The sequence below is a fragment of the Mustela nivalis genome (assembly GCF_964662115.1).
Source record: "Mustela nivalis genome assembly, chromosome: 14".
NCBI classification, from domain to species: domain Eukaryota; kingdom Metazoa; phylum Chordata; class Mammalia; order Carnivora; family Mustelidae; genus Mustela; species Mustela nivalis.
The window spans coordinates 50,204,776-50,276,864 of record NC_139033.1 but is presented as its reverse complement, the minus strand read 5'-3'; the positions used below and the strand labels follow the sequence as shown (position 1 = coordinate 50,276,864).

At 39.3% G+C, this 72,089-nt stretch overlaps 1 long non-coding RNA gene across 1 annotated transcript; it reads left to right on the top strand.

Annotated features, from left to right (window-relative positions):
* Positions 1 to 19,948: 19,948 nt before the first annotated feature.
* LOC309847640 lies at positions 19,949 to 47,431 on the top strand. The gene is made up of 3 exons (XR_014302530.1): positions 19,949 to 20,380; positions 22,354 to 22,397; positions 47,258 to 47,431. It is a non-coding gene; the product is annotated as an uncharacterized lncRNA (long non-coding RNA).
* The last annotated feature ends 24,658 nt before the right edge of the window (positions 47,432 to 72,089 follow it).

Genomic DNA, 72,089 nt, shown 5'->3' with positions numbered 1-72,089 from the left:
TCCTCCCTAATACCCATCATGGAGCTCGCCCAACCCCTCCCTCTGAAACCTTCAGTTTATTTTCCGGAGTCCATAATCTCTCATGGTTCATCTCCTGCTCTGATTCCTGTCTTTCATTTTTTCCTTTCTTCTCCTTCTTCTCCTTCCTTCTCCTTTTCCTGATACAAATACTCCAGGAAACACTGAACTAATCCCCACTAAGATACTGGTAACTTTGTCTAAGCTTTAAATTAGGAGGATCGCGGAAGGCTGAGCAACCAAAAAGGGAAAGACCTTGAAAGGAAGGGAATGAGCACTGCAACTGAAAGTCTGGAAGAGGGAAAACCATACTATAGTGACGCCACGGTTTTGCTGGTAGGACCTCAGGATAGCCCAGGAGGATCTGTACCAGCAATCGCTACAGGAAACACAAGCAATTTGCCACAACCCCTGTTTGTGGCAAGCCCTGCCCTCATCCCTCTTCTCTGTGCCACCAACTTCATTCTGATGCCCCCTTGCACCGCTGTGAATTCCTTCAGCAGCGGTGGCATGCAGGCATTAACATGTATGTCACTCTCATGTCATGTGTTCCCTGGCCATTGTTTTCTGGGTATTCCCTGTATTCTTGCCTTGGGGCTCCACTCTCACTGAAGAGTTAATACTTCGCTCTTTGGGTGCCCCACAGAATCTGTAACAAAGCTACTTCTACTTAGCAGCCTCAATACTAATACTAAAGAGAAAAGAAAAATTGCAATGATGCAGCACTTTAGTTTCCGAAACCCATTTATTTATATAACTGCTTATTTATCTAAACCAAAAAAGAAATTAAGCAAGGGGGATTTATTATTCCCCATTTACAGAGGCGGAAATAACCTCTGAAATAGCCATTACTAGCAACCTTTGCTGAAAATTACTCTGTGTCAGGCACTCTTCAGAGCACATTATACACAGTAGCTATTTTGATTATTTCGGAAGCACTATGAGGGTTCTCAGATGGATGAGGAAACTGCCGCTTTACATATTTGAGCTACTTTCTCAAGATCACACAGGCAGGGAGAGGCAGAAATTGGCTTCAACCTAGTTGTATCGAATCAAAACTTAATGCTCTTAAATGCTGACGCTCTAAATAAGAGTTAAAGTGTAGGTGGTTTTTTTCTCAAGGTCCTACTTCCTAGGTGGTAGGGAGGTGACTACTCCCCGCGCTAACTCCTCAGCAGATGCACTTTCAACACCAATCTGGTATTTACTGAAATGTAGGCGAGCTGGCAAAAGAACAGAATGATCAGATACACCCGGCCCTGCACCCAAACTTCAGCAAACACGGGTTCCTTACCTGGAGGACTCTGCTTTGTGGTGGCAATTTCCTGTGGATCTCTTAGATGGTTTCAAGATGTCCTATCTGCAAGAAATGGAAAGGATTAAAAGTTTCCCATTAAACTTATGGTAATTTTAGCCTTTACAATATCTGGCAATAGAACATACAGGTGAGCACAGGGTAAATTCCAGTCGAAGGCTACAACTTTGATCCCCCTGTTATTAGCAGAGTGAGTCACTGGAACCAAGTGCTACAGAGAACACTTGCTTCTGCTAACTTCCTTGAACATGACCATGAGGGAATGAGACCCCAACACACTCAGCTTTTAGATTTTTTACTCCAAAGGCATTATTACTGTATTTTGATGAAGCAAAGACATGTCAACAAAATTAAGAAATGTTATTTTCTTAATAACGATGACTATTCCACTTCATGGAGTAGACTTGAATTATCCAGTATGTGTATTTCGTCGAAGAAAAGAAAGCTGAATCCAACTCCCATTTCTGACTTCAAAATTCAGGTTAATATATTTAACCAAATTGCCACGTGAGATTCTGGCTACCTTGATGAAACGGTCAAAGGAGATGGTATGGGCTCTGACGAGGATCCTCCTCCAGTTAAGCAGCATTACAACCTGTTCTGTGTTCTGATTTGCACAGTGATGCTGACGCTGCTTCTACCACGCACAGCGGACTCTTTGTACAGATAAACCACAAACTGTCGAATGTCACTGTACAGATTCTCATAAAGTGGCCAAAATATGAGATTGCTCCAAAATATGAAATTAATCTTCACAGCACCAAAGTGAGGAGAGAACACTGAAAATTATTTAATTTTATGAAGTCATCTTGACTCCCTAACCTAATCACTAAATTTGAAAGGGTAAGTCTAGTGGGGTTGTGTAAATTCACTTACAGAGTTGTTTCTTTCTTCTAGAAGGAAATAAAATGTCCACATTTTTTATGTCAAGAACATTATTCAATAAATATAAAGAAAACAAAAACAAAAACAGAGAGATCTCATATACGTAATGACAGTGGCTCTCCAAGAATAACTGTGTTTCTCAAAGTATGGCTCTAAAATCACACATGAGAATCACCGGGGTGTGGAGTGAGGAGGGAAGAGGTAGAACCTTTATTCAAGATGCAGATTCCTGGGCCCTAACTCAGACCTACTGAGTTAAACTCGACAGAGACACCCTGATGTCAACACACATAGCAGAGTCCAAAGTCATTGTTCTGTACTGAAGTTTGAGAATCACTGGCCAGGTTCTTGAAGCACCAGGAAAGTGAGGAGTCTGTGGAGGAGAAGGAAGTGGGAGATAAAGGCAGCTGCCTCAGACACAGGAAAGTCCTACTGATGGGAATTCCTAAATTGTTTTGGCTTCCATTCAGAGCAGGCCCAGGAGTCTGGACTTAGAGCCTCATAAAAAGTGCCAAGAAGAATATGCCACCTGAAAAGGGAAGAGAAAGAGTCATAAGGCAGGCTATGTGCTTGACTCAAAGATCCTGGGATCCTCCCCAGGGAAGAGGTGAGCTGCATGATTTCAGGAAAATGATGCTGAGGTCAGCCCTGCCCTCTACTTGGGGTTCTGGAGCAACAACCTCTATTAGGTTTCCAATACAACCTACAAGAAGTATAGGTTGAGATCAGTCAGAAGAAGGCCTATGGAATGATGCCCTACACTTCCTCTCCACCTGAAAGGGGGATACAGAAGGCAACTAAATTAAGAGCAGTGGGCTGACCCCAAGCCCAGTCTAGTTGAAGCACCATCCTCTGCCCTGGCAGCTGAAGCCAGAAATGGACTAAATGAGATATGCATATAAAGCATTTAATGAGGTGCTAATTTAAAAAGTAGCTCACTCTCTCTCTCTCAAATAGGTAAAATCTTTAAAAAAAAAAAAAAAAACACAAGAGTAGCTAATGGCACAAAGTATATGCAAGTGCTCTGAGAACACTGAACAAATGAAACATACAGAATTAGCAAACTGCGGTTCCAAGAAAACTTTAAATTGTTAAACTATTGAATGTAGAGTGGTTTAAAAATTGAGCTCCACAAAACTAAGCAATAATTCTGAACCCCCATTCATACCACCCACTTGTCAATGGTGAGGAGATGAGGTCCTACGAGGGACAGACCTCTGATCCCCGACCTCACCTGCACTTGACCGGAGTACCACTGATTCTGTTTTATCCTGTAACTTTGATCAGAGAGTTTCTCAACTAAGAAAGAGTATGAGAAAAATATTGTGCTTGAAGACAAAAATTAAAAGATCACTAAGACCCTAGTAAGAAAAGAAGTACTATTCTAAGATACAGTCCCCCAGGCCCAAACAGCCTTAAAACCCAGAACTATTGTCAACCTTACTCAAGATTTGTCTCCTGCTTTGCTTACTGATGAGTGGAATTGGAATCCCAAAGCACACTTAGAGTGAGTGGAGTAGTTTATAATGTTTGCAGCCCTAACCTGACTCCACTAAAGAAGAGCATACTGCGTTGACCCCAAGGGTTTACAATAAAACCCACTGAATCTTTAGGTCCCCTAAGCGCTGCCTTGTCACAAGCACAATAAATTGCCTCACAAAGAGGTAATACTTTGAATTACTGTCAGCACCAATTCTTATCTGCTAGAAACTGATAAAACAATCAATAGGGAGGTTTTTGTGTATTTGTTTCAAGGAAATAACGATGTACTCAGGGTTACTGGGAAGGCCTCTTGGTCTCCAGAGAAGAATAAGGATTGCAAGACAAAAGCCTTGAGAACAACCACCACCTGTGCTTGATGACCTTGGATAATTCTTTACTTTTTGTCTACAAGCCTCCCATCTATAAAATGGGAGGGATAATAGTTGATTCAATCCCCCCAAATAGGAATAGGTCAAATATAAACTACTAAAGTTATAGAGGACAGGACGGCCCTAATCATTAGACACCATCACTTTGTGTACACCAAACTTCATTGCTCTCCACCACTCTATGTTATAGCTATCCACTTAATCTGTCTCACACCTATTAAAATAGAACTGTCTGAAGATTTGGGACAATGTCTTAATCATCTTTGTCTCCACAGCACCAACACAGTATTTGCATATTCTGGAGACTAATTTCCTCATTTATTAAATGAATGAAAGAAGGAAACAAATGAATGAATAGATTAATAAATAAAGGTTTTAAATAATTTAAAATTCTACTCCCAAATCAAGAATCCTTTTTAAACTATCCACAAGAAGGTTCCTACACCTAGAAATCTACGTAGCAAGGAAGTAATCATGATGGCTAGGGAGATGTCAACAAGCGTAATATTCCATTATTAAAGGAGTAAAAATTGCACACACTTATTACCCGTAGTCATGCCATATTACCATGCCAATCATTTAGTTAACCAGAGATCTCAAATATTTTCTACCTGCTATGGATTCAAAACAGCTGAACTCTAGGCACTTTGTGAGTCTAGAATCAGAAGTGTCCATAAATCTCTAATAAATATTCACATGACAATTTGGGCCCATCATTAGCTTTATAATGATGTACAATATGCTACAAAAAAATGAAAAAAAAATTTAGTGTCCAGCTTGATGAATTTTCAAAAACAGGAACCATGTAATTAGCACCCAGATAAAATAATAGAACATTACCAAGAGCCTCGGAAGCTCCCCTTGTGCCCTCTCCCTCACCAACCCCAGCAAGAGTAACCACTGACCTGGACTTGTAATATTGTACATTATTTGAGCCAATCCTCTAGCTCTGCATACACAGAATAATACTGAATGAAGTCTGGTAAGTTTTTTCTTTCCCTTAACATTGCTGGTATATATACATATGCATATGTATACGAAAGTATAGTATTCCATTATGTGAATGCCCTACAATGAATGTATTTAGCCATGCTACTGTTGCTGAACATTTGGGTAGTTTCTCATTTGGGAATATTAGTAATAGTGCTGCTATGAAATCTTGTACATGTCTTTGCAACTGTGTGTTTAGCTTTCTGTTACAACCAATAAAAGCTTTCTGAATCGTGAATCGATTTCAGTCTTGTCAGTTCCACGTCTGAACATTTCTCCATCTGGCCACCTCTGTATTCCCTGCTCCCAACTTGGTCTAAGCCACCTCCCCTCCAGTGTGGAAGACTCTGCTTTTATAACACAAGGTCTACACTGTAGAAGTGGTGTCTCCTTAAAAACATAAATAAGATCATACACCATCACTGCTTAAAACTCACCAGTGGTCCCCCCCTTAAAATAAAATACTGTGTCACATTCTACAAGGCTGTATCAAAACTAGCCTCTGCCTACATCTCTGAATTGATTTTGAATCATTCTCTCCCCCTGCTCACCTCCTCCAGCCACACTGGCTTCTTGCAGGCTTCAAATACACTAAGCATGTTCCTTCTTTCTAAAATGTACCTCTCCCAGAACCTTCACAGAATAGGACCCTTTTCTTTATTTAGTTCTCAAATCAATGGCTTCTCAGAAAGGCCTTCCCTGACGCCCTTTTAAGTCATTTTCTATTTGGTTAAATGGAGCTCATTATACTACCTAATGTTTCTGTTATCTATTTCCTTGCTTACTGAGTATCTTACTGTTTACAACATTTTTATTGAGATATAATTCACATACCATAAAATTCACCCTTTTAAAGTGTACAACCCAGTGGTTTTTAGTATATTCACAAAGTTGTGCAAGCATCATCACCACCTGATTTTGGACCACCCCTCCTCCAAAAGAATCCCATGAGCAGTCATTTCCCATTCCTCCTTCCCACAACCCCTGGCAACAACTAATGTAGTTTCACCCCAATCACGGATTTCTGGATTTAACTACCCATATAATCATATAATATGTGCTTTTTGCATCTGAATTTCCTCAGTATAATGTTTTCAAGTTTCATCATGTTGTAGCATGTATCACTATGTAACTTCTTTTCTTTGCCTAATAGTATTCTATTATATGGCTATATCAAATTTTGTTTATCCCTTCATCAGTGGATAGATATGTAGGTGTTTCCTTTTATGGAGGAAACACCTACATACATTGCTATGAACACTTGTATATGGATGTATATTTTCATTTCTCTTGGGTACAGACCTAGGAATGTATGACTCTCTTTTGATATTAGAGTGTCATCTCATGTCTCTGAGAGCAGTCACTAACAACATCAGCACCTGGTAGATACCCAACCCCCTTTGTAGTTGAATTAATTAACCTAGGATCTCAAAGCAAGCTTAACCAAAAACTTACTGACTTTTATGATTTGTCTTAAAAATGTGATGTCATTTAGGCCTCAACTGCCTAACAAAAACCACTCAGTAAAAAGTGAGTTTTCCATACTAGTTTTCACATGAAGCAGCACATACTGAAAATCATGTATTGATAAAAATATTTAAACTTAAATACACAATAACAATTTGGAGGAGAGCGCAGAGCCAAGAATACAATAAGCCTCCAAAAGAAGAAAATTCACCTATGGCCGCTTCTACAGATGAATCAGCTTGCTGAATCCCCAGTGAAGATTCTCTGAGGACCAAGTGGAGATGACTCTAGGCAGGGCAACTGTGTCCTTTAGCACATGTGGAGACAGTTGAGAAAAATAAATGAAGCAAATGACTTTAAATATTTGAGGCTGCTGCTTACATCAAAACTGGAGTCAAATGTTTTTATCTTCATAGCTGTGGGTATTTATCTCAAAATCCTCTTAGAATCCCATTTATCTCTCAGCAAGGTTGTTTAAGACCATCAAAGCACAGGAACTGCCCCAGTGGAGCCAGACCAATGGTCCATCCAGCCCAGGATCTCGCCTCTGAGAATAGCCAGTGTGGAATGGTATGAAAAAAAGGCAAAAGTCCTTACTGAAATGCATTTAATTGTGCAATGTCAGGGCAGGGGGTTTGGAGCAATCTCTTCTGAGCCCAGCTGGTGACCAACTTCTGCCCTAAAGCAGGAGGCCTGACGGCCCTTATAACTCTTAGCCTGGCAAGTGTAACTGCGGGCTCCATTTCAGAGCATGATTTCCTTCCCCCGGTGTTTTTAGAAACGAAGGTTGGATATTTACCACCCAACAAGCTTGCTGCTATCGCATTATGGCGGGCCATTAGAGTTAATCCATTAGCAAAGGGAAAAGGATCTTCAGGGAACTGGAGAGTTTAAGTTGAAAATCTAGATAATTTGCTGCCATTTTCTCCAAAATAATTATTTGATTCTTAGGCTGACTTTTTTTTTTCTTTTTTTAAGAGACCCTTTGCATTCTGCCTTGCTTGGATATGTTCCCTTAAACAAAGTGATATTCTCAGCTAACTGTCCTTGTGTATCATAAACAGGCTAGCAAGAAGCACAAGCAAAGCAGTTAAAATTTGCGAGCGGAATGGTGCCTCTGTACCTTCCCAACTGATACAGTGCTTATATTTCCAGGGTGTTAATAAAAGAAAAGCAGATTATTCCTTCATTTATTCTTTCATTAAAAATTGAGCACTAATTGCCAGGCTAGACCCTGGGGATACAATGGTGAGTAAGACAGATCCTATACTTGCAGTCATAGAGCTTCTATACCAGCATGAACAGGAGAAAGAGAGAAAGAGAGAAAGAGAGAAAGAAAGAAAGAAAGAAAGAAAGAAAGAAAGAAAGAAAGAAAAGAAAAGAAAAGAAAAGAAAAGAAAAGAAAAGAAAAGAAAAGAAAAGAAAAGAAAAGAAAAGAAAAGAAAGAAATACATGTTCATTTTCAAAGTAGGGTACAGTCTGCCTAATGGAAAAAAGGAAGATGTTGAAAGAGAATGATGTGACAGAGGAAAATAAGGGGTTTAATGTACTTTAGAGACTTTTTTAGAGACTGAAGATATGATAGAGAGATTGGTGAGTTCTATAAGGGAGAGGTACAAAGGCTCTGGGGCAGCAATGGAGTTGGTGTGCTCCAGAACTGAACAGTGACTCACCCTAGCAGAGGACAGTCTGTGAAAAAAGAGGATGACATGATTAGCAAGCACCATCTTGCAAAGCCTTTTACATTATAAGACATAGTTCAAATTATATTTTCATTCAACAAAAATGTGTAACTTTTGAGGCCATTATCTGAGTAGCAGTCATTGACCAAGTCCACAACATAAGCAGGTTTCCCTGGAACCAGCTGACATGGCTGGGTGGAACCAGACGGCAAACCATGCCTCTGATCCCGCTGGGACTCTCCAGGGATTAGATGAAAGATGGTCCTTCCATCTGGAACCTGACCTATGACACTATGTGATACACATTTCTCTTCAGTTTGACCTGACTTCCCAATATGACCAGTGTCTTTGTTGGATCTTGTGTTTCATTCCCTTGATCTGATGTTTTAACAAGGGCATGTCTTCCCTGAGGCTTTCCCTCTGATTATTAGCCACTTGTCTCAGGGCATCTAATTATGGTGGTAAGTCCTTCTGACTCCTGAAATCTGGCGCTCTCTCTAGGGGTAGACAGCTACCACGTGGAATTGGCAGGGAAGGCAAAGCATTGCACTGAAATGGAACACAGGGTAGAGTGGAGATGATCATAAAGAAAGGGGGAAACCTCAGGGGCTGGGAGTTTGGCTAGCACACAGCCTGGTAAAACCATAATAACAATACTAACTGGGTGCTTACTACAAGCCAGACCCTGTGCCACATATTTTAATGTGCATCCACTCATTTATCTTCCCTGAAATTCTACAAGAATATTTTCAATCAAAGCTTTACAGAAAAGGGAACTGAGGCACAGAGAAGATATGTAATATGTTTGAGGTATAAAGAGCCATCTGACACTAGAGCCAGTGTTTTTACCCCTAGCTGTAGGGAGAGAACATGGAAGGGGAAGTTGGGAGATCTCATTTCTAACAGCAGTTCTGCTGCTGACTCACTGTGCGATGGTGGCATCACTGATCTTATACCTCTGAATAAAGAACACCGAAAATTCTATCCATGTCCACTTCCCAATGGCCCAAAGGCATCTATTCACAGTTCCTAATGAGTACCTATGAGAAACCATGGGCTATCTCTACATGTTTGGAAGGGAAGACAAAATCATATGGAAACATCCACCAAATGAGTGTCTGCAGAGTACAGAGTGCAGAACACTTTGTTAGGGACAGATTGAGAGACAGAGAGAGAGAGAGAGGGCGAACCCAGTGATTTATAAGACATTCTATGTGCTCCAGATGACTTGCAAAGTAGTTGGCATAACAAATGATATATACAGTGGGATGAGGGATAAAAACCATGTGAACTATAGAAAACCAAAGGAGAGAGATATTAATGTTATCTGAAACAGACAGCAGGCTTGTGAAGTCGCCCTTCACCTCATCAGAGGTGCATCAAAATCACCTGGAGATTTTTTCCAAGATACCTTCCTGAGCTCCTTCACAGCCCTGACATGATAAGCCTGCATGTGACATAGGTTTCTAGATGATTCCAATGGCCACGGCTCTGTGGAAGTACTGCTATATGCAATAACAGTGGAAAAGGTACCATAAATACCCTGAAGAACCACAGGATAAGAAATCAGAAGTTGTACTCACAGGAATGTCTCTTTAAAAAGCAATGGTTGGCAACTAATAATGAAGGACTGGATTTCCAAAGTTAACTGAGGAAGACAATGACAGAGGCTACAAAAAATCATATTCTCACTATCATTCTGTCCTTCAATCTATCACACAAAGATCACTTAATAGCGTACTCCAAGCATTTAATTGTGCAAGTCATTGTGATTTTCATTGTTTTGTTTTGTTTTAATAGAGAGCTAACCCTGGGTTCAATCCCATAAAAGATATTCTAGGAAGTATGAAAGGAAAAGTGCATTTCCTGCATTAAAGAAACTTATAAATGAGAGAGAAAATTTGAATAGATGAGATATTTGAATAACAATATAGTTGGTTTTGTGACAAAATGAATGGCTAAAAGTAAAATTTGCTCTAGATCAAAGGTCACAAAATGGAAGCCCAAAGAGCTCACCCACAAGTATGCTTTGTTTGGCCTTCATGGTCTTAAAAATGAAAAATGAGCCACTAGTTAAACACTGGGAGACCTCATATGAGAATCAAGATTTTTTACTTCTCTTGAAAACAATGGAAGCTCTGGCCTCACACTGGGATCTGCTATTTTGCATCATTACAGTGGGACTGACTGGTGGTGGCAATTTATCAGCCAAGCCTGGAGTATCCTATTGTCCACAGTCCCCACTTCTCCCTCCTACTGTCTCATCCCACCTTCCTTCTTCATTCCTGTTTTTCACCTGCTCTCTGTCGATATTCCTGTCTGTATGCTTGAGAGGAAAGAGAGGACATGGTGTGTTAGAATGCAGAATTCCCGGAAGAGAGGGACATGAGACATGAAAGGGGATCGGTATTGTGTATCAGCGTTTTTGATCAATGTAAAGAAATAGACTTTAAAATTCCCATCCCCAAATGAGAAAATATATTCCTTTCACCTATCCTTATTTTCTGCCGATACCATGTCAGCAGGATTCATTTATAGTCATTAAAGAATGCAACCGTCTCTTTTCAGAGTCTGTAACTTTCAGAACCCAGGAAAGAAGGAGAAATGCTTGGGGAAATGTGTTCTGGGCTTTGCCATTCTCTAAGCACTTGCATAATAGTGAGGGATTCGGGTACATTTAAAAAGGAAATGGCATTCACCCATCCAGAGAGTAAGCAGTTACATAGAAAATGCTAATTCTGAGACCTGGTGCTCTGGAGACATTTAAATTCACAGTGGGAAAAGTGGCCAGCGGGTGCAGGGTCCTCTGTTGAGCCCCTAGAAGGGAACTGGGAAACAGGAAGCCCTCATAGGTTTTGAACTCTAGGACATAACTACTCTATTTGCTTTTGACAAAATGCAATCTAATTGTAATCTGATGACCTCAAAGGGGACTCTTCCATGATTAAATTCAGGAGTCAAGAACCATGTACCTACTTTTTCCTTTTCATTTCCAAACCATAAAACTTAATGAGGGAAATTCAAGGCCTTATGGAGGATTAGAGTACAAAAAAAAAAAAAAAAAAGCCTTAAAAATAAAGACGAAAAGCCCAGATGGTCTGATCTGGATTTTTTAAAGTTGGCTGCGGCCAGTATTGCGGAGGCCCCAGCCATTATTTTTTAATCTCTCATTGACAAGGCAACGCTTCCCTGCAGACGGGGATTTGGGACTTGTTATCTCCATTTTACTGGCCTCTTTGCCAAGAATAGCAGATCCGATAAAACGCAGACTTCAGTCAGCAGGGGGGGGAGGGATGGACACTGAGGCCTTGGGGAAGGCAGAGAGGAGCTGCTCATACTCCCCATGGAGGCAGGAGAGGTTGGTTACATAGGAGCTGGCAGCAAAAAATAATACAAGGAAGGAAGTGTTGGAGAGATGGGGGAGAAGGAAAGAAACCAGAGAGAGAGAGAGGGAGGGATAGGGAAGGAAGGGGACAAGAAGAGAAGGAAGGAATGGAGGGAGGGAAGAACAGAGGGAAGGGGAAGGGAAAGGCAAGGAGAGAGCGAAGGAGAGTTTTATAAATGGGTCAGAATTCTATTTGTTTTTTGAGCTGCCCTTCTTAAAAAGCAAGAGTATTGGGACTTCTGGGTGGCTCAGTGGGTTAAAGCCTCTGCCTTTGGCTCAGGTCATGATCCCAGGGTCCTAGGATGGAGCCCCGCATCGGGCTCTCTGCTCCGTGGGAAGCCTGCTTCCTCCTCTCTCTCTCTGCCTGCCTCTCCGTCTACTTGTGATCTCTGTCTGTCGAATAAATAAAAATCTTTAAAAAAAAAAAAAAAAGGCAAGAGTATCAAACAACTCCTAAGAGAATTATCTCTCACATCTCCCTGTGATGTTTGTGGAAGAAATTAGAGGGGCTTCCTGTCAACCTTATAATGAAGTACAAAATCTCTGTAAGTTTTATGAACTCCTATAAAATTTGTCCCTAGTAACTTCCTCAGACTAGTGCTGAACCTTTGTCATATACTTTCCATGTGAAACTCAACGTTCTGATTTTTTTGTTTGTTTGTTTTTCTCATGAAATATGCCCATTCTCATCTCTTTGTTTTATTCAGAATGTTCCTTCTACCCAGAACACACTCCCCTCCTTCTCTGATGTGACTAACTCAATTCAACCTTAAGGTGTGTGTTGATTCTGAATGAGTGAAGAAAAAGATGAGGGCAGGATAATGAGATCTCCTTCTTAAAAATGTCTACAGATTCAGTCTCTATCCTTGGATGTGGACAGAATGATTTGGACACCAGATAATTAAAGGAAATGTCACAAAGTGGTGGTGGGAGAAGGGCTTCAGGCAGGATATTTCTGGAACAATCTCTGAAACCCTATGCTAATAAATGCAGGGCCAGAAGCAGAGAACATTATGACTATGCACAATCCTAATTGTCTCTACTCCTACACACTTCCCATATCCCCCCACTGATCAGAAATGCACCTGTGTGATAATCATTTGAATAATGGTGGAGGAAGGTAGCCATAAAAATTGATTTTCTGTTCTTGGACAGACTTTCTGCAAGACTATCCCTATTGCTGTGGACTATTTATCAGGTGCCCTTTGCATTTTCCCAAGACAGTTGAGTCTGGGATAGTCTCCAAATCAGATGACTCCTATCAATCATCCTTTGGAGATTGCACAGTGCGTTGTAACTGGGCTTCTTGGAGGCTGTAGAGTTGTCTTCCAAAATCCCAACTCCCGGCAGTGTCTGTAGAAGACAGTAGTAAAACAGGGTCATGGGACCTTAGCAAAAGTGTTTTACTATCCAACTACAACAGAATTCTGCACTGTAAGAAGTATTCCCTTGCCAATAAAACCTCAATCACTAAGATTCATATGTCTGAAATACATAGTATTTGTGATAAGGTCTAGGTCTGAAGTTTATTTTTACATTAAAAACACTGCTGTTTAAAAAAAAAATTGCTGTTTTAGGGATAATATTGTCTTTTGTTCTCAAGTAATCCAAAAGCAAGGGATGAGTAGGTCTAAAAATGAAAAATTTTGTCCATGTGTTGAAAACTGTTGAAGTTGAGTGATGGGGACATGGTGTTCATTCCCATATTTATACTTTTGTATATGTTTGAAATATCTGTAATAACAAGACTAATATATATATATATCATATTTTGTGTAAATGATCAAGTAGAATTACATAAATGCATTTCTGTATTTAAAATAAGTAAGTCTTGGGACACCTGGGTGTCTCAGTGGGTAAAAGCCTCTGCCTTCGGCTCAGGTCATGATCCCAGGGTCCTGGGATCGAGCCCTGCATCGGGCTCTCTGCTCAGCAGGGAGCCTGCTTCCTCCTCTCTCTCTGCCTGCCTCTCTGCCTGCCTCTCTGCCTACTTGTGATCTCTCTCTGTCAAATGAATAAATAAAATCTTAAAAAAACAAAAACAAACAAACAAAAAACAACAAGTCTGGTTTATTTAGTTGTCTAATCTCTTGGCTTGCTTTCTATCCATTCCCTCCTCCTATTTCTACTTACCTCCTAACTTTCATTGATTTCATGGTTCTTTATCATGCTTACCTCCTTGCAAACATCCCCAATTCTATTATTCCTTTTCCCTCCTTCACATTTTCCTCCCAACAGCAACCCTGGAAGAACCCAATGGTCTTATTTACTCTCCTGGATCACATAACTTGGAAAACGAGTCACTATGAATTCATGATAGCCAGCTTCAAACAGACTTCCAGCCTGACCTGACAACATATTTCTCCCCAATGCTCATGCTTTCATTCTCATCAAAGTCTACTTTGTACTTCTTTTTCTATGTCTCCTCACCACTTTTAGTGGGTAAGCTGAACTTATCCTTTATTGAGCCAATCAGGAGCCTACCAGTCTAGAGCTTCCACATGTGATCATATCTGAAGCCCTCAAATGACCTGTGTAAATATCTTTCTCCCCATTTTTCCTTCTGTCTCAAGTGATTAAGTATCTCTCCTTTCCAGGAGACTCTGTACATGTGCTTTGCTCACAAATACCCTCTCCTTCTCAAAGGTTTTATATTCTTGGTTGCCCCTCTTCTTTCCAATACCATCAACACTCTTTCTTTTCACCAAATTGTCCACATTAGCATATCAACATGATGCCTCCCAAACTTTAAAATAAAATAACAAATAAAGTAAAATAAAAATAGCCTCCCATGACCTTGTGGTTTCCCACCAGCTATAATACAATTTCTTTGATTTCCTTCTCAGCCAATCTATTAACAGAATTATCTGGCATACTCACTCTACTTCCTCAGCTCCTCTTCATGAAACAACCCACTTCAGTCTGGGTGCCCTCCCTTCATTCCATTGGAATTGTTCTGGATTTCAGCAGTAATGAACCCAGCTCCTTTGTCTTGTATTCTTTCCCCTCTTGATCTCCAGGACACCATCCTCCCGTGGTTTTCCTCGCTCCTTGGCTGCTCCATTCAATCTTTTTATAGGCTCATATTCCTCTCCCTAAGAAGTAAATGTTGGAGGTCCTTTTGGGCTTCACCCTTCCTTCTCTTTTTCTAGATTCTCTTCCTTTATTCTGATAGCATTAACTGACATTTATATTTTGATACTTCTTCAAATGTATATTCTTAGTATGTCCCTGGTTTCACACTCAAATATCCAGTTGCCTCCCTGAAATGTCCAAACCAGAATTCCTAATTTTATCTTAAAACCCATTCTTTCCTCAGGCTCCCCCTCTCAGTAAATAGCATCACCATTCCCACATTTTTCTGAAATCAGAAACCTAAGAGTGAGAGTCCTCTTTCCCCCTTCCTCTGAATCTGCATCAGATCCAACAGCAAGTCCTATCCCCTCTACCATCAAATTAATCCGAGCTTCTCAAAGTTGTCCCCATTCCTACAATCAACACCCTAATTCTAGACTCTATTATTTCTCCCTTGACTATTTTAAGAACCTCCTCACAGGTCTCCCCAGTTCCTTTCTTGTTCTTCGAATCCACCTTTTCTCCACATAAAAGCCAAAGTCAAAGTGATGTTAAAAGTAAACATATATGTGCGTTAAAATATATATATGTTAAATATATAATATAAATGCATATTTATACATTATAATACATATAATATATAAATATATACATATATACATTAAAAATATACATATACATATACATATATATATGGCTATATTCATATTGCTTTTCAGCTCAAAAGTTTTTAATAACTCCCCATTGCAAACATGCTACCATGGCCCACAGTGGCTTAATTATTGTTTCAATTTCATTTCATGCTACTGTCCACCTTCTTGCAGAGCTTTGTCCTTTGAGCCTTTCTTCCATTGTTCCAAACATTACATTTTCCCCCATGTAAGGTCTCCACATATGCCATGCCCTCACACAGATAGAGCCTTCCATATGGCTGCCTCTTTTCATCCGTCAAGCTGAAACCATCACCTCCTTGGACACCTTCCCCCCAACCATACAAAAATATTAACATATCGTGTCTTGTGCCACAGATACCCAGATAAATATTTTAAATGAATTATCTTAGTTAATACTTTTAACAAACCTATAAATAATGCATTCTATGAGCAAATTAAGCCACAGAGATGTGCAGAACTTACTCAAGGACAACATGGCTTATAAGCAGAGACTCTAGAATTCAAAAATAAACAGTCTAAATCTAAAATCAAATCTTTAACCACTGTAGTATATTGATTTGTGTTTCCTTCTCCTGATTTCCTATACTTCAAAAAATGTGAAATTAAGTTTTGTTTGCTTCCTTTATTCATATAGCTACATTAAGGGCCTCCTGTGTATCAGGGCCCATGGTAGGTAAAAAGGCCAGATCTTCCTCTTTGTGAGGTTTGTGTCTGAGTGAGGATGATTAACAAGAGCCAAGGAAACTAATCTCTGTGTTCCATGAGGCCAGGACCTTGCCTCCAGACCCTTGTACTGCTACATCTCTGGCACACAATAAGTGCTTAATGATGTTTTTGTTTTTGTTTTAATTTTTTATTTTTTATAAACATATATTTTTATCCCCAGGGGTGCAGGTCTGTGGATCACCAGGTTTACACACTTCACAGCACTCACCAAAGCACATACCCTCCCCAATGTCCATAACCCCACCCCTCTTCTCCCAGCACCCCTCCCCCCAGCAACCCTCAGTTTGTTTTGTGAGATTAAGAGTCACTTATGTCTTGTCTCCCTCCCAATCCCATCTTGTTTGATTCTTCTCCTACCCACTTAAGCCCCCATGTTGCATCACCACTTCCTCATATCAGGGAGATCATATGATAGTTGTCTTTCTCCGCTTGACTTATTTCGCTAAGCATGATACGCTCTAGTTCCATCCACGTTGTCGCAAATGGCAAGATTTCATTTCTTTTGATGGCTGCATAGTATTCCATTGTGTATATATACCACATCTTCTTGATCCATTCATGTTGATGGACATCTAGGTTCTTTCCATAGTTTGGCTATTGTGGACATTGCTGCAACCGAATAAACATTCGGGTGCACGTGCCCCTTCGGATCACTACGTTTGTATCTTTAGGGTAAATATCCAGTAGTGCAATTGCTGGATCATAGGGCAGTTCTATTTTCAACATTTTGAGGAACCTCCATGCTGTTTTCCAGAGTGGTTGCACCAGCTTACATTCCCACCAACAGTGTAGGAGGGTTCCCTTTTCTCCTCATCCTCGCCAGCATCTGTCATTTCCTGACTTCTTGGTTTTAGCCATTCTGACTGGTGTGAGGTGATATCTCATTGTGGTTTTGATTTGTATTTCCCTGATGCCGAGTGATATGGAGCACTTTTTCATGTGTCTGTTGGCCATCTGGATGCCTTCCTTAATGATGTTTTTGACTGAAATGTGAATTCTGAGGAAGTCCCTTTTTAAGTAGCAGGAGTTGTATATTGGTTTCATGTGGCTGCTATAACAAAGTACCACAAACTGGATGGCTTAAAACAACCGAAATTTATTCTCAGCATTCTGGAGGCCAAGTTCTGGAGTCTGAAATCAAAGTGTTGGCAGAGGTGACTTCCACTGGAGGCTCTGGGGAAGAAGCCTTTTCTTGGCTCTTCAGGCTTCTGGTAGCTACTGATATTCCTTGCCTTATTATGGCCACAACTCTCTCTGCTCTGTTTTCACATCACTTTCTTCTCTGTGTGTCTGTGTTACTTCCTTTTGCCTTGCTCTCTAAGGACATGTGGGATGGCTTTTACGGCCCACTTGGATAATCTAACCACTGCCGTCATCTCAAGATCCTTAACTTCATGATGTGCTTGGCCATATGAGATATTATTCACATGTTACAGGGGTTAGGACATGAACATATTTTTGGGGGAGTCACTATTCACCCCACTAGGAGGAGTAGGTCCATCCACCTTATAAAGGATTGGCTCTCAATGAGATAATACATTTCTTTTCTTAAACTGTGCACATCGTTGGAAATATCTCTAGACCCTACTGAGGCCCAGATTCATTTTTTTTGAAGTTACTGGAGAAGTAGTTCTCAAGCTCCAGTGTATTTAGGTGTTGCCTAGGGAGCTTATTTAAAGTCCTGGTTGGTGAATCTTACACCCAAAGATCCAAACTCCATAGTTACCTGTTTAGCATCAGATTTTATAACAATTTCCAGGTGGTCCTAATACAAGTGTCTAAAGAACACTCTTTGAGGACAGGTCCAAGAGAAAAATCCAAGTCAGAATCACAGAGAGATTTCTAGAAATAATGTTCAGTCTATTGTTCTAGAATCAATACTGCCTTAAAGTTCTAGCTTACTCTTCAATAAGCAAAGATGGATACTAAGAAGAATCTGAAAAGACTCCCATACTCAGGTACCTACAGCACTCTATTTCTTTGGAGACACTGAAAGCTTGTTCAGTTTTTTCTAGAGAATAACAATTAAGAAGGCCTCAGGATCTTTTAAATAAATACTTACATATAAGATACAGGGGCATAGCTCCAACCTGTAATGACAAATTTCGCACTATTGGGTAAAGAGGACACTACCTGAATCATTAATTTAAATACACATTCTTGTATTTGTTTATGTAAGTGGACACAGCATGAAATGTCTTTCAAGTGTCTGTCTGTGAGAAACACACTAGTCCACTTAAGCTGTGGGACATATTGTCCTAATATCTTTTTTCCTGAAAAATATTTCTACTTGTTCTTTCCCTGAAAAATAAAATGAAGGCATAACCTTTTCTAATGCAAGGTACTAAACTAGCATCTTTAAAACATATTGCATGTCTACTTTTAAAAACAAAAAAGGGACACTTGAAAAATTAAAAATAAAATGAGGCTACCATTTTTCTTGTGTCCAAATTTTTCTCTTTATTTTTTCTTTACTTTTCTTTTTAAGAGATACAGACAAATTAGGGACTAACTAGATTGTAGGAACGACTCTTCAAGTTTGTTAAATCTTCCCCAAAGTGTCAGAATTCAATTCAGCCTAAAGATTCTGTATTCCTAATTGTTATAGTCTATTTTTCTACCCTTCCAATGGTTCTGGTACTTATAGGCCTGCAATTCAAACAATTACAGAGAGTCAGCAATGAACCACAATAAATTGGGATAGCTACATATTTCCGTTGCTTCACAGAGCTCAGGTGAAGTTATCCCTGCAGAGACCCAGATATGTTCCCCTACGTGGTACAGCGAATCAATGCATCACATAGGCTATTTTGGAAGTGTTCCATAACCCAGATTCCTCTATGGCAGCTCAGGTTTGCACTCAGCTGGGTAAGCAATTCTCTAAATGGTACTCAAAGAGATTTGATGGTAATCCCCCCACACCCCTGGGAAAGATATGTAGTAGCTTCTTCCGTTTCCCTCTCTACCTCCCTCAAAGAGAGTCCTGCCTATACATGATCACATTCTGTAAACCATTTCTCTTTCAGAATTCTAAATATTCATTTTGACTTGATTCTTCCAGGTACAAATAGAGCAAGGGGCAAACTGAATTTACTTTGGTGTCATGCCCTTCTAAAAGCATGTTCATTCATTTATCTAACAAATATTTATTGAACATCTAGCATCTGTGAGGCACACAATTGCATCATGATTTACTTTCAAATAAACTGAAAGCCAAAGAGATTATTTTTTCTTGGCTGCACATTTATGCATTTATATTTGTATCATGTGGATGGAAGAGATGACTTTCAAACCTAGTGTTAACTATGAAATGTACAAATGAAGTACAGCTTCTCAGTATTATTCAATGGCCTAAACACTGGCATCTTTAGTTAAGAGTGCCTTGACAATGGACATCAGAAAAAAAAAAGTGTGTTTGTATGGCCACGTATGCCTGAATTCACACCCTCATGATTTGTGTTTCACCAGAAAAACCAACTTAGCAAATGTTGCCATGTGTTAACAGCACTATTTCAGTATGACCACAGACGTTAGTTAAATATTTAAATTTCACCACAGAGGTGTAGATGGCCGTTTTTTCATTCTGTAGATAGTAGCTGTATTTGGTGATTAACTGCAAATCTCCCTCTCTCTTTCCGTCTTCCTGCCCCCCCTCTCTCCCTCTCTCTCATACACAATTTGCTTATTATTTTCCCACAGATAACCAAAGGACGGATATTTGCCGTCAAGATAGCTCGGGCCTTCAGTAGCTCAGCAAGGCAGTTTGTGTGATGCCTGTGATTCCATTTGTCACAGGAGCCTTTATGAGGGAACAGAAGATATAACTTCGCCTCATTTTTCATTTCCTGTTATCTCTCAGATTTCGTTCTTCAGCTGTTCTGTTTTCCTGTACCTCAACTGGAGCCGACATTATCAGAGCACCACCTGCTACCACCATCGCAGCTGAGGCCCTGTCAGCAGTTCCAGGAGGAAAGAGCTTCCTTCCAGAGCAGCCAGAAAACCCCCTCTGGGCCAGAGCAAACCAAGTCCACGGTTAGGACTACATATGCAGAACAAAGGCCTTCCATGATTAACTAAGTAATTCCAAGGGAGGAACATTCCAGGAATTGTGAAGCACTTTCAGTTTTACGGATCTTTCCCACCTGTATTTCACTGGATCTTCAGAGCAGCCTGTAAGATGACAGAGCTGGGACAAGAACGCCCATTTGCACTCCTATGAAGATCATGCTTTCCACATCCCCTGATGTTAGAAATGGCCAGGCTACGGGGTGCAACTAAGGATAAGTAACAGGGTCAGTGAGTCAGTGCTGGGGTACTCATACCACAGGGGTACAAAGAAAGGTGAATGTTTCAATGTGAAGCAGACAGAATAGTGAACAGTTACAACTTAGCTATAATATGACTCTCAGAATGGAGAAAGGACAAGAACAGAAGGAGAAAGTGTTAATAACAGAAAGGAAGACCAACACACATCTCCAGGGACTCCTCTGAGCCATGCATTGTAGGGAAGGAGGCAAGTGTTGGCAGTGGACTTGCTCAGCCTATTCTTTCATGCTGCCTGTTTTTAGAGTTTACTCATCCAGACTGGACCCCAACTAATCTACCATGAGCTTATACATGCTGTTCTCCCTTCCCCTCCTCCTTTAGAAGAATACCTCCCTCTTGGTCATAGCTCTCTTAAATACAGGTTCTCACTACTCCCAAGACCATAATAACATATCCACGTTAACACAGGAGTGGGAGGAGTTGGTGTGGAGCCATGTCTAATCTCAGTGTTGACACTCTCTTCTCTTCTTTTTACCATTACTACCCCTCCCCCATAGACACATCCTGCTCCATAACTGGTGATAATTCTAATCTTGTTTGATTTTTGCTATCAAATCTTATGTGTCAATCCAAGTCTTGATCATATATACATTCCTCCGAATCCTTTAAAACCACAGCTTCTGGATATCCCTCATATTCCCAGAGTGGCCATACAAACAAACCTTCTAGTCCAAGGGCTTGGGAGCTGGTAACTGCTGAGCAATACTTCCCTGATGCAGTCTCCCTGCCAATCAGTCTATCTAAATTTCATCTCTTTGTCCCTTTCCAAAGTTGTGTTTCTCCAACTTTTTGGGAGAGATTTTCATTTGCTTTAAATGTCTCCAAAGTGAATGTCATAAATTATAACCTGTAGTCATATTCCTTTGGTATCTAGTTTCCTCCCCAAACTTACAGGAGAGTCAATTCTTATTAGCACTTATTCAACCTAAATAGACCTGGGGACCCAATGTCAGGTCCCATGTCTTCTAGTCCTCCCAGCCTCTTCAAGTCAAGCTTTGTCACATGGTATGGAAAGTAGAAGCCATCAACCAGAATGACTGGAAGAAAATTCACATTTCACTTGTACTTTGAGAACTATGTCCCATAGAACGGGTTAGGCCATGACAGAGAAACAAGACCTGACAAAAGACCCACCTGTGTATTCAGAGCCTTAGGAAGCTCACCCTGCAGGGTCAGACGGGTAAGACTGGCACAGAGTCCTGCATGGGCCTCAGTGGGAGCAAGCATGTCCACACTGCTTCTGCATGCTTTAAACATTTCCCTTCTTCAAAATACACTGACTCTGTTATCACACACGCTCTCATCCAGTTGTATATGATAAAACTTACAACTAATTGTGATTTGATACACTACTCATACTGAAAGATATTGGAGTAACTTTTCATAGAAAAGGCCTGTAAGGAATGAGCTTTGAATGGAACATCATGCAAGGCTCTGAAAGCTGAGGGTCGATGATAAAGGAGAGATTATGTGTGTGGTGCTGTACCTCTGATGGGGTGAGTGGTCAGAGAGAAAGAAAACAAAGCACAGAGAGGCTGCACTGATGCGTCCACAGGCATGACTGCAGCCATCAAAAGCTCCAGCCCACAACATCCCTGCCTGATATGCTCTCTGCAACAGGGGGAACTCCTGGTTTCCAAAGTGTCCTATTGATCCTTGCAGATTACTCCATCCCAAATCATTCTTGAGCTTTCATTAGAACTTCGGATAAGTTTACAACAGAACTCTAGTGACTTAGAGCAGTAGTTTCCCAAGTGTGAAAAGCTATAGATAATTTTAGGTGGTGCACAAGTTTGGCAAATAAAATTGAATCGCATAGTGAGAATGTTATTCCCTTTTCAATTCTCTTTTCATCCTTACGATGACACCAAGGATAAATTCTCAGTCTGGAATCATACATCTTTAACACCTCTGTAATACATGCTTTTCTCCTTTTTAGCAAAGGAAGTGATCTGAAGCTTGAAGGCTCAGAGCCTTTGACAGGTATTAGTATATTCCCATAAATTAATAATGTGTGTAGTTATGTTATATTTATTTTCATACTTATTGCCTTCTTATGGAAAGTAATACCAGTCATGTATCTGGGATAGTGAGGTCAAGTTCTCTTTTAAAAATCAGCTTCTAATTTAAAAAGAATAGATAGGTTTGAAGAAAAATTAAGTAAATGATAGGTGGTATGTGGCCAAAGGCACAAGAAGAATGTCAACAGTGATATGCAAATGACTAACTGGTAGCAAACACTCATTAGGTCTGATTCCCAGCATTTCCACTGTGCCACAGTAAACCTCTCTTACCTTTCCTGCCCTTTTTGCATTCCTTTTGCCCAAAATAAGATTTCAGTTGAAGTAAACATCGCTTGACTTGACAGAGGGTACACAAACCCTTAGCATTTGTGCATTTCATGGCAGTGCTACAAATCTCACTAAAAGCTCAGATATACACAAGGGAAGGAGAGAGTTCGCTAGGGGAAAGCCAGCGGCCTTTGCCTTTAGCACCGGGGAAGGCAGAATGGGAGTCGGGGATAAAACATGTCAACACACGGTGGGTAATATACAACCCTTCCACCTCTGCCTTGCCCTTCATACCCCCAGTTGTTCAGAGGGCAAGGGGAGGGGAAAGGGAGACCACAGCCCATGTATTTGGGTAACTGCTTTCTCAAAATGAAATGGCATCTTCTTTTTACTTCCCTTACTCTCACCTAATGACACCAGCATATTGTATTCCCCACACTGAAATCTGAGTGTATAAATCTTTTTGGGCACAGTGAGGCCTTGTTGGGTTTGGCTGTTGTTTCTGAAAAGAGTATAAGGGGACATAAAATGTAAGTGAATCAAGCCCTCAGCTAGCATTTAATTGATAAGAACCAAAGCTAATATTAGATAACAAATAAATGGTCTGTTGCACAGGCATTTAATTAAACACCAAATTAATGCAGTAATGACCTACTGGAACTAACAGCCAGGAATGCTTTACTGCGCGCCAGCATCTGGACGCTTTCACCTTCCAATCCCCCCTCCTCCTTCCCCCGCCTCCACGGACAGATACATTATAAAGAAATATATTCACTCATATCCTACGTTCTCATGTTTTCATGTCCCAACTCATCATGCATAATAATCTACTCTGCCCAAGGAAGCTTGACCATTTAGGTAACTCTCTACCAGGTCTTCCCTATTGTAGGTCCCAAACCTCAGCATTTGGGACTGTTTGAAACCCTAGTCTTGTAGCCTTTGGCTGATTACATGCTGCCTTGAAGATTAATTGCAGACAGTGTTTTAGATAATGGTCTCAGGGAAGAGCATGCAAAATCATGAAGGGGCACAGAGGAATCGATAACGTGGCTTTGTCTGGGTCTACCCAGGAGCTCTCAGTCATACAATAAAACACATAATAGGTATAGGAGATGAACTCCACTCAGATTTACTCAGCTCATCCCTGTTAGCTTTCCTGTGGCTCATGTGGGCTGCGTTCACACTGTCTGCATGTTAACTTGTGCCCATAAGTTAGAAACAGGCACTAGAGGCACCAGGAACACCTTCCACATGCACAAACCACACATACTCATGTGCATGCCGCATTCTTCTCTTACTCCATGAGACTTGGAATTCCCCTGCTGGACACAGGGACAGAGTCTTTTTAGCCTCCAAAGTTCCCTGTTCTCCTAGGCACAAACTCACTTCCGTAAGGAGGCAATCTCTAGGAGCCAACAGCCTTACATCAGAGCATTACTCCAATCATGAACCTAAAAGTGGATGTAGGTGACTTCACTGGAATAGTCCCACAGGATTCCTGGGTCCCAAATTCTCTAATTTCCCACTCTGAGAGCAGAGAAAGAGAACTTTTAGGATCTGGAGTACGTATGTACTTTGTAATGTGGGGTCTCCACCTATATACATTCCTAGAGTTAAGGATTCCTATATAGGAAGAGGCTTTAATGAGCATAAAGCAATTTGTTCCCCAAACCACAATCTTCCATCTCTCGGACATTTTACACCAAAATGATTTTGACAAGCTGACCTAAACCCCATTGACTCCAGCAAGAACAGTACACAGTGAAAGATGCATCCATCTATCTATCCATCTATCTATCCATCGTCACAGATTTTAATGTAGAATTGACTTTTCCCTGCAGGTCTCTCCTATATAGTATATAATATACTCTATTCTTTTTATATCACATTATCTGTCCTGATTCTACCCTATCTCCATCTCCCCTTTGGGCTCTTCATTCTCTTATTCTTCCCCAGAATTTTCTATATAGATCTTCACACATTCCAGAACATCCTGTCTCTTGGAGTTAAGAGTCTGAAAGTCAATAATAAGTTTGATGGACTTTGTTTTGGGATTACTATTTCTTTTTGAGGAGACAGAAAGGGGTAAACCTCTAATGGTGGCATTTCCTGAAAAATTCAAGGTAAACAGGAGAGATATTAGAGCTCTGGAGAGGATTCTCAGTGTCTTTCAACAACATTGAATATGTTGCTCTTTCCATATAGAGTTAGTGCTATGTGGGCAGTGGAGGAGACAGTTTCAAAGCAATGTGCCCTACAACTTATAGTATCAATAGATCTAATGGCATATATGGAATCTTCTGGGTAACCTAGAAACAATAACAGGTAGTTTTTACTGTGGACTTACATATGTTGGGCACTGTGCTCTTAGGGAAATATTTAAAATATACACATATTTTTTGTGCATGCGTGTGCACGTGTGAGTGTGTATATAGACATATACATGTTGTATGAAACACATGACATATACCCAACATTCTGTTTTCTCATTAATGTATTAGTCTTAGGGCTCATCTTGCTATAAAATGGCTGATAAAAAGTACTTCTACAGGGGCACATGGGTGGCTCAGTGAGTTAAAGCCTCTGCCTTCGGCTCAGGTCATGATCCCAGGGTCCTGGGACCGAGTCCCGTGTCGGGTTCTCTGCTCGGTGGGGAGTCTGCTTCCTCCTCTCTCTCTGCCTGCCTCTCTGCCTACCTGTGATCTCTGTCAAATAAATAAAAATCTTTAAAAAAAAAAAAAAGTACTTCTACAGGTCTCTTAATTTCCTAAATATTTCTTCACATCAGCTATTGCATGCAATACTCTTTTCCATCTCTGTAAGATAAATTGGGCAGGTGTTACTATCCCTTTTGAGGTAAGTGTCTAAAGCCCATGAAACCTGAATATCACACAGCAATTTAGGGCTGGAACTAGAGAAGAAACCTGACTTCTACAAGGTGTTTTCTCATGTTATCACATTACCCCTTACCTTGAGCAGCTGCTATGCACACTATTGAAATAAACTGCTGGGGGAAAGGCAATCATGTAATAAATATTAAAAATATATAAAGAGATGTTAAATTGTCTCCTCTAATTTTTGTTCTTCAGTCATATGTTTTATCCCAGGATAGCAAATTGTTTACAAGCAATTACAGTAATTAAGCATAAATACACCCCAGCGAGGCAAATATTATTATCCACTTTTTAACAGATGGGAAAGCAGAAGTGGAGAGAACTGGAATGACCTGCACAAGGCCAAAGAGGGTGTCTGCGGCAGACACAGGTAGGGCCTGAAACCTCGGACACCCTGGATTTGTCCTTGAACTTCTGGATAGTCCACACTCTTTAAAGATTAAAAGTTTTACTTCTAAAAAAATGGGAGAAAAAAAAAAAAAGAAAGAAAGAAAGGATGAAGGTGGCTGGTGACAATGCCAGGGAGAGAGATGCTGAAAGTAACAATGCCAAAAGGGACATGGCTTGAGAGATGCAAAGCGACACAGCCTGCTACCTCAGAGGCATCTTAGACAAGGTCCAGGCTCATTCTGGAACTCCCCGGGTTTAACAGCAAAGGTCATAAATGGAATATGAGTGAGTCTCCTCCAGGAAATAAGGGGGCCAAGATTTTTTCCAGTTCTGCATCTTCAGAAAGAGCCTGAGCCCATAAAAAAAGATTACTGGAATCACAGAATAAGATGATCTGCTCATGATGAAGATACAATTTCCCTTTCTGGAGGGCTTTGGAATTTGTGAGTGAAATGTACAGTTGCATTAATATTAGGAAAGTTACATCCAGGGGAAAATGCTGAAGGACAAGAAGGCTAACTTCTCATGCTGCGTCTTTCTGCCCCATTATCACATTTGACAAATAGTCTGAATTCAAGCAGAAAGCGTATGGCCAAATAGAGTAAGACAGAAATAAAACAACGGTGTTAAGAGTTAACAAAAACAAATCTGAAATGAAAAGTCGACAGGCAAGGTTCATGTCACATTCCAGATATCAAAAACAGTGAAGCCAAGACAAATAATTGTTTGATTTTTCTGTTGAAACATTTGGGAGATTTTTTATCCTATTTGTCATCACTTATCGATGTAAGATGGATGCAGCATGCAATAAAACAGGAGGGATCTGAAAGCCTCCCTCAGACAGCGTTATGAAGTTGTATGGCTAGGACAGAAAAGTATCCAGACACCCATTTCCACAGCGAAGCAGTTATTTACGGCACTTGTCAGTTGTATGAAAATTTATATAGGCACCACATACCAACCACAGGAGAGGGGGAGAGCGGGGAAGAGAGAAGTGAGAAGGCAAGAGAGACAGAGATAGGAAGTAAAGTTAGCTGGGTTGCACCCATCTCAGGGAGGCAGCTGAGAACAGGATGTGTTTCTGTGCCACCTCTGATTTTCTCAGAAAAAACAGGAAGATATTCAGAAGTGTATGTACCCTCTTGAGGACTTCTTGATACAAATGTTCGGGCCAAAACTGGAACATGTGTGGACTGTCACTACTTACAACAGAATAACCTTAGTTGGTTCCAACAGATTCCGAAAAATTACTGAGAAAAAAAAAAAAAACCCACAATGTAAATGTCAGCTGAAATACACAATTCTAAGTCTTTGGTATTATGACACACTAAATACTCAAAAATTATGTTTCTGTGTCAGTGGTGCAGGTAACAATCTTTCCTCTTTGACTGCCACTACCCCCTTAGATGTTTCTACATGCCACCAAAAGAATCCGCTGTTTGTGAAATAAGAAAAAGAATGGAAAGACAAAGAAAACAGCGAACTTGTGTAATCTTGCACCAATTAAAAAACATTCCCACTCAACAATAAATCTCTAGTTGTTAAGTAGAAATGATCTGAAAGATCAAAGTGTGAGTAAATAGGGAAGAAAAGAATAACTAGAGTAAGAGACGCTGACTGTCAGTTCTTTAATTCTATTATTTTGTTGACTTATAATCATGGCTTCTTAAATTCAGTAGTATGAATTCCAGTGAAACAAAGCCATTGGCCTAAATGAAGAAGTGAATGAATGAATAAATGAATACATCACAAGTAGCTTTATCTTTGATGTTATTTACAACAGGTAGTCAATTTAGGAAATTGCATGTTTAAAACCTACAATTCCCTGATCCCTGCTTCATGGATTGTTCAGCCATCACCCCTCATATGTAATGCATTGGTTGACATTTGGTAGTCTCCAGGCTGAGATATTATGCAATGCTATAAAATATCCAGCAAGTAGCACTATGACACCAAAATGGCCCTTTAGGCTATTAGCATTCAGGAATCTGGGTTCGAGGTAGCTTTCATTTCCACCTTGTATACTACCCACCAAATCACTTCCACATAAGAGGGTTCATCTGTCATCAAAACATTGGGCACTTGTCTGGATAGCTTGGTTTCTCTCACCTTTGAACACAAGTGGTTTATGAGTAATGGTATTGCTGCCTTCCAACTCACTGGAGAAGAACAGACCCCTCTGGAAGCAATTACCAATCCTGGTGGTCAGTAGGTAAGCTATAGCTCCTGTCCCCAAGCCTGTATTTCAGCAATATGACCAAACATCTCTATTCTGTAAAGCTGGTCATCTAGTGTATGCCGAAAAGAGAACAGTCCAATAAAGGGAGTATCTAATGACCTCCCCAGTTGATGAATCTCCAAACTTTCAACATGACATTTGAACAAAGTCACATTTGTACTCTGCAGACTTTCCCAAGTCTAGATTCCAGTTCATGGGTCAGGGAATCAGGTTTACTGGGTCTCAAATCTCTCTTGTACTTTTCTGTTTTTTCAAGTACTTTATAATCATTAATTTCACATAGTGACACTATCTATTTTTTGGGCAACCAATGGAAGAAAACTCCTATAACAAGTTGCTACAACTATTTCTCCCAATTTTCCATTTTGACATCCAGAGGACTATTAAGGTGTCCTAGGACAAATGCCAATGCCTAGCTAATTCTGAAGCTTTAATTGACTTATTTCCAAGCCAGCTGCCACACCTTCCTTTGTTGATCAATATCTTAAATTTCCTTCATACACCTTGTGCCCCAAGAAGCAATGATAGGGATTTATGGAAATCAAAATTAGCCTTTGATTAGAAAAACAATGGGGATCTATCTTTCTGTCTCTCTATCTACCTACTGATTTGTCCATCCATTTTACTTGTTTATTTATTTATTTGCTAGTGGATATTAAAAGCAGGGGACTTTTTTGTCCCTTTCCTTGTTGTATAATCCATTATCTCTCCACTTTTCAAATATAAGCATCAAATGCACTTGGGATACTAGTCCCTTTCCAGTTTTAGCAGTTCTCCCACCTAGACAGATCTACTCCTTTTCTCTAAACTGTGATGGAGAAAATATCAAGATAATCTTCAGTAATTAGTCAACTTATTCAGATGATTTGAGAATAAACCACTCTTTTCTTGAATATAATAATAGTTCTTTCCAAGACATATAATGCTAATCACAAGTTCCAACAGCCTAGGTGGATAGACTTTGTACCTCTGTAAATTCATGACTAACAGTGTCATGACCCTACACCTCAATTGAGAAAATAAGCTCAAAATCTCCATCGCAGAGAATGCAGTCTTAATATAATATGTATCTGAGCCTGTCCTCCACCACTGTAGGCTATCGTGGATTTGTTGCCAAACAGGACATCCAGGCTTCCTGTCCACCAGTCTCAAAATTCAGGGTTCCCTGACACTACCTTTCTGTGGCAGTCACACCAAACTGCACATAACACACTGCTCCTCCAACACCTCTAAGCACCCTACAGCACCTTCTACACTTACCATCCTACCTGTCACATTTTTGACATGTTGAACTCACCCTTAGTTCTGGAATGCTCTAAGCTTGTTCCAGATCACTAGTGATAGTGTACAATGTGTTGTATTTTATGATTTATGGTTCCTTATTAAGTGAAACTGTAACATAACACTACGAGCTTTTCATTAAACATTGAAAGCTTGTTTTTTGTTTAAGTTTGAAGTTTCTGTATCATATGGATCTATAATTCACAAAGTAAACACTTAGTAAAAGGTTTTCTGAATATAAAACTCAGAATGTTTTATCAGATTACAGCTTTTAAAAAAGTTATTTGAGAGCCAAAAAACTACCTGGATCAAAGTTCATTAAACATTTCTTCTGTCTAACCAACGTCCTTTAGTAAGAAAACCACAGATCCCAGAAAAAAAGGTATGATATGTGCCCTTAAAAATCTGACAGTCAAATTTATTATCACATTACAAAAAGGCATACATGAAGTGCCAAGCAAGATAAATACACAAAACAATGAATTAAATAAACAATGTATACAACTAGAAAAAGTAGAAAAGAATTTGGACATTACAGAATGGAAGAATGGACTCCATCACATGGTCAGAAGCACTCCCTGGCAGCCTTTTTGAGGGAAGGTGTGGCTGCAGGAGATGAATTTAGGATATCAATCTAACTAAACAGAAGACTCATACTGGAAAATGATGAGGGTAAGCTGGAAATCAGAAACATAATTGCTACTGATCATTCATGGACTCCTCATATTTTCATACAAATACAGAACTCGACTAGAGATGATTTGTGATCCACTTTTGTCCAACTTAGATGTTAAAGCTCACTTTCCCACCTGTGTGAGATTGTTTAGACATGTAGCAACTTCATGTTCACTAGTTAATGACTCTGCTTCATCTGACCATCCATGAGGGTGAAGTTCATTACAACTAAGCAATATGAAGGCTTTAGCCATCAACAGCATAACAACTCAGGAAGGAGAAAATGCCAACAGCCTCTGACCTTCGCATTTTTTCTTCTCCACTCCAAGGTTAATTTACTTTGCCATTGGTTTCCCAAAATTAATACACCTTCAAAATGTAGAGTGCTATCAGCTACTTATTTCAATTCCACTTCTTTTGTTGGCTACCACATTTCATTTCTCTGCTTTCCAGACTTCCAGGTTAAGATAAAAACAAATATGCATTGGAAACATATACATTCAACTATGCCTATTTAGAGGAAAAAGAAAATCTGTGAAAACTTAGAATCAGAAGTCCTTTATGATCTAAATACAATCAAAACCTGAGTCAATAATACATGCTTTTGTTTTCTGCAAATACTGGCATTTAGTAATCTTTAGCTACCTTAAAATATAGATTTAATATAGAGCCAGTAAAAGTCAGTAACCATTAAATGGTGTTCACATTCTAAACTATGGCTTAAATTAATAACTTCATATTCTATGATTAGACTAAGAATAGGAAATAGGAATCCATAAGGTCCTAATATCTATAATGTACAAATTTCACAGAAACAGTCTCAATTTCAATATTACTGTTTCATTGCTCTGACATCCTTTAAAAATAAAGTATTATATTTAAAACTATCTTCTTAAAGTTTATAAATGTTGAGCAAAGAGATACAACTCTTGGAATAGTCTCTTCATTACCCCCGCTTTCCATTTTCTAGGGCTATTTCATATTTCTACTCCTTAAGATTCTTTTTCAAACTATTTTCAAACCATATATCTGGTAAGAGGCTAATATCTAAAATATGTAAAGAACTCATAAACTCAGTAACAAAAAAACAAATAACCTGGGGCACCTGGGTGGCATAGTTAAGCATCCAACTTGATTTCGTCTCTAATCTCAGGGTCCTAGGATAGAGTCCAGAATCCGGCTCTGCCCTTAGAGCAGAATCTACTTATCCCTCTCCCTCTGCTATTCCTTTCTCAACTTTCACTGCCCCTCTACCTTTAAAACAAGTAAACAGGGACTCCTGGGTGGCTCAGTCAATTAAACATCTGCCTTTGGCTCAGGTCATGATCCCAGGGTCTTGGGATCAAGTCCCACATTGGGCTCCCTGTGCTCAGCAGGGAGTCTGCTACTCCCTCTGACTGTGTCCTCTCTCTCTCACAAGTAAAAACAAAACAAAACAAAACAAAAAATCCTTTTAAAAATAAATAAGATAAAATAAAATAAATCTTAAAACAACAACAAAAAATAACCTAAGAAATGGGCAAAGAACCTCAACAGACATTTCTCCCACAAAGATACACAGAGGCCAACAGGTACATGAAAGGACACTCAACATCAGTAGTCATTAGGAAATGCAAATTAAAACCACAATGAGATATGACCTCATGCTTATTAAAATGGCTATTATCAAAGACAAAAGATAACAAATGCTGGCAGGGATATAAAAAAAAGGAAAAACATGTGCACTCTTGGCATGTAAACTGGTACAGCTGCCACAGAAAACAATATGGAGGAATCTCAAAAAATTATAAATGATATGGACTATCTTTTGATCCAGTAATTATACTTTTGGGAATATAAGCAAAAATAATGAAAACACTAACTTAGATATCTGTAACCCCACGTTCATAGCAGCATCATTTACAATCACAAAAACAATTGTGATTGTGTCTATAAGTGTCCATCAATGTATGAATGGATAAAGAAGTTGTGATATACACGTTTACACAATGGACTATTATTGTCATTAAAAACAAGGAAATTCTACCATTTGTGAGGACATGGATGGACCCTGAAGACATTTGCTAAATAAGTCTGAAACAGAAAGATAAATACTGTATGATCTCACTTGCATATGAAATCTATAAAACAAATAAATAAATTCATAGAAGAAGAGATCACACCTGTAGATACCAGAGGCAGGAGGTTGAGGGAGGGGAGATTGGAGGAAAGTGGTCAAAAGGTATAAAATTCCAGTTATAAAATAAAGAAATACTAGGAACATAATATACAACATAATGACTACAGCTAACAATGATGTATGATATGGAAAAATTGTTGTTAGGAGAATAAATCCTAAGAGTTCTCATCACAAGGAGAGATTTTTTTCCCCTTTTTTTTCTTTTTTCTTTTCTTTTTATTGTGTCTATATGAAAAGATAGATGTTAGCTGAACATACTGTAGTAGTCATTTCACAATATATGTAAATCATACCATCAGGCTGTATGCCTTAAACTTATACAGTGATGCATGTCAATTATTTCTCAATAAATCTGGGGAAAAAAGCTTCCTTTTCTGTATATACTAGAAAGACATTCTTGAACTTGTCCACAGCTATTTCTAATTTGTCTGATCTTCATCAGTCAGTTTAAAGGAGCATAAAATGTCATCTGCCTCATCCGTCACTGTGTGTATGTGTTAATGTATTTATCTGATTCACTTCCTCTGACTCGTCTAAGCTTGATGGAGCTCTGAATCTCTTCCATCTCCTAATTTATTTCAGTCACTCCTCGGGTGTACTGGAGCTGAATTTCTCAGGTAGACCTGTCTGAAAAGATGCTATGCTCTAGCAATTCTATAAGCAATTATCATCCTAATAGCCTGGAAGTCCTGCTTTGTATATTCACTGTTGGTCTAGTGTCAGACAGAGGTCCATTTCCCCCTAAGCCCCTGACTTGGTACTTTCAGGAGGCTTCTCAAAAGAGAAATGCTTTTTTGACTCCTTTGGAACATATGGAGATGGCTAATGATATTGTGTCCACTTGCAGGACTGGTATGGACACTGACATTTGATGGCAGGATGGCCACAGCTGCTGTGACTAAAAACTTCAGGTCAGCCTCCTGTTGCTGCTGAAAGGGTGAGATGGAGTAGGCCTGCTCTGTTCTCAGTAGCTCAGGGCAGTGTCAGGAGACCTTTCTTTTTTATTATCACCACCACCATTCTAATTGTGATTGCTTCATTTACATATGCTTATTATGTAAGGCATTTTTATGCATATGAGAGACAGAATGATAAAAGATAAAAGATAAATATCAACACAGACAGACAGAATGATAAAAGATAAATATCAACAGCAGATGCTATTTCTCAGGTGAATGACACACCAGGATTCCAGAACAGGAATGGGATAGTCAGTAGACAGACCAAGATAGGAGGCAGCAGGTAGAACATTAACTAGGCCATAAAGGAGAGGCATAGGTATGTGTAGAGGAAGCTGAAGAATGACCTGGGCAATGATCTGGTGGTCATTCTGTGTTGGGAATAACCTAAAAGCAAACCACTGATGTGAAAGGCTTAGTAACAAGAACACTAAATAAGTTTTAACTAACACAGAATAAGTGAGAATTCGAATCAGGGAGTGGGGAGGTTGGATTGGAAGAGTGTGAGCTCTGGCTTTATACCAGAAGAAAATAAGAGACCTAAGCACTCCAAACAGGCCCCTTGACCTGGACTAACATGTCCTTGGTATGAAAGACTTTCTAGCAGATGCCTCATTTAGTCTTCTATTTACTTATGAAGTGAGGGGTTTCTGAGTGCTTATTGGGTGCCAGGAAGTTTTCTAGGTGTCACACACATGGCCAGAAACAGGACAGACAAGGTCTTTCTCATGCAAGACTGTACAAATTTGCCTGGGCTGACATAACAAAGTACAACAGCCTGGTTGGTTTAAAAACAGAAATGCACTCTTCCCCAGTTCTGCAGGTTAGAAGGCCAAGATCAAAGTGCTAGTAGGGATCATTTCCCCTGAGGTCTCCCTCTTAGTCTTGCAGATGACTGCTCTGTTCTGCCTTATCACATGACTATCCCTCTGCCCCATGCACACCCCTTCATGTCTCTTCCACTTCTGGTAAGGACACCAGTGATATTGGATTAGAACCCCACCTAAGTGGGGGGAGAGCTCATTCTAATTTAATCACATTTGTAAAGAGCCTATGTCCAAATATGGTTATAGTCTGAGATACTAGGGCTTGGGGCTTCAATATATGAATGTGAGGAAAGACATAATTCAGTCCATAACATTTTTTCAGCATACATTAGAAATGCATTTCAAATTTTATTTCAAAACAACTTAAATCTTTTGAGAAATGATTTTAGTATATAAATTTGATTTTGCTTTTATAAAGAATATAAAGATTTATGTCATTGATCTTCCCTGTCAAGGGTATTACAATCCTTAAGGGAGATACTTTCTGCACCCAAGTCCGCATCTTACATGTAGGGTAACATGGAGTAACATTCGATTGGTGGAAAGATTGATTCCTGCAGGGTTACTCCATCACAGCCCACATGCCTGAACCGGGGATGTATACACCTGAGCTCCCCCTCACCGATCCACTATGACCCTTCTCCCCCATTAGCAGCACCATCTGAGCAAAGTGAGGGGAAGAGTAAGCACCCATCTCTTCTGTAATATGCCTATTTTTAACTTTTATTCTCTACAAGGATTCTCTTGATCCACCATAACCTGATGTCTCTTGAGAGTAATAGGGATAAAGGACTAACATAGTGAGACTTGGCCTTGAATCCATATACCCAGGGGATGTCCCTGATCACAAGGTTCACATAAGAATATATTAAGAGACTAAAATGCTTTGAAAATAAATATACTAGATGTAACCTGAATTTCCTAGTCTCAGCAGTCTGTGGGTAAAATGAGGTCACATTAATATTAATAATAACAATTTCCTGGCCTACAGCCACACCTGAAGAACTGCAGATTCTCATTCTTCATTCCCCTGGCCTATACCCCAAGGTCTTTGATCATCTCTCAGTTATTTCTGGGAGGCCCTAGGGTGAGTCTCAGCCCATGTTTGTTCAAGAATAAATGCACATTTGTCCTTTTTCTCAGCTGCCTAAAGGAGACCACTGACCAGGACATCTGGGGCAGCACCTCTCTACCTCTCTGTCAGCACAACTGACAATGTCTTCTGAGAGAGTTGAGAGAGCACTGTCTCCCTGCCACACTGCCTCAGCAACGCCCAGTTCCTGACTAATGTGGACATGCCATCGCTTGAAAATCTGGAAAGAATATCCCTCTCTCCAACTCATCTTGCTCTTCCTCACCAAGGCACCCAGGCAGCACAGCTTGTGTCCCAAGTCTCACACACCTTTAGCTAGCATCCCCTAGAAATGGGGCGGAGCATGCTTCCCACTCCAGCCTCCTCTTCAATGCCCAAATACAAGCCCTCAAGCACACCAAATCGTGAGAGAGATGGCTGCAGAGAGGAGTGAAAGTGTGGGGTCAGGCACAACCTGCCCTTACACACCCAAATTCACTTTGGCCTACCTGATTTTAACCACATCGCTATATATAGGAAAAGATATTCTCACCATTTGTGAAGATGTGACAGTTTTCATATCATCTATGTAGATACTGGTTACCTAATTCCTGCCAGATATTCTCTGTCAGGATAAATAAAACAATACTTATTCTGATATTTTGCTATAGACAAATTAGACTATCTCAATCATTAAATTCTTTTTTGAGCACTGACTGTATGCAAAGTATTTTTCTAGCAGAGCTCATTGGTCATGTGCTCTGGATAAGACAACCCTCCTTCTTTTAAAAGTATTTTTCTCTTTTTCCTGAAGATTTAGTGGTAACTGACTCTATTTTCTTAAACAGAAGGAATAACTCTCTTTCTTTGCCTCAAAGTCAGTAGAATTAAGGATAAATGAAGTACCTAAACCTTATAGAAGACTCAACAAGTCACATGTCTTGATGAAAGGGTGAAATGATAGACATCCAGCCTGTATCACCTACACCCTAGATCTCTATTAGCAACCACCCAAGTGGGCCAGTTAACTTTACAAGCCAATCGACAAGTTCTTTGCTTTTTTCTCTTGTCTGAACATATCTGAGATAAAGCATCTACTCAATCTACCTCAAATAGGGAGTACAGTAAAAATAAATTATCAAACCAGTAGTATCAGGTAGATGATTGACTGAACCTTCTATTTCCCACTGTTTGCTATTTATGGCACAGGCAAAATCTGATTTTCTGTAATGTTTCCCACACATGGAATAGTAGGTTGATTTCTACATAAACCTATATTTGAAAGACATTTCAAAAATCTATCTTTTTTGTCTTCCAAAATAAATTCTTCCAAAAAAAGGAAAAGATTCAAACAAATAATCCTAATGTCTTCCATTTACAACAAAGATTCTAATATTTCCCCAGGATCTGCTAGACAATTTCCAGTCCTCTATTAATCCATATAGTAGTGATTGCTATCTGAAATCAATGGAAAAAGCAATAAGTGTGTGACTTCTTCAAAGACTATTGATAATAGCAAGAATTATTTTTGCACAGCTTCAGAATTTACACTGTGTTCTATGCTCCCTACACCTCATTTGAATCTTCTACAATCCTTAATAACGTGTATGTATTACTATATCCATCTATGAGCTGTACAAGAATGAGAGACAAGACTTAGAGAGGTCACTTGCCCTGCAGAATTGAGATCAGCAGAGAGCACAGGCCAGGTTTCCTGACTCTCGTTTTCTTTCTGCACTGTCACTATTGTCTTGTCACTAAAAGCCATAATTGTACATCTCACCATACCCCTGATTTTTCCACCTTCTCTCCCTTTTAGAATTTTATAGCCATACAGTCATGAATACTTATCATCGAATTATATGTAACATTTTTACATCAGCAGCCATCCTTAAACAATAGTCTTAATTCTATGCAAGGACATTCCTACAAAAAACCATTTCTCCTTATATTCCTCCCCACCCCCCATCAAAATCCTCAAATATCATTTATTGCAGGGCTTTTTCTAGCCTTTGACTAAATTTACCTTAATGATGAAAGTATGCCTACCATAAACAACTATTAAACTGGCCAAAATATATAACACCATTGCTTTCAAGGAATGTATAAAAGAAAAAGCAATACCTAAATGTTCTCACACACACACACACAAAAGTAAATGTGTGAGGTGATGGATGTGTTAATTAGATGGGAGAGGGAATACATACACACACACACACACACACACACAAACAGTGCTATGATTTTTATATATAAATATATATATATATATATATATAAATCATCTATACCCTTTAAATATTTTACAATTTTGTCAATTATACCTCAACAAAGGTATACATATTCAAGAAATTAAAAAATAGTCATCCTGGGGTGCCTGGGTGGCTCAGTGGGTTAAGCCTCTGCCTTTGGCTTAGGTCATGATCTCAGGGTCCTGGGATCAAGCCCCACATCGGGTTTTCTGCTCAGCAGGAAGCCTGCTTCCCCCCCTCTCTCTGCCTACCTCTCTGCCTACTTGTGATCTCTCTTTCTACATCAAATAAATTTTAAAAAAATTAAAATCTTAAAACAAACAAAACGGTCATCCTGAGTGACTCTTCAGGGAATGGAAATAAAATAGATGGTAATTTTGAAACTGGTAAACACAAATTGTAAAATGATAACATCACTGAATGGGTTTAACAATGTATTGGAGACAGTAAAAAAAAAAAAGTTAGAAAATTTGAAGACAGATCAATAGGAATGACTAAACCTAAAAATCAGTGACAAAAATATTTTGAAATAAGTGAACAGAGTCTTTGCAATCTGTAAGACAATATCAAGAGAGCCAACTTATATGTAGCTGAAGTCACTAAAAAAGAAATACAGAAAATAGGGCAGAGAAATATATGAAGAAATAATGTCAAAACTGGTGAAAAACATCAACTTACAGATCTAAAAATCTATGGGAATCCCAAACAGGACAAACGTAAAAAGAACCATACCTAGGCACATCAGAGTCAAAGTGCTGGAAACAGAAAATAATCATAAAAGTAACCAATGAATAAAGACACATTACATACAGGAGGGCCACAAAACAAAATGACAGCTAACTTATCATCAAAAATAAAGAAATGTAGAAGACAATGAAATGACATTTTTAAAGTGCTTTACAAACACGAAAAGAGTCAATCCAGAATTGTATATTTATGGAAAATATCTATTAAAAATAAAAATAAATTTAAGACATCTTCAGATTTATAAAAGATGAAAGAGTCTGTTGTCAGCACACTTACACAACAAACAATGCCAAAGAATTATTCATCCTGAGGCAAATGACAACAGATGGAAACACAGATTTATAGAAACACGGGGGGAATGGCAAATATGTGGGTAAATATAAAATTTTGCTATTTTTCCCCTCAATTTTTTTTGAAAGACAACTGACCGTTTACAGTAAAAGTAGTAGTGTTTTATTGTGAGGTTTACAATTCATGTAGATGTATAATATTTGACAGTAACAACACAGAGCAGGGAATATAGACAGGATAAATGAAATAATACTGGGGCGCCTGGCTGACTCAGTAGGTGGAGCATACGGCTCAAGATTTCATTGTTGTGAGTTCAAGCCCCATGTTGGGCATAGAGCTTACTTTAAAAAGAATTTTAAAAAGGGAAGAAATAATATAGATTCAAGGTTCCTACACTTTACTTGAAACAATATAATATTAATTCTAAGTAGGTTGTGACAAATTAAGAAATATATTATAAATATATATTATAAACCCCATCACTTTAAATACAAAGAGATATCACTAAAAAGCTGATAAATAAAAAAAGAGAAATGCTAAAATTATATTGTATGCCTTAAAAGAAGGCAGAAAAGGCAGGAAAGAGAGTACCAAAGGACACCAACAGATTGGACAAATAGAAAACAGTCTAACGATAGCAATAATCACATACGGTGAAGTGCATTAGAGTCTCACATTTATGGTTAACTGGTGTTTTTTTACAGTCTCAGAGGCAATTCAGCAGCATCCTCTCAACAAATGGTATTAAAATGATGATATCGGGCGCCTGGGTGGCTCAGTGGGTTAAGCCGCTGCCTTCGGCTCAGGTCATGATCTCAGGGTCCTGGGATCGAGTCCCGCATCGGGCTCTCTGCTCGGCAGGGAGCCTGCTTCCTCCTCTCTCTCTGCCTGCCTCTCTGCCTACTTGTGATCTCTGTCTGTCAAATAAATAAATAAAATCTTTAAAAAAAATAAAAAATAAAATGATGATATTCATGTGCCCCTTCCACACCCCAAAGAACATTACATCACATTCAAAAATTAACCAAAAATAAATCACGAACCTAAATGTTAAATGTAATAAAACTATAAAATTTCTACAAGAAAATCTTTGTGACCTCAGTTTAAACAAAGATTTCTTTGCTTGCAACACCAAATACATTATATATCTGTTGAAAAATAAAAAAAAGAAAAAGAAATGGGTTAATTTGGTTTCATCAAAATTCAAAATTTTTCTTTTTGAAAGACACCTTTAAGAAAATGAAAAGGCAAGCTACAAACTAAGAGGAGTATCTGCAAATCCCATATCCGATAAAATATTTGAATCCAGAATTTATATTTTAAAAACTCTCAAAATTCAATAGTCAGAAATAAGACAACCCAATAAAAAGATGTGTGATTTTTTAACTTTCTGAAGTGAGTAGTGGTCAACCTGTGTTTTTCTTGTATTATTATTGTTTGTACTGTGGACATGTTTCATAGATATCCCTTTTAATTTACTCAGTATTTAATAAAATATATTACCAAGTCTTAGAACTTAAACATTCAATTTAAAAGGTAGAGACTGTCAGACTGGAGAAACAAAACATGACCACCATACATTGTCTAGAAATGATGTAATTAAAATAAAAAGACTGGAGACGTTGAAAGTACAAGGATGGAACAAAGATAAACCATGAAAACAATAAACATAAAAGAGAAAGTGCTATTAGGTTAGTATTAGTCAAAGTACACTTCCAGATGGCAGCGCCATCAGCAATAAAGAGGAACATTTCATAATGATCAAAGGGTCAGTTCAACAAAGTAATGGGGAAGGAGTGAAATAATTATCTGCAAACAGCAGGGCAAACTAATTGAATAATGAGAGTTCATAGACTACTTCTTGGTCTCTCTGGAGAGCAGAGTTGTGACCCAGAAGGACTCTGGCTCTGTCAACTTCACTGACCCACTATTCTGAACTGCCTTCCTCAAGATTTCTTTTATATCATACTCATAAACCTCGATCCTTTCCCCCAAAGAGGGAGGGGAGTAAACCAACAACACCAATACCAACAAAAAAAGAGTGAAAGAATGCAGGGGTATTCAAAAAAACTCAATATTACAACTATTAACATTCGGTAACTCATTATAATACCTGAATATTAGCTCAAATTCTAAAGATAAGTTGTTTAGATTCCGAACTTTTTGATTCTACCTCTATTTGTAACTTGCTCCTTTGCTTGAATATTTTTTTCTCTTTGATTTTATGTTTGCACTTACATCAGGAATGCAAATATTGAACTTAAAAATAAATTGATACGTAGTTGAGCCCATGTGTAATCGGGAAAATCCAAATCATTTTTCTTTTCAGACAAAAGTATTAAAATGAATTGCTATCCTGGCTAAGTGGAGACATTACAGTGATATGAGTAATATTCCAAGTTGCTGCAAAAAGCTGCAATATTTGCTGATTGCTCTATGGTAACTGTGTCAGAAACAGGGCTTGGGGACAGATTTCATCTTCTAAAATTATTTCCACCAAGGAAGAGAAGCTGGCACCTTGATGACTATTGGAGAATAAACAAAACAAAATAACTCAGGTAACTGACATAGGCTGGGGACCAGTACAAACTACCCACTTCATTGGCCCCTGTCCATCTAGTCTTCTCTCTTAATTTACTTGTTGATTTACACCATAGATAGATTTACCCTCTTCTTTTCCCTGGTTTACACTTCAGATTTTCAGAGTTGGATTATTTTTCCTCATTTCAGCTCTCCAGAGGAGGAGGTACAGACCCATATAACCTGAGGTTCAAATACAGAGGGGTGTCTATATCTGCAGAAATCTTTCCTCCAGCTATCACAACCTTTACAATCTGAATGGCTATAAGCAACTAGAGGGCGTTCAGAGCTGAAGACACTAGCAACATATTAACATTATTTCTAATATGAAAACATAGTTATGCAGGCAGTACGTAACCATTGATCAAGTCTATTCTGTCAATTGAAATGTAGGAGTGTACACTTGCGTGATTTGTACAAACCATATGCAAAAACCCATCATATGATTTAGTGTTAGTATACATTCGTGCTCACATACAGAGAGGGAGTTTAGTAATACAAACATTTTCACCATTCATCATATTAACAATCACTTACTCATTAAATATTTTTTGAGCATCTATGGTGTACCAGGCCATGAAGTAGATGCTGGTGGGGGCTACATAGAAGAATTAGTCATCAACTCTCCCTTAAGTGTCTTATAACCCAAGGGCAGGGATAAACCAAAAACTCAAAAACCTTACTTCCAAGCAGAAAGTGATATGTACCACAATAAGGCAAAAAAAAAAAAAAAAAAAAAACCACCCAGGGTGTCTGAAAAGGGGGGAGACTAACTCTGAGGGTGCAAACTATAGAGAAGAGACATCAAGGAATGCTTTATGGATGAAGTATTTTTTGAAATGGGCCAGACGGTCTTATCAGATTTCAACAGGAGACATTCCCATCAAAGCAAACTGAATGTACACAGCTGTAGAAAATAAGTGAGGTGCATTATCAAGTGTGTGGATTTGTCTAATTTGAGTAGAGCCTAAGTTTACAAGAGAGTCCTGGGAGATGAAGTGTGGGCCACAGGGGTTTAGAATCCATGTAATGGTCAGTGGGGAACTATTCAAAGAACCTGAGAATGGAGATGACATGCACTAAGATGTGAGCTTCTTCTTACAGTTATTTCTATACTGCTCAAGATCCAGCAGAGATCCATGCATTTAGTGGATGTCCAATAAAAAACAATGTTTACAGCTTACATTTATTGAGTACTTATTATGTGACTGACCCTGTTGTAAAGACTTCACACACAGAAGCTCATTTAATCCTCACTGCAACCTCATGAGGTTTAGGGACATAATCTCACTTCCATAGATGAAATAACTGAGATGTTATGTTTAAGCTAAAAACTTAACCCAAGCAGATGTGCTTATAGGGCAAAATAAGCACCTCATTTTTGGGAGGGGGGACAGTAATGTAATCAAAGTCACACAATTTGTGGTAACAGAACCAGGAGATAGGCCCAAGTCTTAACTAGTTTTCTGTATTACTTCTCAACAAATAAATATCTATTAAATAAACAAATGAAGACTTCTATACTCTAAAGAACAAAACATTATACTCTTTCATCTCATAATTAGATGATAGATAAAATTAGACCCAACCTACTGGACCAAGTCATAGCCTTAGCTATTACATTCTCAATGACAGAAAATAAGAATTATTGGTTTGGGTCATATTCTTGATATCCTCAGGAGAATATGATGTGTTATTGTTTTGTTTTGTCACTGACTCCTACAATATGTGCAAAAATAGTTCTCAGGTTCTACTGCCAGACTGTACCCATCAAGAGCTGACCATCCATTATGATGTGCTGCCATGTGTGGCACTGTGTGGTTATAAGAAAGATATGGAAGAATCTGCAAGTGGCAGAACCCTTGGGGTTCTTTGGGATGTGTGAAATTCCCTCCCCTTCCACAGTTGAATCAGACTGTTTCTCAAACTGGGATAAAAAAAATTATTCTGCAGTTGGTTGACAAAGGGGGAAGGGAGAGAACTGGGCTGTACAGTTATCTGAGGTTGGTCTATGCAAGCCAAAGAAAGGGAAAGCAAGCATCTGCTCTTCATAATTATAAAGACATCATAGTTGGAAAGCCATAGGTTCCAGAAGTCATCTTCTTCTTTGAGATTCGTTTTTGCTTTTTCCAAATAAAATACCTTAAATGTTTCTAGAAAGACACTGTCTTAGGTTTCTGAAAAGGGGCACCAATCCAGGCTTGTCTGGAAGTACTCACTGAGTGCTTATTATGAACCATTCAGGTCCACTGTGTTGGGAATGAGAAGACCCTGAGGCAGTTGTGTGGTGAAGGGATGAGGGCATGGACTCTGACACCAAACCAGATTCTCCTCTAGCTCTTAGTTGCAGAGGCCCTGCTCAAGGCATTCCAATGTTCTAATCCCATTACTTCACCTCTAACTTGAAGACAATATGATAGGGTAATGGTGGAGTTCAAATGAGATGACAGAGATGAAAAGATTTTGTAAACATTAAAGTAATCCATGTATCTGTGTGTGTCTGCATGTCTGTGTGTGCCTGTGTCTAAGTGGTCAAACCACATTTCAAGTTCAGCAACTGCTGAAAAGTTCTCTCTCACATTCCTGAGACCACAGAGCCAGATTATCAGGACTCAATATACTTGACATGACCATGTGTTGAAGCTTTATTGGTGGGATGAACTACCCTTTGTCAACTTTTAATGGAGTCAGAAGAATGTGTCAACCCTTCCTCTACTTCTGCTTCCTGTTTTCGGGTGCAGTAGGGAGTAACCACAGGTTTAGGGAGGTATTAACAAAGTTTTAGAATCAATTTAGATGAAATTATACAGTATGTTGGCAATGTGATGCCATAGTCTAGATAGACTTTCCTTCCATCAGTGTGTATTAGTTTCCTATATCCATTCTTATATAGAGTCTTAAATACAAAAATATAGTGGCTTAAACACTACAAACTTATTATTTTACAGTTCAGAAGGTCAGATGTCTCACTGGGCCAAAATCAAGATGTAGGCAGAGCCTCCAGTGTTTATTCTAGAGCCTCTCTGGGAGAGAATCCATTACTTGCCTTTCCCATCTTCTACAGCCCACCTATGTTCCTTGGCTGATAGTCCTCTTCCATCTTCAAAGACAGCAATCGCATCAATCCAACCTCTACTTCTGTCATCACATTATCTGATTTTCCTGTTTCCCTCTTACCCTTACAAGAATTTGTGTAATTACATTGTATCTTCATCTCAACATCTCCTCATCTCAAAAATGCTTAACTAAATCACATCTACAAAGTGCAAAATCCATTTTGTAACATAATATAATGTAATTACATTCTAATGTAATAGATTCACACATCCCAGGGATTAACTAGTTTTCTCTACTGTCTCTTAACAAATAAATTTTTTATTAAAGAACAGATATATGACCATCTTTGAGGACCACTAATCTGCCTACCATATAGTTTTGTTTACTGTTTTTTTCTTGCTCCCCAGACCAGCATTGTCACTGGATGAACCTCAGAGGTATTACAGAGGTCTTTGAAAAAACTCTCACCTTGGGGCAGAGTTGCTTACCTACTGAGAGAAATACTCTGAGGACATTTGAAAGCAGACTTTGGTAGCATTGATCTAGGCATACATTTTTGCAGAGCTTTTCCCCTCTTTAGACCCCAGCTTGGCAGCACTTCACACTGACTCTTTGAAAACAGCCCAAATTCAGGTAAACACATTCTTAATTATTTGGTTTGAAAGTGTAACCTCCCCAAAGGGCAGTGACCTTCTGTCCTTCCAGCATCAGGCCTTGTGTTCAATGCTTGGATTTAGCACAAACGACATGAGAATACTTCTGTTTCTGTCACATATATTTGTATAATGACCGTCAAAGAAAAATGGTGTTGAAGAAAAGATTTTTTATTGTATTTTATTTTACCCACTTAAAATCTAATTCAGAGCATGGAAAGAAATGCCCACACAAAGCCAAATTTCAAGTTCATTAATGTAATTGGACATTAGTGCCAAAGATACCTCCTTCCACTCCACAGTGAAAACCACCCTCTTCCTGTATTACCATCAATAATGGCACAGTGATGGCCTGGCTGGAACTGACCAGACTATAACTGAGCTCTGGGTCCCTTGGGCAACTGGGTGATTTTTATTTACAGTGACAAGATGATCTTTACACTTGTTTCTCTTTGGACTGTACACACACAGCTCTATCCATAAGCCAGAATATAGCCAGGCTGGCTCTTTCCGCTCTGCACTTTACTTAGCTGACTAGGTGTCAGCATTAATTTCTTGACTGTGGGGAAGTTTCATCTCTCTTGCCCTAGGGATGTTTTCTTGACCTCTCCAGTCCTGTGATTGGGAGCAGTTTGGTCTTTTCTCATAAGCTCCAAACATTTTCTTTCTTTTCCATTGCAATTATTATCTCCTATGACATTTACAAGGACCCATTCTGCTGTAGCCAGAGCTATAAACATGCAAGGAGCCTCAGCGACCCAGAATTCTTTTCTGCTTCAACATGCCAGTTAGTAACTACAGGGGCTCTCAGCATGAATTTGTGATTTGAGAACCTTGAATAAGTGTTCAGCTTCAAAAGCAACATACCAACAGTGTCTTTCTAAGTTGGACTCTTCAAAAATATATTTGAAAAAATTACAGCTAAGCATAATTACATGAAATGAAACACAGAATTGTTCAACTCTACAAAAACTATTTTTTTAAATTGTAAGTAAATAAGGTTCACACATGGCTAGAAAAAAAGTTTGCACTAGGGTTGAATTCAAAATCAGGGCAATAGTGAGAATACCATTGGGACAGATACAATCTAAACTCAAACCACTAATCAGCTGTACCACCTTTGACAAGTCATTCATTCCCTATTTTCCTAATTTGTAAAAGAAAGTAATTAGCCTAGTGCTCCTCTAAGATCTTTTTTAGTTCTGATATTCTGGAAATAAATAAGCACCCATATAGAACTGTTGAATCAATATGTTGCACACCTGAAACTAATATAACATTGTATGTCAATTATATTTCAACAATAAAAATAAATAGGCATCCAGAAGCTTAAAATCTTTATGAATATTTACTGTGAGAGTGTTGCTTCCCTATTACAGTTGAAGAATTAAACAATAGATGTTGGAGGCCACGGCACGGTTAGAGTCGAGGACCAAACCGGGCCCTGACTTGTGTCTCCTTTAAAGTCCGGACACCTTGACAAGGGGTTAAGGACGGGAAAGTTGAGTAACACTGACAAAGGGTCTGTGCTATGTGTCACGCGCTCGCCTACGTGACTTCCCACACACTCTCCCTACAGAAGGAACAATGTGGTCAGGGTCGTGAGTTCTTAGTTGGTCCTTGTTGTTCCTGTACCTCCCATAACCCATTCCCTGGCTGATTATCTTGCTAATGGCATTAGCCGTGACTACCTGGCATCACGAGTTTTGCTTGTAGTTAATGTAAACTTAGAGAAACTTGCAGTCATCTGACTAGATTCTGATGTATTACTCCTCCTATTGTGGTCTGCCTTATAAATGATTATAAAATGTGGAATAAAATCAGCACTGTTGGACATCCTCCTCAGTGCTCCTCCTGCCCCCATCTTTTTGTCTCTTAATTTCTTTTCACCATCCTCTTACCCTCACGTTTCCTGGTCTATTTGTCACGCCGGCTGCGACAAATAGACTACCCATTCTGTGTCTAGTGCCGTTGACCTCAATGCTCACATATTTTCACTGCCTAACTGTAGGCAAGAAGAACAAACTAGAACCAGCAGGTGTTTGCCCTTAACCGTGTAGAGATGCATTCAAAGGCCCAGAGGTTGAAGTGACAAGAACACCCAGTTGGTCTCCATTTACTAAGGTGCATTTTCCAAGATTCAATGACTTTGGTCAACCATTAGATGATTGTAAAAAGTATCCTAAAGACATTTTGATTAAACAATTTTATTTTTGGAGAGTGAAACTTTGCTTTAGAGCAAGATAAACACTATTTGTCAAGGGCAATATAGTTATCCATTTTCAAAAAGTCTACTGAATTATCCTGTCACTGCTTTTTCTCTTCTAGATTCTCTTGAAGTGAAAGTTGAAATTTGCCCTTATCCTCTACAGAAAGTTGGTATTCAACAGCAAGTTTGCTGTGTTTTTGGCCCCTGCTTCTGAGTCCTAATACTCATTTTGTCTCCCACTCCTCAGGTAATATGTGTCCTGACCATCATGCAAAGCACAATGAGTACCTGGCCTGCCTCCACTCTGACTCCAGGCCTCTGAGAACCCTGTGCCTTCACTTAAGAGGATATGCACCATGCAATTTAACTTCTGATTTTTTAAAATCTCACATTTTTAATCAAGTAATTAAATAATGAGAACACTGAGAACAGTAAACAGATTATACTTCTATAGTATAGTAAGTAAATAGTAAGTGATCAATAAATATTTTTAATGAATGCTACATAACTTCTGTCATGTAAGATGATAACCACAGATAAATATTGGTCTCAAAGTGAAGACCTTGAACCAAAAACATCAGCATCATCTGGGACCTTATTAGAAATGCAAATTCTTGGGCCCTCTCTCAGACTTCCGAAATCGAAGATTCCAGAAGTGTGATCCAGAAGTGCAACCCAGCTGTTTTCAAGGAGCCTCCCAGGTAATTCTAATGCATGTTAACGTTTGAGGACCAGTCACAGACCAACTTCTGAATACCTGAAGGTATAGGAAGTTTCTCATCACTAACCCAAACATAGCAAAACTTTGTTACTTATTTTGTAGTGGAAATATGCAAAGAATTAAGTTGAGGCTCCATTTATTCATTCATTCACTCATTCATTGTGGTGGTTTATTCATAAGGATAAAATGTTTGTCACCCAGGCCCTCACCTGACAGTACAGTGTATAGAGCAGGCATCAGTAAGTGTTTTCAAAGTGTTCATTTATTTTTATCAGTGAAAAACATCACATATATTATTATCTTACTATAAATTGATTATTAGTTGGGGCGCCTGGGTGGCTCAGTGGGTTAAGCCGCTGCCTTCAGCTCAGGTCATGATCTCAGAGTCCTGGGATCGAGCCCCACATCGGGCTCTCTGCTCAGCAGTGAGCCTGCTTCCCTCTCTCTCTCTCTGCCAGCCTCTCTACCTACCTGTGATCTCTCTCTGTCAAATAAATAAATAAAATCTTTAAAAAAAATAAAAAATAAATTGATTATTACTTACTTCTATTAAATGTGATTAAAACACCAGGATATGAAGCTATTTGTGGATCACTGACTGTATGGGCAATGGATCTGGTTTGACTGATTTAGCTGTTAAGAACAGATATTCTCTCTTCTCCTTTTAATCCTCAGCTTTCCTCCAAACTGTATCTTCTGGAGGAAAGGCATTAAGTGTACTAATCTATGAAAAGTCCACATATAGGATCAAAATCCACTATAACAGAATACTAGATGCTCTAGATCCATCCCAATGAGGGGCTGTATGTAACCTATATTGCTTTTTAAAATTTATTTATTTTTGCTTTTATTGTTTTGAAGAACAGACAATCTGGTATCTGTCAGTCAATCTTCGCATATATGTTCTTTCAGTCAATGACCCTGAATAATGAATATAGTTATAAACAAGAGGCCCGGAAGAGGTGTTGGTTTGTGTTAGTGTGTATGCTTATGCATGGACAACATTATTATGAGAGAGAGTGAAGAGAAAGATTTATTCTCCTAAAATACATCACCAAGATCCCTCAGAGTTAATTACTTCTTTGGAGAATTTAGCCCTGATCTGTCACTGGCTTACTGACAGTGATTTCCTCTGATAAACACCTGGAAGCAATTGCCTTCAGCTGCTTACCTGTGAATCAGGTATATATAGGAGCACACACTGTAGGAGTAGAAATTTTTACTTAAAGTTATGCAAAGGCATGGACAGGGTGAGACACAGAATGCCCAAGAGATATGAGAGATTCCTAAGAAAAATCAATTCAGTAAATCAATACAAAATGTTTAAGTACCTTTTCTCCACTCATTCCATGTTAGGCAGACAACAGACACCTTCTTTCCTGTTGCTTTGGGAGTATACCCTCTAAACTGGGATTTCAGACACATAAGGGGAAGGAAGTAGGGGAGGAGGAGAGGGGAAATACAGACAGGGAGGAGAAAAAAGATATTAAAGGCAGTAACCGATCATATGGAAAGGACTACATATAATATAGGAATTCAAAGAAAAAAGAGTGCATGACATGAATAAATAGGTAAAGGCTTCCAGAGAAGTGAGACTTGAACAGGCAGGCCCTAAAGGAATAAGAGTTTTCTTACCAAACAGTGACTTCTCCAAGAATTAATTCTCTTCTGATTAGGCCAGAAAATGAGGAAAGCAGATGCAGGCCTCCTTTGGTTAAAGCATTTTGACTATTTAGCTGCTCTCAGGAAACAGATAAATTATACTGCCACTTACCCCCTCCACAGTGGCCTTTAATACTGCAGGAAAGGACATTTTTACCACAGGCAAATTAATCCATTCCTTTTTTAAAAAAGAAATAATAGATTTCTATTGATATATTTAAAGTATCTGTCAATCCCTGTGCAAACTGCCAAATCATGTGTTAAATTTAAAAATAGAGCTGAGCACTTAAAACTCATCAGACTGTAATAATTGAGCTTAGGTTTGAAGAAAGAAAGAAATATGAATGAATGGGAGGCACAGGAACTAAGTTAACTAGATCTCTCCAATTTTGTGGAATCCAGACATATTCCAGCCATTTTATGGAACAGAAACCAAACACTGCTTTTCATTGGGGATGCCATGACTGGTACGATATACAGTCAACAGGAAAATCATAGTCCCTTAATACTTCTGAAATAGGTAGAAATTTCAAATAAGAAGTCAAATGAAATTTTCCTTCTATAGTGGTAGGGAATGGTGATAATCTACTTCAAAGAAACTGATGTTTCAATGTTTCCAAGATCCTTTGGAATATAATTTAGTAAATGAGACTTCAGGACCATCCACTGGAGAATTCTAACTTGAAACTCAGAAGTTGGTCAATATTATAAATCTTTCCTCTGTCCTAGTTTGTTTTGAGGTCACTTCTTCCTCATTATTTGGTTAATAAGATGAAAAAAAATGCAAAGTGTTTCAATTTAGAGTCTTTTTTCTTCAAGAAACAATAACCTGTATTTCTTTATAATCAGTTACTAGTATCCATTTATTTATAAGATCAACTAACATAGTCCTTAGGTGCCTACTTTTGTTCAAATCAGATAATTATTAGACATAATCTCCATCATCACAGAACTTAAAATCTCATGATGGAAAGACGGGGGAATACCTATGAGATCTATTACAAATGAAAACAAAATTCAGTAATAATTTAAGAATTGTAAGTTAAATTATACCATAAATTAAGAAGTTAAGTGACAATACAAGCTTTTTTTTTTTTTTAAGCACCTTGTATAAGGCTTTGACACAGTATGCACCCATTAAACATAGGCTGAATGATAAATACCAACAAAGACAACAGTACAGAGGATATCAATTTTCCAAGTAAGCTGATATGGTCAAAAGAAGATCTCATCAAGGAAAAATTATTCAGATTTAACAAGAGTTTTTAATGGGGTAAATTTAGAAAAGACAAAAACGAGTAAGAATAAGTATTCTAGGTTAAAGAGGATAAGAAAAATCTTAGACCTGTACTATTCAGTATCATAGCTGCTAGATACATGTGGCTAATTTTCTAGCTACAATTCAAGTGCTCAATAGCCATCTGTGGCTGGCGGCGACCATACTAGACTGAGCAAATACAGAACATACCTATCATCATAAAAGTTTTCATTGTACGGCACTAACTTAGACTCTCAAATATACACTGAGTGTGTGTGTGTGTGTGTGTGTGTGTGTGTGTGTGTATACATGCATGTATACTGTAGAAAGACTAACCAGCTTTATTTCTCCATCTATAAAATTATATATTCAAATATGAACTGTGTCTCTCCCAGCTTTAAAATTCTGTCTGTATCTACATAGAAAAGTCAGTAGAGCAACTGGTTTGTATATGGGAGAATAGAAGAGAAATTTTAGAAAGAAAAATGGAAAGAAATAATAAAGGGAACTTGATGGGACTTGTACCTATGCTTTGGGCAATGGTGAGCCACTGGCAGTCTTTGAAGAAGAAACTGATACGGTCAATATTGGTATCATTTGCACATTGAAATGTCCCTTTTTATGTAACACTTTTCTTCCATTTCTCAGCTATCATTGGGAAATCACATCCTTCCTTTTGAACAATAATATGTTCCTAATGTTTAGACGTGTCAAACTGGGTCTTCTAGGAAGCAGCTACTTAGATGGAATTAGGGGTGCAAATGATTGACTGGGAACTAACTCAATAAAAGACAAGAGTGATGGAAATAAAAATTAAGCAGGGGAAGCCTCAGACTATGCAGAATTGACCCAATAAAGAAAAAAATAGTATAGGAAACAGGACTGGGCAGGGACAGCCTCAGATCATAATGCAAACCTAATAAGTTCTCAGCTAACCCAATAGGGAGTTGAGAGAAAGATGGCCCATGAGAGGAGTCCTTCATTGGACAGAAATAGCTAGGCCCTTGAAAAGTATATAGCCTGGGGCGCCTGGGTGGCTCAGTGGGTTAAGCCGCTGCCTTCGGCTCAGGTCATGATCTCAGGGTCCTGGGATCGAGTCCCACATCGGGCTCTCTGCTCAGCAGGAGCCTGCTTCCTCCTCTCTCTCTCTCTGCCTGCCTCTCTACCTACTGTGATCTCTCTCTGTCAAATAAATAAATAAAATCTTTAAAAAAAAAAAAAAAAGAAAAGTATATAGCCTTGGTGCAAATACTGAGGCAGTTCCTTAAGCTTCTGCCTCAATATCAGCTGAACAACATCTGATAACTGCATTCCTTGCACCTAAGTAGTGAGATCTACCTTAAAATGAGATCTAAGCAGCACACATCTATGGCTAAGACTCCAGCTTGCAACTCCAACACTCCTACCACCATCTCTCCAGGTTAAAACCTCTTATTTGGTTTTGTTTTTGGCTTGTCCCTCTTCCCCTAGAACAGCAGGGAGCAAGCAAGACTGAAAATAAACCTGTCATTAATAAGAGAATGGGACATCAAAGAAGGAAAGAATCTCAGGGACAGTTTCCTTTCCTCTGGCCCCAAAGTCATCCTTGCTGAAATGTGGCAAGTCAAAATTCTGTACCTATAGCCTTGGCTCTGCTTCAGGCAAGTCCTGAGCTAGACTATCATAAGAAGCAAAAAGGATAGTACAGGAGAAAAAGGCTTTCAGTTTAGTTACATAAAGGCAGTGGTCTTCCCTACTCACATCTATGTTAATAAGCTGTTCCATGTCCAGAAAAACCAAAGGTGCCAGATATCTACCCCATGTGGGCTGCTTCTTAGGTAATAGCAAATGTCTCTTCCAATTGTAAAGGAAAGAAAAGTGTCACAAATGTACATCTCTAATATTAAGGAAAGAGTTGAACCTGGGCAATTATGCCATGCTGACTTGGGCATTTTAGACATTGCCCCAAAGGGAATTTATTCATTTCCCCTTGAAAAGAGGCATACTAAAAAACATGAAATTTCACCAAATATCAAATTTTTACCATATGGATAAAGGCATTAGGCCTAAATAAGTCAACAGTAGGTTGAAAATCTAAAGTTGGTTCCGGATGTAAACACAAATTTAAACTGAGGCTGGATATGGGATGGATTCTATCATTAAGGCTCAAGCCCAGTGATTATTAAACTAAGATACTCAAACCAATAGCATCAGCATCACCTGAAACTTAACAAGTTCACAAACTGTATCTAGTTCAGCTAGATACACAGACTGAATCAGAAACTCTGGAGATGAGGCCAGTAATCAATCTGTAGTTTAACAAGCCCTCATGGTGATCGTGATTATGAAGACGGAGAGCCAGTGATCTAGTTCACGGTGCCATTGATTGAAATGAATTATTAGTTACTATAAGTAAGTTCAGGTGTCCTGGCTGGACGGTTAGAGAGGAACGCTGGAATGGGGTCATATGCCATAAATAGAGTTGGACTGAGAAAGTTGAAGGCACAGTAATAAAGAACAGGTTTTACTTAAATGAAGGGGTGAGCCAGGAAGAAACCAACAGACAATTAAGTGTGTACAAAATATAAAGAGGAGTGGTTCAGAGTGGTGATGACGTCTAACTGTGAGCTCAACAAAAAAAGCAGGAATGTGATTAGGCTTCCTAAGGCCATATGTAAACATTTTCTGTACATTTACATATGTGAGAGCATACCATACAATGATCTGGTCCTTGCTTGTCTCACTTAGTTTTTATGTTGGAAGCTTTTCTTATAATTTTATTTAGAACATCATTCATTTAATTAGTTATATAATATTTGCATTTTTTAAATAATGGATATAATTAGTTGCAATGGTCATCTTGAGAGAACTGTGTGATTCTGGTAGGAAGGAGAGAAAGTATATTGAGTATGTTATCTCATACTTTTAAAAGTTTGTACCATGTACATGTATTAGTCTATGTTAATAATAGCATGGAATTATATTTCTGAAGCACCATCATTTTCATAACTTGTACCATAAGAAGAGTGGTGGGTTAATTTAAGGAATAATGGTAGCACATTTGCATTTTAATCTTCTGCTATTAGGACTATGTTGTAAAAAATATATCCTTGCACATATATCATTTGGCACATGTATCTGCAGGATAAACACCTAGAAATCCTGTTTTCGCTTAAGTGAAACGTGATTCACTTTTGACTCACGTGTCTCACATTTGAGTCACATTTGAGTCTCCAAATGTCTTCCATACAGGCCCTAATTCCAATAAAAATGGAATGAGAGTGCTTTTCCCTCACAATCATTAATACACTGGGTTATATATCTTTTTTTAAGTTTCATTTATTAGACGGAAAATGATAAACATTTAACTTACTTAGTACTTCCCTTATTTAGGGGACATTAAACATAACCGTTAAAGAGCTATTTCTTTCTTTATGAACGGTATATCAGTTTCTTTCTATTGGGTTGTCTTTTTTTTTCTTATTGATCTATAGAAATTCTATAAATATATATATATATATATATATTCTTTATATATTAAATAATATACCTTTCCATCTACCACATAAATATTTTATGCTTTTATGTATTGTCCCATTCTGTTATATTACATTGACTAGATCAATGTTTTCATGATAAAATATTTGGGGGTGATGGTTATGTTCATTATCTTGATTGTGGTGATGGTTGTATGCATGTATACTATGTTAGACTTATCAAATTATACACTTTATATATGTGTGGTTTACTGTATGTCAACCACACCTCAATAAAATTGCTTAAAATTACTATTATATAGTTTTCCACTATATATTCTAATTTTATGTTTATTTGTGTAATTTTTTGAACAAGTATATAAAAATTGTTCATTCTTATATTTTATTTTATATACATATATATTATTTTAGTATTAGTATTAGTATAAATAATTTAGTATTATTTAATTATTAGTATTAATAATTTAGTATTTATTTTAATATATATTATTTTAGTATTTATACTAAATACTAGTATTGATTTTAATATTATACTAATACTAGTATTTATATATATTTATTTATAATAATACTAGTATATTATTTTAGTATTCAGCCATTTTATTCTCTTACCTTTTAACATCAATTTTCAGTTGATTTTCTTTAGCTTTCCAGGTAAAAGGAACTTTTCCCTTTTCTCAATTTCAATTTTTCCTGAATTTTTCACCCCCCTTCTATTTACCCTCTTATCTTCCCATCTATCAGCTTCCTTAATGCTCCAATATTCAACACTACGAGCTGGATTTATAAAACACACACAGAGGATGGTTGTCCACTCAGATACAGAGTGGGCCAGGTTCTCTAGCGGCTCAGTGGCAACTGAGGGAAGGCCTACATTAATTATGATATCAAATGAGTAGGAGAATGTCCCTGGGACAGGTTGAGAATAAAAGTACCTGAAGTAGGGCGCCTGGGTGGCTCAGGTGGTTGGACAACTGCCTTCGGCTCAGGTCATGGTCCTGGAGTCCCGGGATCGAGTCCCACATCGGGCTCCCAGCTCCATGGGGAGTCTGCTTCTCCCTCTGACCTTCTCCTCGCTCATGTTCTCTCTCACTGTCTCTCTCTCAAATAAATAAATAAATAAATAAATAAATAAATAAGTACCTGAAGTAAAAGCAACAAGAAGAGATCGAAAAACACTATGGAAGGTAAGGAGTCAGAATGTTAGTCCCAGAAGGGATGAAAGAATCCAAAACTTCAAGCTCAACTGAGTCAGATAATGCTAAATGCATGAAGAGGGTAGTGGAGAACTGAAAAGCTCATATCCAACCTAAAAACATTCCAACAACCGCAGTTTTAAAGCCACCACCCAAGGCAAGAAAACACCTCAAATGGCTTGCAGCTAAGGTTAATACTGAAAACAAATGGGCAATGAATCTGGCCAGATTCTTCTACCATTCATTTATTCAATCAGCAGCTATTTGGACAGCAAGAAGTATATAAAGCACTGCAGATACAATGTTAAATGAGACCCATCCCCTAATTATAAATAGTTTGTAATCTACTGGGAGGACAAAACATCTGCTGAGAAAGTAGTGAGACTCCTAGGTGAGACCACTTGATAAGGTTTTATGTAACTGGGATTTGGCCAAACAGAACATGGAATTAAAGAACAGGTAGGTATGAGACCCACTTCACAGACAAGGGCTATGATGACACTGTCTCATTCCTAATGGATGTCCCTATACTGTTTGTTTTGCTACAGAAATGTGCTCAATAGTAAACATTTGACTCCACTAAATAACTAGATTCAATTAAAAATGTAAACAAGGCAGGGGGCGCCTGGGTGGCTCAGTGGGTTAAAGCCTCTGCCTTTGGCTCAGGTCATGATCCTGGGGTCCTAGGATCGAGCCCCGCATCTGGCTCTATGCTTGCAGGGAGCCTGCTTCTTCCTCTCTCTCTGCCTGTCTCTCTGCCAACTTGTGATCTCTGTCTGTCAAATAAATAAAACCTTTTAAAAAAATGTAAACAACAGATACCAAACTTTGTATTTTTAATAATTTCACTTATAGTTAACCCTACGTCCACTTAAAAATATGGATATTGTTGGAGGCTACGGCATGGTTGGAGTCGAGGACCAAACCAGGTCCTGACTTGTGTCTCCTTCAAAGTTCGGACACCTTGGCAAGGTTAAGGACCAGGAAATTTGAGTAACACTGAGAAAAGGGTCTATGCTATGTGTCGTGCGCTCACCTACGTGACTTCCCACACACTCTCCCTACAGAAGGGAACAATGTGGTCAGGGTCGTGAGTTCTTAGTTGGTCCTTGTTGTTCCTGTACCTCCCATAACCCACTCCCTGGTTGACTGTCTTGCTAATGGCTTTAGCCGTGACTACCTAGCATCACGAGGTTTGCTTGTAGTTAATGTAAACTTGCTATAGAAACTTGCGGTCATCTGACTAGATATTGGTGTATTACTCCTCCTATTGTGGTCTGCCTCATAAATGCTTGTAAGATGTGGAATAAAATCAGCACTGTTGGACATCCTCCTCAGTGTCCCTCCTGCCCCCATCTCTGTCTCTTAATTTCTTTTCACCATCCTCTTACCCTCACGTTTCCCTGGTGGACTGTCACGCCGGCCATGACAGAATATCAAGAATGCAAGCCGTTTTTCCCTTGACACTCTCCAGAATCCAAGCATGACAAGGATTTGCTCATACACTGGATATTTATATTTATTATTCCATGCAGAATCAAATCAGTATGATTTGAAAGCAGTTGGATTAACTTGGATCTGGCTTTCTCTGTTTCTTTTCATCCCTCTCTGTAGTTCTCCCACACCATGAGAAATGCTCCTGGAATCACCCCACTGAGAAGAGAGACACAGAAGTGTGTCTGTACCCCAATGTTTGATAGTGAGATGTCACTGCCTTTCTACTCAATATTGGAATAGAGAAGGGTAGACTCACTTACAGACTTATTTTGTCACTGGACTAACCCAACACATACGCGCACACGCGCGCGCGCACACACACACACACACACACACATCAGTGGTCTCCTCAGCGATCTCAGAAGGAATTGAGAACATACAACCCTCGTTCCCCTCTTCTGCCTCACGTCCTCATGGATTTAAAGCAAACTTTTTACTCTTGCCTTCCACTCTGGGAAAGCCTTGGCAACACTGCTGCCCTCTGCCAACTCTTCACTTTGATTTGGGGCCAGGGAGCAGACATTATAAGGACGGGTAAAAACAGAGAATGGCACATTAGCATTTCCAGTCTACCACATCGGGAATCTTGGCGTTTTCAATATATATTTAAAATAACGGAGCGAGACAAGCTGCTGCCTTCCCTCAAAATTGCCAACGTATGCTCCAAGATCTCCTGCATTTTGCATTGTGTCAGTCTGTGTCAGAGGTTTCAGGAAAGGTAATATAGAAGATGAATGAAAGTCTATCATTGCAGTGCCAAGATGAAAAAGTGACAGCTCATAATGAAAAGAAAAATAGTTTCCATTTTGGGCCTCTGTAAGTAAGAAAGTGACAGAGTCTTGGGAACTGTGAGCCTGAAAAATGGTCCCTTTGACAGACATGCCTGTAAGTGAGAAGGCCCCGGATATAATACCACCTATAATAGAGGGAGTAATGATTATTTTAGGCATTGCATGATTTTGAATAAATCCTTGACTATTCCCTAGAAAATGGAGTTAAAAGGAATCCAGGAAGAGTGGTGGGTTAATTTAAGGAATAAATGACCACATTTTTTTAGTCTTTTAAGTCAAAGTTGGTTAAATTTATTCCTGTCAGAAATGACCAAAAGCCAATAGTATTAATAAAAAAAATTTTTGCCTCAGCAATGATAAGAAAAAATGTCACTCTAGAATTTTCCTTCAGGATTTCATTCTTTTGGTGGCCAAATCTTTTGGAATTAAGTTCTAGATTGGCTATAATAATTCAGTGTTTTAAACTAATTAAAATTTAAATTCAAGCTGACATAGCAGTATAAAATACTGATTTTTTAAAATCAAAAACCACATTTCAAGATGTTTGGGATTATCTGAGAAACTATTTTTACTTTTCTTTAATAAATGATATTCCTTGGATGCAGCCTCAGATGTTAGGCCATTTTCAGTGTGTAGAATTTCTTACCTGCATAATTTCTTTATCCACCTTGATGCACACACAATCAGAAAGACACCACCAAATCATTCACAAATGCCAGGTCAGAGGTGCTTTCCCTGTGTGTTTGTTTTACTGAGAACACAGGCTAGTGCACTGATTTTCTTAAACGAGGCTACACAAAATCCATCTAGGAGTTGGGGCTTATAAAGTCTCTACTATCTCTGTTCTAACCACAGCTACAAGAAATAAATGATCACTAAAAGGAGTGACTGCTACCCATTGAGAGCTGAATTGTGGAGCCTGAGGGAGAATCCAAAATTGCTTATCACAGAGGCATAGGGCTGGAAGGGCCATACAGGACTTGGCTCTGCTGGCAGGGAGCTGGATGCTTCCCACATGCCAATCCCATTTAAAGCAGATCGAATTATGAACTTTCTGATTCTGAGTCAATACCAATTTTCTTCTGACAGGCATTCTTTGGTCCCATCTAGACCTGGAAATCCAGGGAAAGGACCCGTACCCTTCCTTTAAGTAGGTTAAGGTTGTCACCTTTGGACAGAACCTACTTCCCAATCTTTTCCCCAAAAGAAAATTGAGTTACAAAGACCATCGAGAAGAGCCACGAAGGAAAAAGACCTCAGAAGAATCCACAGTTCATCTCCTTCCTCAGTGTTCTGCCATGGTGCTGTTGCCTACAGCATTCATCTTCCTGTGCAATGACCACGTGATTATCCCTATGTGGGCTCTGAATACAGAAGAGTCAACAACTCGGGCTTTGGGAGGACCTGCATTTGAATGTGGCTCAGCCTTTTCCAAAAGCTTTTGTCATCACAATCATTTCATTTCCCCAGTTTCATCTGCAGAATGGGAGTAATTCCTGTTGGCCCAATTGTTGTGAAAATCGACTGAACGTGTATAAAGCTACTGGAAAATAATAGGTATTTAATAAATAATAGTTCCTGTTCCCCCAAGGCTTATGGCTGATTTTTAGCTACCTTTATTTCTTGGATAAATGTCATATAATAGGTACTCTGAAAATATATGGGGAGATAAGAAAAGAGGAAGAGATGGGGAAAGGGTAATTTCAATTCACTTGACAACAGGGATTGCAGAGACAGGGAAAAAGTAGAAGTGTATGAAAGGGTTCTTTTCCTTTTTTTTCCCCCCTTTCATTTTTGAACACACAATGTCTCTAAGCTATAGCAGGGTTGGGTGCTAGAACATGGCACCAGAGGTGATCACTGCCATCCACCTTTCCAGAGAATATTCCTGAGCAAAAACCAAAATAGGAATGATAATGAATAACAGTGGAGAAAGTACATTTTGGTATAACCAGTCTCAGAAAAATAAACTTGAAAATTCTGGGTGAGTACAAAGAAGCAGGCCCTGATGTTGAGATTTATTAGTCAAGGAAAATCTCTCCAACTAAGTACAGGCAGCTTCCGCTCTCAAAAACAAAAACAAAAACAAAAACAAAAACAAAAACAAAAACTGTAATGGAAAAGATTGTATTGTACTAGGAACAATGCAGCTCTGAAAAGATGGTGAAGAGATGCCCTGATAGAGGTTCTATCTCTCACACTTGCTCAGCAAGGACAAACAGAACCAAGAGAACCAGCACTTTCTCAGAATGCTGGGAATAAGAAAACAATTTCCTGAATGGAGTTTACTGCTAATCAAATGGGGATGCTGTAAGCACCCCTGAATTCATCAAAAGTGAAGGCACTGGATCAGGATTTTGAGATGGAAGCTGGGATGAGAATATTTATCTCATGTTTGCTCTCTTGCTCAGACCCTCCTGCCTGCTTCCTCTCTGTTTGCCCAGTGTTTACTGTATACGCTCTCCATCATGGAGTGTGCTTCCACTGTTTAGAAAAGAAACCCATCCCACCATCATAGCCAACACACATACACACAGTCCTACTGTCCTTCACAGGCATGCATTCTCACACACACAAACTCCTTTCCATTTATCAAAACTCAAATTACCTGTAAGGTGTGTGTCAGGCCAATGTATCACACCCTCTGCATAAACCTCTCTTGGATTCAGTAAATTCAAAAGGCCTGACTGCCTGTCCCAGTGAGCCTGACTACTACTAGACAAGTTCCTTCCTTTCAAGAACTCAAGGAATTGGCAATCTGACTGGTGAGACAAGGATTATTAAATACGCACACACTCATTCACTCTCACAAACACACACACAACTAGGTTTTTAAAATGAATGGTACTGAATAAAAGCACCATTAAAAAAAAAAAAAAAACTATGTTGAAGGAGAAATGTTGTCAGCTGGAGAGGGAGATGGGACTTAACTGAACATTAAAGCAAGGATCTGACTTAGATAAGCAAGGAGGAAATAGAAGCAATTTCCTAAGTTTTTACTACAGCATTCTGCCCACAGACAGGGGAATTTCCTCGTGTTGATTCAATCAAGATAGACTCCATATTTAGCTGCCTTTCAGTGTAATGAATCATACCTGGTGAAAGTTTTCAAGACACATATAGACTATCTGAAGCCACACTCATGGCTGCATATATATAGTTCCAGCCTTAATCAAATATAAGGATTTGAGTTTGTCTTGAAATTTACGCCTACTATCATTGCCCAAATGGTAAAACAGAAAGACAAACTTGGCCAAAGAAACTTCGTCCGGTGTGCCAGTTATTAACTTACTGCTTCTTAACTTGAACTATACTTTCTTTTGGTCCTACTTCATGATATTCGAGCTGGGACACTACAGAGGACATTTGATTCTACGTCAGTTAGGCAATGGGGGCGGCCTGGATCCCAGCCTCAATGGCCCTCCTTAAAGATTCCAAGTTTCATCTTGTTCACTTTTTCAGCCTTCAGGGTGATGGTTGCTCACCCTAGTTGCTACCTTTATTACCCTCTATAGCTCCCTTTTAGCAGGTAACCACATTCTACCTAATTATCAATTATTCATATTTAACTTACCCTTTTAATGGTACTATATTGTATATTTGAAAGCTTTTAAGAGAATGGATTTTAAAAGTTCTCAGCACAATGATAACTATGTGGGGTGACAGATTTTAACTACATTAATTGTGTAATCATTTTGCATTATATACATCTATAAAATCATGTGATACACCTCAAATTTTTTTTAATATTTTATTTATTTATTGACAGAGATCCCAGCAGGCAGAGAAGCAGGCAGAGAGAGAGAGAGGAAGGGAAGCAGGCTTCTTGCTGAGCAGAGAACTGGATGAAGAGCTCAATCCCAGGACCCTGAGGCCATGACCTGAGCTGAAGTCAGAGGCTTTAACCCACTGAGCCACCCAGGCGCCCCAGTACACCTCAAATTTATATAATGCTGTATGTCAATTATATCTCAATAAAACTGGGGAGAAAATTTACCCAATTCAAAATAAATGATATAGCTTCTGTCTCCTGACTAGATCCTAACTAATAGGCAGGATTTGCTTTTCCTTAATAGGAGAGCACATTTCCTTTAATCTGTGAGATTCAGGTAGACAGAGACATAGAGGTGGACATGGAGATAGAGACAGAGATGGAGACAGAGATGGAGAGATACCTTTACCCATTAGTCTAGCCCCCTAGACTCTTTGGGCATTTTATTGACTGCCATTATGGATACTGTGTTAACAATTCTTGCTGTGCAATCAATTCACCCATTTGCTCTCAGATCCATTCCTTGCCCTTGCCCTTCTCTGCTTTGTATCACAAGGGCTGATTCACGTTTTTTTTTTCCCCAAATGGTTTCTGGCTAAGTTCACCCAGTGATGGGAAATGAAAAGGAGGAAAATGGGAGAAGTCTAGGCATAATTCCTCAATCTGTAGGTCAAACATCTTGAGCAGTGCTGTTCTCCTTGGTTGAGGCAATCAAAGTCGTTTCAATTCCTCCTAGGCAGCCCTGGCCCTTCAGTTCTAATAATACCACCATTTCCTTGTCTCCCTCTAGTCCTGCGGCAGAGCCCCTTCCTACCATGGCTGATATTTGGTTTTGCTATTTTTTCAAGATCTTTTTAACTAGTTGTCCAAAATAAATTCCTACAGTTAAACAAACCCGGTGGAGGCTCTTTTTTCCTAATTAGAATTAGATATACCTGTAGAGATACCTTTTTCATAATCTTTACCAGTTCATTTATTTCAATGTTCTCTAATGCCATCAAATATATTCTATGTCTTATTTAGTTTTTTTTAGACAGTATCATGGCTGCTTCAGAAGGAATGTCACTTGATTCCTCAATGAGCACAATTATCTGTGGGTTTCCTTTCTCCTTCTTGGTTATTTTTAGCAAAAATCATGAAAATGAGTAAATAATAAAGTCAACCAGGGTTTCTTTTTTCAATTTTACATCATTTCAGAGCACCTCCACATCTCAAAGAAAGGAATAATGAATAAAAGTCTCATTTAAAGCCACTTTTCCCCAGAAGGTCTAGATAATTGAGGAAAATATGTTTCTTCCCCTTTTGATTTATAAATCACTGGTCTGGATCTCCATCCAAGATAATAAGCTAGAGGAAAAGAAGGAAAATAATAAGAGGAAGAGGATAATCATAGCAACTTTAACCAAGTATTATTAATGTATGTTTTTCTATTAATTCTCACAATAGACCATGAGTTGGATATAATTCTTATCTCTGTTTTACAGCCAAGATAATTGAGGCCCAGAGAAGTTGAATAAGTTCCCCAAAGTCATTCTACTGAGCAAGTTTGTTAGACCTGGGGTTTGAAAACAGGTCTTCCAAACTTCAGGCCCAACTGAGTGTTTTGATAAAGGACCAGGGAGTGGGAAAAGCCTGGAGTTTGAGATAGAATGCCACGATGAAAACATTAGGGCCCACTGTGGGTCACCATGTAAGCCCAGAGAAAGCAAATGTGAAATTTGGAAGGGAGAGTCCTAATGAAGAGTGGGAGAGGCTGAAAGCAAACACAGTCCAATTCTGATCCTTGCTGGGCAGCAGGTAATAGGGAAAGAAGGGGCACAGTGGCAGCAATCCCACAGAAAACATTCTGAAGGGAGAAGTGGCCACATGTGAGAAATGAGCTTGAAATCCACAATGGCATCCACAAGGCCAAAGTGTCTTTTTAGCATATGCCATTCCCCTAATAGGCAGGTAATTGCTTTAGTACCATGGTGGAGAGGAGCCTTTGGTTTGGGGTATCTTATTAAGATGTTGACAGACCCTGGAGAGTTCAGAGGGAACAGGGAGATGATTACAGGGGCTGGAGGGGTTGATTTATGATGCAAGATGGAAAGGCTGGTGCTGTTACCGCCTGGATAAATGATAGCTAAGGGAGGCATAATGATATCTATAAATATTTGTAGGGCGGAAGCAGTGAGAAGAGAAGGGATTCATGTGCTACTGATGGAATACAATACCCTCCGTTTCCCTTTGCTGAACTGCCAGGAAAAACTTTCTGACAGCAGTGTCATCAGAACTGCAGAAAAATCAGCCCCGGGGGAAAGGGTGAAAGTGACAGCCCAGGATCACTTAAGACCAAGCTCCAGGAAAAATCACAAAGTGTATTGAAGGGCATCCTCTGTCTTCCTTGACTCAGGAATGGATTGGAGAGGCCCTCATGGAGACTGTGGGCACTGGGGAGCCCAGGGCTCTCCTTGATCCTAGCCTTGTCTTTCACCCTCCTCTCTGCACCAGCCAGCTTCAATCACTGTGTCTTTGTTCAGTCTATCCCCTTACCTTTAAATCCCTCCTACCAGTTGGTATCTACCCATTCTATACCCACAACAAATGAGACCCACCAGCAAGCCAAGAATTAGCTGACTGGGGATACAAAGGCAAGAAGACCATCACTGTCTTCAAGCTGATGACTAACTGGAAAACCAGCCAAGTAAACATATCCATGAATGCCGTGTAATGAGTGTGATGGTAGACTCAGGTCCAAGGTATTCTGGGAGTAAAGAGAAAAAGCCCCTAATCCAGATTGGGGAACGTGGAAGATAACTCCCAGTGTTGACCTTCACCCAAGCCATGAAGAGAGCATGGTTAAGAAACCACCCCCCAACACGCGCACATTTTTGTGTTCTGGGAAATGGCTTACCATAAGTTATAGCAGTAATGTCCACAACAGCCAAACAATGGAAAGAACCTAGATGTCCATCAACAGATGAATGAATAAAGAAGATGTATGTATGTGTGTATGTGGATGTATATATATGTGGATGTATATACACATATATGCACACACACATTCACACCCACACCCACACCTCTCCACACACACGCCCTACACCCACACCCACACAATGGAATACTATGCAGCCGTCAAAAACCACAAAATTTTGCCATTTGCAAGGACGTGGTTAGAAATAGAGGGTATTAAGCTAAGCGAAATAAGTCGAATCAGAGAAAGACAATTATCATATGATCTCACTGATCTGAGGAATCTGAGAAACAAGACAGAGGATCATAGAGGAAGGGAGGGAAAAATGAAATAAGATGAAACCAGAGAGGGAGATAAACCATAAGAGACTCTTTTTTCTTTTTTTTTTTTTTTTTAAGATTTCATTTATTTATTTGACAGAGATCACAAGTAGGCAGAGATGCAGGCAGAGAGAGAGGAGGAAGCAGGCTCCCTGCTGAGCAGAGAGCCCGATGTGGGGCTCCATCCCAGGACCCCGGGATCATGACCTGAGCTGAAGGCAGAGGCTTTAACCCACTGAGACACCCAGGTGCCCCCCATAAGAGACTCTTAATCTCAGGAAACAAACTGAGGGTTACTGGAGGGGAGGGGGGTTAGGGGGATGGTGTGGTAGGGTGATGGATATTGGGAAGGGTCTGTGCTATGGTAAGTACTGTGAATTGTGTAAGACTGATAATTCACAGACCTGTACCCCTGAAACAAATAGTACATTATACATTAATTTAAAAAAAAAAAAAAGAATACCATTTTACTGTGACTTAGGTAAGACATGCTGGTCCACTCTTTCTCACAACTTCCCAGAAGACTCATAGATATCTCCTGTTGACCTGTGACAGCCCAACACAGTCCTTGCCTTTTTTGCCTGATACTTCTAAAAAGCCAGGCACAAACCCTCCAACTCCCCATTCTTCATCTCATGAATTAATAACAGATTAGAAATTGTCCTTCCAGTGTGCCTGGGTGGCTCAGTCAGTTAGGCTTCTGCCTTTGGCTCAGGTCATGATTTCAGGGTCCGGGACTGAGCCCTATGTCAGGTTCCCTGCTTAGCGAGGAGTCTATGTCTTCCTATCTTTCTGCCTAGCTCATCCTCACACATTCTCTCTCTCTCTTTCAAATAAATAAATAAAACCTTTAAAAAGAAAGAAATTGTCCTCCTATGATTAACTAGATCTAATCTTATTCAGTTGACTGACTGAGACTTGTAATTTCAAAAACAATCCCAACTGCAAAATCACCCTACCTGTAATTTGTCCTCTCCTTTTTTTTTTTTTAAGATTTTATTTATTTATTTGACACAGAGAGAGAGAGATAGATCACAAGTAGGCAGAGAGGCAGGCAGAGAGAAAGAGGGGGAAGCAGGCTCCCCGCTGAGCAGAAAGCCATTCAATGCAGGGTTCGATCCCAGGACCCTGAGATCATGACCTGAGCTGAAGGCAGAGGCTTAACCCACTGAGCCACCCAGGTGCCCCTGTCCTGTCCTCTCCTTTCTATAAAAGTTTAAGGTAAAGCCATCCTGCTTAGACACCCTGACTTTCAGATCTCCAGGATTCTCCCTATTGTAATAACCTGAATAAAGTAAGTTTCCTTACTTGCTCTGGGTTTCTCATAAGCAAAGTGTTAAGGAAAGTGGCAAGGGTGTATATGGAAAGGAGTTGTATGGAAAGAAAGTACCTACTGTGCAGACAGCCCTGGAGCTAAGATAATATGTTAGTGGCACTGCCATGGTTGAAGGTGGGAAGGAGGCAAAAAATTTGACTGGAAAGTCAACATCTATTAAAGGACCTGAACCTAACCTAAGTATCTTTTCTGACTCAATTTCCCTACTATAAAAATGGAATAAAAAATAATAACTACCTCATGGGTCAAGCTTCTGACCCATGGAAGATGCCTAGTAACTGAGCAATGTCCCCAGAGCAGAGCAATGCATGTAGTAGGTAGACAAGAAATTAGGTCTTAAGTGATTGGTAGACACATGGTACCATATCGCCTGCTACACTCAAGTGAGTTAGCATAGCCAAGTTTGTAGCCACATGGGTTGGTAGAGAGCACAGACTGACCCTAATGTCTCAGACTATGTGCTCAGAGAGCCTATGCTAGTTTTGGGTGCACTACTGTGACTAAAGCTTCTCAGAATGCAAACAAGGGCAGAACACATTTACTGTGCGAACACAAACCCACCTGAATTCCAGGAGCACACTGGCCAGATCGTGTACCTTAGAACTTGAGCAGGGACAGCCTGGTGTCAGATGCACACTGCTCACACTGGACATCTACTGTGTGGATCGTCAGCCTGACCCTGATTCAGATCCTAGCCCCTGCCCAATGCACTGCCACTTGTGGCAGCTGCAGTTAGTATGGACAATTGGTTAGGAGGGATAAAAACAGATTTCCCAAACCAACTGTATTCAATGCAACATATTTTTCGTATGTTTAATGGAACAGAAATTTTTATTTTAACCGACATTTATGGGCATTACTAGTGTTCTGTGGAGGGAGCAGAAACCTGGTGGGGAGAGATAGCAGGTATAGAAATCATATTATTTTTATCATAAGATTAGGGCACTCTGTGTTTTCCTCCCCCAAGGCTCCTCTCTCCTCCTCCCAGCCTAGAAAAACAAGAGATTATAGATGGAGGCTCAGCTGTACAAAACCCCAGCTCGGGTTTACCCTTCCTCCATTGCAGCATGGGTACCAGAGATCCCATTATTTAATGCTAATGTATTGTTTTTCCACTGCCTGGCTCTGGGAGATCCAGATTCTTGGCGCCACAGACTCAAACATCAGCCAAAGCAATAAAGAGGAGACAATTCTTCATTATCATCCCTGGAAGCTACTCTGTGACAATGAGGGAAGTGTGGTTTGGGTTATTTGTGTTCCTGTATATATTCAGAAAGCGTGTCCTGAAGTTGTGGTTTTAGTGACAATCAGCTTTATCTACTTCAACCATCCTCCTCCCCTACTTTGTTTTTAAAAAGTGCAGCTTCCATCAGATCAACAGAGATGACAAACTTCAAAAGGAAGGTCCTTGAACCAAGTATGTCCCCTGCTTTAGTTCTCTCCTCTGCTCTGATTCCCCCCACATCCTCGATAACCTTCTATCACTTGGCTCCTCTTTCCCTCCATCTCTGTCTCAACTGTTCTATTTCTTCAGATATAAAGAAAACGCTGGCTGTGAATCAGCATTGTAATCCTCACTGTAACCTTACAAAGCTGTGTAAACATAGTTAAGTCAATCAAGCACGGCTGCAGTTTTGTCTCCTGTGGAAGTGGCTCTGAGGCCTCTCCAGCTCCACAGAACACAGAAATATGATTCCATAGGCTTGCTATGTGCTCTCTGCTGCCATAGTTTTAGAAGCAAGTGAGACACGGAGTAGGAGCCTTCATTTCATTATTTTACCCCTGATGAAACAATGCAAAGTAACATCCAAGCTTCTGGTAGTAGAATCATCTCTGTAAACTGCATCATCTAGAATAAACCTGAAAGTGCAATTTCTAAATGGTGTGTAGTATTTGCACAGCATCATTTGCTGGCCTTCTATGCAGCTGGCCAAACACACCTAGCTGACCATTTGCCTGGACACTGTGGATAAATGAACACTGTGGATAAGAGGAAATGTGGACCAGTACTAGAAAAGCCCAGGGCAACCCCAGGGGAGTAGTCTCATGTTTGCAGCAAAATCCAGATAAACTCTCCCTGCAGCAGTGTGAGCAAGAAGGCTTGTAGGATTAGGCTGACATACAAGGTGAAGTCCAGTGAATATTCCATCTTCCCATCTCTGTTCCCCATCATTTTCTTCTCTTTGTGTGTATGAGTTTTAATCAGGATTTGGAGTCATGAAATACACTCCTTGGCTCAGAAAACTGCAGTAAAGTGGCCACAGTTCTTTTCAGCCTGGCTCTGATGCTAAAAACCATACCTCTTGGAACTTATGAGCACATCACAGATGCTGAGCAGGTGAGCTTTAAAAAATGGGGTTCCATCTGAATAATCTGTCAGGCTACAGACGACAAAAAGCTATTTCTGACTCTAGCCGGAATGAGTGATTACTTTGATAACAAATTAAAACAAGCTTGGAAATTGGAAATTACCAGAATTAAGCTATCTCCAAAGAATGACTAAGCTCCCCCCTTCAGTACATTTTCTTCTATATTAGCCATAAACATGAGCTCTTCATTAATAGAAATTGGTTCATTGCAACTGGCCACAAGGGGAATCTTTTGGATGTGTGGCACTAACTTCCAACCTGATCAAAAAGACAACTTGTTCTTAATGTGAGTGCTTTCCTGGGAACTTAAAAATTCTTTATGTCCCTTTTGGCTTCTTGCATACAAAGCCAATTGTAATGTTCAACTTAAATGTTCGAATATTTTCTCTGTATGGGATGTTTATGGCACCAAATAATTTCTAGATGATTACTGTTTTTAATAACTAGCTAATTACCATATTAATCAGAAATATCCTTTTGGCTTATAGAAAGTACCAAGGGACAGAGGTAAGAAACAAAGATACTCCTGTTGCAAGCCACTTGCACAAAACTTCTGGGCTTCCTATTCAGAAGGTTTGCCAATGGCAAGGCTCAATCCTTAGTAAAGAGGAAACAATTCAGCTTCCCAGGTAAGTGTTCAAAGCATTCAAAATGAAATGGGCATCCTGTGACCTCCCAAATTCCCATGTATCCTGAACACACAATTGAATCATCCTTTTGTACTTTAACTTTGTGTGCTCGGGAATGTTGTCATTTGGTCTCAATTGTATTCAAACATTTTCTGTTATTGCTTTATCTCTTGATCCCTGATCTATAAGCAGTGACCTTATGCAATGATGAACCAGAGGGGTTAATATTCTAAAGACACTGTGATTTTCTTCATATTTGTCCTAGCCTTACCAAGCTTCCATTTCATCAGGTGACCCTTGCCATCTATTTAGCTAGCAAGTTTTGTCTAAATCAGAATGGCCACATTCCCTGCTGTTCCTCCTACCCCCATCTCCCTGTGGTGGTATTCGTGGATAGGTCAAATATGGAAGTGATAATGACATCTATTCTAGCTCTCTCCCATTTGTTCTTATGCCAAGAATGTGTGTGTGTGTGTGTGTGTGTGTGTGTGTGTGTGTGTTTGCATGTGTGTATGTATCTAAAGAAATAATGAAAAATAGCCAGTGAAATTTTTGCTAAGTACTGAGTATTTCATTAGTGGAACTGCACCAGTATTTTTCATGTTTGATGAGATGGTGATTTTCCTGCTTCTCTTTCATACTGAGCTTGATGGACAAGCCCTTCTTTAATGTACAAATAATCTTTATGACCCTTGTAAGCAGGTCTGATGATACTCAGCTGAGTAATGTACCAGAACTGAAATCTCCATCTACTTGATGTTTTGCACAGAGGTTTTGATGAAGTCACTGTCACCTGCTATTAACTTAATATCAATTCTTAATAGGGTCCTTCTCTCACCATCTCCACACTGCTGGGGTCCAAATTAATTACTAAATAAAAATTCTACAACATAAATCTGTACTTCCCAGGATAGGGGGGTGGTTAATCTTATTGGAGAGCTCAGAGAATAGTCTGTGGAAGAAGATTCACCTTCAAGAGTTATCTAAGAAGTCAGAGAGGAAACCAGAGTTCCCTAGAAAGTAAGGCTCACTTCTTCATGCTTAAACTCTCTATGTTCCTTATCACCAGCTTTATATTTATTCTCAAAAATCACTAAACTCAGGGTGCCTCGGTGGCTCAGTTAGTTAGGTGACTGCCTACAGATCAGGTCATAATCCCAGGGCCCTGGGTCTGAGTCCTGCATTGGGCTCCTGCTCCTCAGGGAGCCTGCTTCTTCCTGTCCCTCTGTCTACTGCTTGTCTTCCTTGTGCTCTCTCTCTCTGTCAAATAAATAAATAAAATCATTTTTAAAAAGATCACTAAACTCCTCATCTAGTGCTCTATGGTACTAAGGTATGCCTAGGGATAACAAAATGCTCCTTAAAAATAACATGTTCATAAGAGGACACCTGGCTGGCTCAGTCGGTTAAGCGCCTGACTCTTGATTCTGGCTTAAGTCATGATCTCAGGGTCATGACCTCAGGGTTCTGAGCTCGAGCCCCACATTGGGATCTACAGTTAGCATGAATCTGCTTGAGAGTCTCTCTCTCCTACTCTGCCCTGCCCCCACTCTTGCTCTCTAAATGAATAAACACAATATTTTTAAAAAATAACCTATTCATTAAAAAAAAAGCTATTCATTAGGTATCAAGTGTATCAAAAATATCAAATAGGGTGTGTGATGAAAAAAGCTAAATCTCTTAAAATTCTGATATTCTATAAAAAGTTGTGAACTAATAAAAATGTAAGCATTTTAACAATCTGCTCAATAGCCATTTGGTATTATTTAAAATTTAACTGCCAGAAATAAGTTTGGGGGGTGCAGTGGCTCAGTTGGTTTAGTGTCTGCCTTTGGCTCAGATTATGATCCCGGGGTCCTGGGATCAAGTCCAGCATCAGGCTCCCTGCTCAGCTCCCTCTTCTCTCTCTCTTCCTCTCTCTCTCTCTCTCTCTCTCTGTCAAATACATAAATAAAATATTAAAACAAAAGAAATAAGGTTGTTATTAAATGATAATAACCCTCAAGTGTCAGAGGAATGGAGGAAGAGATAAGAGTTTGATAAAAAGGAGCTTAATCTCTATTAGGTACACACAACTTCCTATGAATTTGATTAGAATAGGAATCTAATCCTATTTTCTGGGCTCAGGGTGTTCAAGAGGATACAGCCCAGTGGTATACCCTAAAATAGTTGAGAAGATGGTAGAGGGTCTTTCCAAATATTTGGTAGAGTGCTGAGAATAACTTTGCCTAAGTCATTGCGGACATCCAAGGATAAGAAAAGGAAACATGGATAGAGAGCAACATTAGGGCCTACAGATTAAAAAATTTTGCCAAGAGTGAGAATAATAAAAAGCTCAGAGATACCCCAAGACCCCACTAATATGTAGAAACCTTGGGGCACCTGGGTAGCTCAGTCATTAAGCGTTTGCCTTTGGCTCAGGTCAAGATCCCAGGGTCCTGGGATCTAGCCCCATATCAGCTCCCTGCTCAGCAGGAAGCCTGCCTCGCCCTCTCCCACTCCCCTTGCTTGTTTTCCCTCTCTGCCTGTGTCTGTCAAATAAATAAATAAAATCTTAAAAAAAAAAAAAAAGGAAAAAAAAGAAACCTTGACTTTTACTGCTTATCAAATGCTAACAAAACAGATTTCTCATTTCACCCTTTCTCCTAAAATCAAAAACTGCCCTTCTGAAGCTTCTTTCAGATCCCAGTGGACCCCTTTTGCTCTCTTTACCTTCCATTTTCTTGGTTCTAACTGCCTACACTTGCAACTCGTCTTTACCTACATTTCTACCCCTAGCTCCTAATGCCAATTTGCCAGCTCAGGGAAAGCACAGAAATGCAAGGAAATGTTTTTTCAGGGAAAAGAAAAAAAAAACCCAGAAGGGCCAGGCCCTTGGCCAACAGCTAACTACTAAGGCCACAGGATTACGACAGCCTTGCTCCCTTGTTTCAGGGCGGATGAATCCTGAAGCAAGACTCACACTATAGCATCTTCCTGGGTCAGGTATCTGCCTGAAATTTCACTTTTACTTGGCTTCTTCCCTTTTCCTAAATTGCTTTACCCCCTTCCTTACTAGAATCTTTACAAATCACTTGCACACTGTTCATTATA